At 37.2% G+C, this 72,089-nt stretch overlaps 3 protein-coding genes across 6 annotated transcripts; all 3 read left to right on the top strand.

Moving 5' to 3' along the window:
• The first annotated feature begins 380 nt into the window (after positions 1-380).
• Positions 381-33,866, top strand: LOC131430910 (phospholipase A1-like). 2 transcript variants are annotated; one of them, XM_058596182.1, is made up of 8 exons: positions 381-1,098; positions 1,160-1,451; positions 32,077-32,222; positions 32,606-32,721; positions 32,972-33,098; positions 33,209-33,400; positions 33,461-33,656; positions 33,729-33,866. In XM_058596182.1, the coding sequence occupies exons 2-8, from the start codon at positions 1,393-1,395 to the stop codon at positions 33,784-33,786; spliced, it is 894 nt and encodes a 297-aa protein (XP_058452165.1). In that variant the 5' UTR covers positions 381-1,098; positions 1,160-1,392; the 3' UTR covers positions 33,787-33,866. The 2 variants fall into 2 exon arrangements, with proteins under 2 accessions (XP_058452165.1, XP_058452164.1); XM_058596181.1 differs by having other exon boundaries at positions 1,340-1,451.
• Positions 33,867-43,599: 9,733 nt separating this feature from the next.
• Positions 43,600-54,704, top strand: LOC131430911 (phospholipase A1 member A-like). 3 transcript variants are annotated; one of them, XM_058596183.1, is made up of 7 exons: positions 43,600-44,040; positions 44,699-44,871; positions 52,966-53,089; positions 53,154-53,399; positions 53,458-53,640; positions 53,699-53,894; positions 53,959-54,704. In XM_058596183.1, the coding sequence occupies exons 1-7, from the start codon at positions 43,986-43,988 to the stop codon at positions 54,047-54,049; spliced, it is 1,068 nt and encodes a 355-aa protein (XP_058452166.1). In that variant the 5' UTR covers positions 43,600-43,985; the 3' UTR covers positions 54,050-54,704. The 3 variants fall into 3 exon arrangements, with proteins under 3 accessions (XP_058452166.1, XP_058452168.1, XP_058452167.1); XM_058596185.1 differs by having other exon boundaries at positions 43,651-43,717; positions 53,959-54,702; XM_058596184.1 differs by lacking the exons at positions 43,600-44,040; positions 44,699-44,871 and adding an exon at positions 52,734-52,856.
• A 9,431-nt stretch (positions 54,705-64,135) lies between these two features.
• LOC131430915 (pancreatic lipase-related protein 2-like) lies at positions 64,136-71,427 on the top strand. Its single transcript, XM_058596186.1, has 5 exons — positions 64,136-64,941; positions 65,006-65,269; positions 69,718-69,903; positions 70,429-70,675; positions 70,889-71,427. Exons 1-5 carry the CDS (start codon positions 64,647-64,649, stop codon positions 70,947-70,949), a joined length of 1,053 nt encoding a protein of 350 aa, XP_058452169.1. The 5' UTR covers positions 64,136-64,646; the 3' UTR covers positions 70,950-71,427.
• Positions 71,428-72,089: the final 662 nt, after the last annotated feature.

Here is a 72,089-nt window from a genome sequence, read left to right on the forward strand (position 1 = left end):
CGAAGTGAATGCACCTATTTTCATCTTATCATCAGAGTCAGACCATCGAACAGTGATAGCAGATCCTGCTCTAACGAATGGTTTTCGTATATGTGATGACTACTGGAGCTGAGTTGAATGGGGGAACCGTTACCACATTTTATCAAGCGATAGTCCAAGTTAACATTATGCAATATGTTCGGTAATTTAAAATATATACAAACTTCAGCCTTTTCATCTTGTTCAAAATAATATTAAAATATGGTTATCTTAATTTAGGTTGAAGGCTAAAGAAAGCTATCCTTACAACTAAAGAATGAATATTTCATTTTACATGCTGTCATGGCAACTAAAGAAGCTGCATAAACTGTTCTTGGTTGATAATAGGGCAGCAGAGAATAAAAAAGCGTGATTAGATTCTCTTGCGAAACCTTAAACATTACAAAAAGGATTACCCACCAAGGGCACTTCATACTGTCACGGAATTTGTCTACCACTTAATTTCAATTTACCCAAGCTATAATTAAACCTGCCGATATCATTTTCCACAGGCTTTTCTGACGCACCGAAGGACCCATTAAAAACTAGCCAGACAACGACATACTTGAAAGCGTCCAAGTTCAGCTGATCGTGGGCTTCGGTTTGCTTGGTCGCCCAGATATGCAGAGCTAGATATGGGCCGCGGAAAACAGTCTTGGTTGAAGCCTAGCTCGGTGCACCGTGAAAGAAAATTCACTCCTCTATACCCACCATTCCACATCGTTCGGTAGTGATCTTGAACTGAAACATGAAATGCTTTCGATGAGCCTCCGTTCGGAGCAGCATTTTCAGTTCTATCCGGGCTTTCGTAACGATGAGGTGGAACTTTGCTCAAGCGTTCGGTGGAAAAAGCTGCAGGCTCGCTGTGGCTAATATGTTCATATAGTGCTCCCGAAGATCCAATAACTAAGAAGTTGTAGCACGTAGCCGAAGTTGCGAAACACAAAAGTGGCAATCAATGGAAAATTATCGGTTTAAAGTTCGCTCAAGTTGATCACATTATTTTTGTTACTCTTCATTAGCCTTCAAACATAATGAATATGTTGGTACGGCTGTTACTGATTCTATCTTTACTGGCAGGTAATGTATTATCAGTTTGTGCAGCAGTCGTCTAACAATTTTTCACGCGTGTACTAAGCAGCGAACTGCGAAGCCAGTGGTGAAATGGAAAGTGTTTTCCCGCATTGGAATGCTACATGCTTGATGAAAGTGAAGAATCTAAAAAAAAATATGAAAATTAGTGCGATTAACCACGATTAAACTAAATGTAATAAAAAGGTCAATAAATGGTGTGTGTTTAAACTGTACTTTATTTTTTCAGAGACGTGGTGTCTGTTTTCCGGTGGTGTTTTCGATTTAAACTTTTTCAAGTGCATGTGGAAAAAAGACTACGATTGTCCACATGAGGATATACGATTTTTTCTCTATACAACGTAAGTATAAAGAATGCAACTCATTTAATTTGACATGTGGTAAAAATAACCTAAAGCCGATAGAAAACCTCAACTACTCCTTACATTCCTCATTTTATTTGCTTCTTGAATACGCCAGATTGAGTTGGAAGCAACAAATGATTGACTGCTAATAACGGAGCATAAACACAATTTTGAGTGTACGAAGAGGAAGAATCATAGAAACACTTCTGTTTGTGAAGTATGGATCTGTATAGACATCATTATAGCCATATAACTGAACTATGCGTATAGAGTTTTTTTCTATATGTTGTCGATATACAGGTGTCGTCAAATAAAAATGGTTTGCAATAAAAAAGTGTAATTCAAAGCATTTATTCTCTAAATTATGGATTTGAAAATTAATAGGGTATCATGGCAAGTGTCACCAATCAAAAAGTCATACAAATTTCCAAAATTCAAAGCCTACAGACAATTTTTAGGGAATATCCGAAAAAATAGTGTAATAGACTAAAAAAATATAAAACTGTGCTAAAAAATATACAACACTTCCCTTTGAAATAACCTTTTTATTGCACGGACAAAAATTAATATTGCTTTTCGGGAAGAAACATTTAAAAAAACGTGCAAAATTTCATCATAATCTGTCAAGTAGTTATCGAAATGGCTTCTAAGCTAGAAGTGCTTCGACAAAGACTTCTGGGTGCGGTCGTGGAAAATCCAAACCAGTCCTACAAGAGGATCGCGAAATAGTTGGGAATCGACAATACGACCGTGCTACGCGTGGTAATGCCATTCAAGGAAACTTAGCGGATGTAAAGTGGTGAAATGCAGACCTGCGAATAATAGGAAGGCGAGGGATTACTTCAAGCGAAATCGAAGCTTCCAGCTAATAGTGACGCGAGTTGGAATTCATGTCTTCAAGGTAAGAAGAATAACTAATTACATAAAATACGGTGGCGAAATCCCGCGTCAAGAAGCTGTACCGTAAATGCTTAGTGCAGCCGAAATGTATCGTTGAGGCCTGTAGTTTTTCATCATCAAGTTCCGAAAGAAAAAGGTCGACAAATTTGGTGTGGCGATCTGTGGGTGTGGAAAATTCAGCATGCTGTACATAACCACCGGTACCATCAACGGCCGAATATACAACGAAAAATGTCTCCAGAGCCGCCTGCTGTCCATCCACCGGTCCTACGAAGGTGACAATCTGTTTTGGCCGAATCGGACATCGTACCAAACGCTAAACCGATTATGGAGCGCTACAAAATCAACGATGTAGGTTTTGTGGAAATCTGCAAGACCTTCGTCGAATACAAAAATGTTGTGCTTCCAAAATTTCTGTCTTCAAAAACAACAGGAAAAAGTTGATGAAAGTATGTAAAAGATATGGTGCAAGCGTTGTACAGAATTTATTGGGTAACGTTGAGTTCGAGGCTCGGACATTTAATCTAGTAGATGAGGTTGATTGAGTTCACTTTGGAAAAACATAGTTTATTTAAATATAATCAGTAGACCCTACGAGAAAGCAGATTGGAAAATTTACATGCAAATGCAAATATGTAATGAAAACCGCCAAAATGTTACTGCAGAGACGGGACTCGAACCCGTTGTCAACTCCTAACCGGGGGAATTGTTTTACCATTCAGACTACCCGGCATATGAAAACACATTAAGAGGAAGTCAGATTGACTAGACGGAAACCAGGCATGGTTCGCTGTATCCGGTCACTACGGCATTTAACTTATAGTCCTACATCTACGGAAACAAATTCAACAGAAACACAAATATCACATTTATCACAAGGCACACCGGTATGAAGTAAGAGTTTTTTTGTTGAAATGGTTTTGAAATTTTGAAAAGCAAAAAAAATATTCAAAATATTGACCATTGTTTTCCACACATCGTGACCATATTATTGTCAATTTATACATACCATACCAATATAAATGTTCGTCTTATGAAGTAAATCAATCAGTCATCCAATTTTAGACTTCTTCGTAAGAATCAAAGTTCTGCTGATCCAATGCGTGGCCCGTCAATGAAAACAAAAGATAGTCGGAAGGGGCCAAGTCTGATGACAACGGCAGTTTGAACTGGTTTTGCTTTGTGTGCAGGTGCATTGTTGAATAACAAAATAACTCTTCCGTGTTCACTTTTTCGTGTCTTCTGGCGCATTCTATTCGTTTTACGATCAATTCATTGTTCAAATTGATAATTGTGTTCATTTTTTACTATTTTTATTCCATCAGTCCTTTTTCCAGTCTGTCTATTCGTAGAGTATTGCTCCAACGCTATACATATCGCAATTTTTCATCTAAAGACTGTCCCAAAGTATGGACGCACTTCGATTTCGCTGTAAATAATTCACAAGTGTTAGATATTCAAATTTTATTCGATATACTAATAATATTAGACCACAACAACAGAATAATATTCTCAACATTTGCTACTTAGCCATTGTAGACTAGCTGGCACACCTTCTTGCGAACGTTCCTCATTAAATTCCGTACAGACTTCTTGGCGACAAGTTTTGACACTTTTTCCAATGTTTTTCGAACTTTTGAATGGTTTCGGCTGCCGAGTTATGTTCCCTAAGATGTGCATTGGTTAATGCCCAAAATTCCTCAATTGGTCGAAGTTGTGGGCAATTTGGTGGATTCATGTCTTTTGGGACGAAAGTGGCATTTTTGGTAGTATACCATTCTACCGTTGATTTCGAGTAGTGGCAAGAAGCAAGATCTGGCCAGAAGACAACAGGATCCTTGTGGCTTCGAATCATGAATAGAAGTCGTTTTTGTAAACATTCCTTGATGTATATTACGCTGATCATTGAAGCAGCGGTGATGGAAGGTTTCGAAATCTTACCGCAGCTACAAATTGCTTGCCAGACCATAGCTTTCTTACCAAATTTTTCGACTTCAATCGATGTCTCGGACTGGTTTAACACTTGCCCTGTTCGCACCGTATAATATTGTGGTCCCGGCAAGGATTTGTAATCGAATTTCACGTAGGTTTCGTGGTCCATGATTATGCAGTTTAAATTTCCAGCAAGAATCGTATTGTACAACTTTCGAACCCTCGGCCTGAACGACGCTTCTTGTTTCGGACTACGTTTTTGTTGTTTCTGCTTCTTATAGGTTCGAAGATTCAAACGTTCTCTAGCACGAAGAACATTTTTCTTCGAAGTGCCCACTTTTTTGCCACATCCCGAACTGAAACGTTTTCAGTATACGTTTATCCAACTGAAGGTTAGCAGGACCTTTTTTCCGACCCGTTTTCGGTTTATCCTCAAATGTGTTATCCTCACCGAACTTCCTGATTGCATTTCGCACGGCTTTTTCACTTACTCCTTCCATTTTTTGCTATCTTTCTCAGTGACAGTCCGTGTTCTGTGCACCATTTGTACACATTTTTTCGACGTTGTTCTGCTGAAAGTCCACACATTTCGAAACATACTAATGAAAACAAATAAACAACTACACAAGTGGTTAGAGAAGAATGTAAACAACAGGACGCAGCCAAAAAATTGACAGACTCTGAACCATTGCGAAATGGCAGCGGTTTTTGGTTGCGTCCATACTTTCTGGGACAGTCTTTAGTGCATTCAACTGCATATCTCTCATTTTAAAATGTGTGTGTAACATTGTGCCAACTCTTCGATTTTTACATTTACTTTTCTGTTTTGAAGACGGCTTAAAAGCAAGAGAAGCAACGTGTCCAAATTTTGCTTGTGCATCACGAAATTCCGAACTAACAGAAGAGTTTTGTCGACAGTGTTCTTAGCTGGACCGGGAAAAATCGAAAACCAGAAGGCCCGAAAATATTTGTTTTGGCCGGAAGTGGCTACTTTATTAGTAGTCCAAAAGTAGATTTATATATAGACTAATTAACAAGGTCTGCCAACTAGATGAATTTACCAGTATGTTTTATAAAAATTTGCATCTCGTTTCGCCATCACTTTAAAAAAAAAACACTCATGTAATTAAAAAATTTTCACTTATCGTGCTGTAATACCGGAGCCGAAAGTAGGATCTGGATCAACTTTTCGAAGACTTTTTTTAGGAATTTCAAGACCTTTTATTTGCATCTTAGTTTGTAAAAATCGGTAGAAAAATAAATCGGATAAAGATAAAATTCAATAGCGATATATGGGACCATAAGACCTTTCGTATAAATTAAGGTTTGTGAAAATCGGTCAAGTCATCTCTAAGAGAGGTGTGTGACAATTTTTTTCATTTTTTGTGCATATCACCCTGTAATTCCGGAACCGAAAGTCGGATCAAGATAAAATTCAAAAGCGATCTATGAGATCATGAAACCTTTTATTTGAATCTGAGTTTGTGAAAATCGGTTCAGCTATCTCTGAGAAAATCGAGTAGCATTATTTGTCATTATTATGTTATACTGGTTAAAACAAAGTGACAGCAATGTTTCTTCATAACATAACTAGTTACGAAATAGTTATTTAGGTTCCAAATCACCACATCTTTTTGTCATATTGTATTAATTATAATTTATAAGCTACCGTTACTTTATCCAAACATATCTTTAATAACAACTATGCTTCTAGCTCAAGGGGCGGACGCTTAGAACAATGTGCCAATCACACATTAACACAATGCGTTGGTGCATTTATCAATATTGGCACTTTCGTTTTCATACAGTTGCACAGTTGCGGTTCACAAAGGGCTCAGTTTTGACAAGTAGCTGTTTCATGAGGCACGGTGTGGCACATTTAGACTCACAGTATATCACGTGTTTTTAGAGGCACAATATAGTTTGTGTTAAGTGACTCTCCCCTTGTTCTACTAGCTACTATTTGAAAATAAGTTTATTTGACTCCAATATTAGCAACCCGTTACTAGTTCTGATACCACTTGTGTGGTATCAGAACTAGTAACGGGTTGCTAATATTGTTGATATGTTGCAACAAGAGCACGAACATGTTTTTTTATGTTATGCTGATGACGATAGTGTTTCTTTATAACATAAACATTGAACTAGCTATCATTCGTGAGTTATCGTTACTTTATTCTAACATATCTTTAATCACAGCTATGGTTTTAGCTACTAGTTGAAAAAAGGTTGCGAAACCATTATAAATACGTAAGCGTATATGTAAATCGTTACGGTGAATGGATGTAGCAATAATTTAGATATTATAAGATTATGACATACAATTTTTGTATTGATTCAGATAGCTATCGGTAGGTTTTCCCAATGTAACCATAACGAAAATGCAACCTAAGACACTTTTGTTGGCTTGAATATGGCGATCACACTATGGATTCGCAAGAAGTGTATAAAACATAAATAAAACCAGGATATTACTTTTTTCAAAACTACTTTTTGACGAAAATAATGAAAGGTAGAATAGTCATTTTTGTTCTATGCATTATTATAAACTTTAATAATAATAAACTTGTCCCGGGTTGGCGGTTCATCGCATAGGACGCTGGTCTTACAAACCAGATGTCGTATGTTCGAGCCCCGACCTGGAAGGATTCGTAGTGTCAGTAGAATCGTAGCACCTGCCATGCACTGGTTCTGTACACTCCGAATCAGCTGCGAAGTCTGTTGAAACAGAAGGTCAAATTCCACTACAGGAATGTAATATCAAGGCTTTGCTTTTATTATTATAAACTTGAGGAAAACAATATAGGTATTAAACATCGATTGTGATATTACAATTATCATGATATATGAATTTAAAATAATGAGAAATCACTCTACTCGGATTAATTTTGAGCATTCTGAATAAGTTATTTCAGTATGGCATTACAACATAACGACAACTTATTTTTAGCCGATATAGAAATAGTAGAAACTGCGCTTTCGAGTCACGCAAGTGGTTGGATGTTAGTAATAATAACTCAAATTTCTGGTTGCAAACTAGTCACAAATAAGGTAGCATAACAAAAATTGTTACTTGGGATCCGTTCAAAAGTCGGTTTTCACAGTGAGAAATTAGTTGAAGATTTATGGCATCATCTGAGAATACCGCCAGAACCACTTTACTTGGTACTTGGTGCAGCCAAGCTAGTTTTTGAATTTTCTTTTTTCCATCAAGATTTACAAGCTGGCTCTCGACGGGTGTTATGTTAATTCAATTAAATATAATCTTGCAAAATCATACGGTTCTAGTAAAAGTTTTAATCGATTAATTTGGCCTTAAGAAAGTCGTCATTCATTATTCAATACCTTTTCATAACGTGAGGAAGAAAAAAAAGTTTACTGCTACTTCCATGACTAATAAAATAAGTTTATTACGGGCTAACTGGATGCACGTTGTAGATAGAATCAGAGCGTTTCCACTTATCCAAACCCAAACATATATACAGTTCCATATTGGTACTGATCCAAAACGACGCACATACAATGCTTGTTCTCACATTCCAGACTTTGCTGGATACTTGTGGTGAAAATCGACAACCAGCTTTACAGAATGTGATGCGAATGATGTTCCTAGATTTGTTAGACTAATGATTTTTCTCGGAGATCCCATGTTCCATTATTCATTACTCTTCATTCGTTATCAAGCAAAGCGTTCTTAGTCAATATGGAAAAATCCGCATGCCCCAAATATATAAAGTAAAATACCTTAATTGATTTTCTCAACATCGAATCAGGCCAATTAAGTAGCTTGAAAACAGTTTCGAAGCAGAAAACATTCTTAATTCTTTTCCGACGGAAATTTAGGTTACGTTAAGTGCCACTGACCACAGGCTATTCTAAAAGTTCGTTTTCTCTGTTCCGTGTGCATCGTTTTGTCCCACTATTCAGCACAATAACCTAGAAATTGGCAGGAGCCTTAAGCTTCGCGCTAGATACAGCAGGGGCAATTTCCATCTTACAAACTTTTCTTTTCAGCCTACCGAACAAACTAGTTTATGCCTCAGTGCAAAACCAGATTTCCAGTATCTGGCCACCTGACGGCCACCGCAATGTCTTTCCTATAAAACCAGAAATGCTCGTTCGATTCCGTTAGTTAAAAATATTTCTCGCCTCTTGGCGATTTTCCTGTATATTTCCATCTTATCAATCATAGTGAAAATTGGATTGCGGCGAGACTTGCCGATTCAAGTTCCTTCGATTCACCCATTAAACACCGAAACCATTTGCAGACCCAGGCACTATGAAAATAATTGATATCTGCAGTCATGCTTTGTAACGGTCACTCTACGCGCTTCCGTCGTTCAGCCGCAGAGTTTCACTCGCTGTCGCATTTTGCAAATGGAAACGGTCTTCGATCGAATCCTTAAAGGTTTAAATGTCAACAAACTGTTTGTGAAAATAAAGCAGAAAATTGTGATTTACGAGTGCATTGTTTACCTCCTGCATTGATATCAAAGAGGAACACGCTACACTGTAAAATATGAATGAATTGAAAGGAATATTTGAATACCATTTATCCAGTGAATTTTATTACTAACACTTGAGATTGATCATAACCCAAATCAAAGTATAGCTATTGTGCATTGAAATTATTTGACACACTTCTAAAGAGTGTATATTTATAGCAGTGTACACATCTGCTATCTCTACTAAAAACCGGCTACCAATTCAAGATCAATGTCGAGTTGAAAGTGAATTTACCTGCTCTACTCTCCACTATATTGCGTGTGTTGTATCGCAGAGCGGACGTAGACTCCTCGTGTACTGTATAGTATTTATTACCTCTCCGTCTGCTAGCGGCACCCACTTTTTACCGCAGTCAGCATACCAGTCGGCGGGCTTGGGGGTTTAAATTGGCGGAGTAAATCGGAATGAATCTAAGTTAATTCCCCGCGAACGAGGCAACATAAACCGAAAGAATGGGAATTATATGAAAGAGGCAATGAAGAATTATATAATTGTCATCGCAAGAGGTGGAAAAGGCTGTTAAAGGAATGGTGTTTCGATATATTCCATTGGATCGAAGGGAATTTCTAATTGTGTTATAAGTGGAAATTAGACAGAAAAAAATTTAGATAATATACTGCTGGAACAAATAACCGTACCAGGTGCGAACAGTTTTAGGTAACGGCACATAATTATTGCAGTGGTAGATATTTAATTTATCTGGTCTGGTTTTTTTCTACTAATACACTTAGCTAAACTTTTATCACAGGGTAGGAATATTTTCTGTCCTAAGAGTGAAAAATAAGAAACATCTGTCTGATTAAAAAATATTTTGCTCAAGATTTGATCGAAATCAGTTTTATAAGAATCGCAGTACTAGTCACATAGCTTTATTGCTTGGCAGTAAGTTTTGGTCATCGGTGATTTCTGTTAGAAAATCTCTAAACAACCAAAACCACCCCATGGTACGATCGTCGGTGCAATTATGGAATGTGAAAGGGATTCTCATACTCACGATAATAAACCTGTTAAAGTACTGAGTGATTCAAATTTGAAAACAGAGTGATAAACAGCACAGTTCGAAGAAATTGTATTGCATCAATGATTAAATTCTAGAAACAGTAGGTATTTAACAACACCCATAAAGACTGAGTGCTTTAAAAGGATAATAGTAGATAAAGGAAAATAACATCAAGACAACGAACTGCCCCTTATAATCTACAGAGACCAATCCGATTGAAAGAAGAATTGGATTGTAAGACTATGGCCTAGATCGCAAGAGTGGACGATTTAAAAAAGTTATTACGCGGAACTGGAGAAATTTCGAGACATGTGTTCGTCGACTACACGAAAAAACACTGATCAAAAGTTTGCCCAGATTGAGTGATACTATTATCAAGAATGGTGCTATTTTTCTTTTCAAGTAGTCACTTTGAATTTACAGATTTTTGTAACAAAAAATTGAGATTAAATATGAAATGATTAGTTATTTCAGTTTAAGCTTTTATCAGTCGAAATCATTTCTTTTGTCTTCAGAAAAAGAGTATTTCCTTCAAATTAAATTTCGCTTGAAATCGGTACAAAATTCTTAAATTGCCCACCTGAAATTATTACCGCTGTGGCTCGTTCGGACCTAACTAAGGTACTAACATAACAAAATAATTTACTTAGTTTTGGGTAAACCAGACAAGCGAAGCCACACTTGTTCCGAAAAAACTGGGTAAATTTTCATCCGGTTTTTGGATTCAAAGTGGTTTTGTTCGATTCATATTAAAAAATGTTCTTGAAAAACTTTTGCATTGCAAGCTATACGTCCGTTTTTTACATTCAATGTTTTGCCTTTCTCATATAGAAAGGTTACGCAAATCACCTTTTTAAAAAACAATGGTTTGACCGATTTCTACAAACTTAGATTCAAATGAAAGGTCTCACGGTTCCACACGGAATTCCTGAATTTCATCCGGATCCAACTTCTGGTTACGGAGTTATAGGGTAAAGTGTGTTCGATATTGTTTACCGTCACTTAAACCGGCGAAACAAAAACCGTAAAAAAAATCTAAACTGGATTAAAAACCGTTCAAACCAATCTTAGGATCAAATGAAAGGTCTTATGGTCCTACCAAATATTACTGCATATTTTCGAATACAACAAAAATTTAAACCGTCGTTTAGAGTACGATGGCAAAATCGTATAAAATCTTCTAAATTTGTTAGTTGGTCTTTTCATGTTAGTTGGTGGCCGTACGAACCGACTTCGATTACACCGGTTCTTGGGTTCCGGTGCTGGAAGTACCCATAATAGTGAACCCACTTCGTTTTGTAATGGATGGCCTTAGCTGATTTCAACTGTGTTACGTATAATTTTAACAGTTCAGTTCATATAATATTTTAACTTTCGATGACTGGCGAACACGAACAAGATTTTTCAAAAATTTGAAGAAAAAACCCAGGAAAATAGATTTAAGGTAAGTATAAACTTACGATTAATGTCAACTACAGTATTTCGTTCTATCCTTGCATGTATTTAATCGTGGATTAATTGTGCTGTGTAAACTATTGAACGTTGGAATTATGTTAAAAGTTTAAACCATTAACCAATACCAATTTATCGATTCCAAATATTAAAAAAATAATTAGCCTATTAAATATTTTGAATATCACTTCAAGCACAATATTTACCATTCCTAAGAATTCAGTTCAGGTTAAAACAATAAGTTTACTTTTTGCCTTTCTCTATAGAAAGGTATTAGAATTGCTGGAAAAACCGACTTTCGAACGGAGACCCATAGTGTTATATACCATTCGACTCAGCTCGACGAGATCGGAAAATGTGTGTGTGTGTGTGTGTGTGTGTGTGTGTGTATGTGTGTGTGTGTGTGTATGTGTGTGTATGTGTGTATGTGTGTGCACTTTTCGAAGATATTTGAACGCGCTCAATTTTCTCAGAGATGGCTCAACCGATTTTAACAAACTTGGGCTCGTTTGAAAGCTACTATCGGGGCATTGATCAAGTTCGAAGATAAAATGGCTGTGACTTTTGGTTCCGGAGATATGATTGTATAAGTGACGTAACCGACAAAAAGCGTTGTATTTGAACGCGCTCAATTTTCTAAGAGATGGCTGATCCGATTTTAACAAACTTGGGCTCGTTTGAAAGCTACTGTCGGGCCGTTGATCAAGTTCGAAGATCAAATGGTTGTGACTTTTGGTTCCAGATATATGATGGTATAAGTGACGTAACCGACAAAACACGTTGATTTTTACCGCTCTTGTATATATAAGGGTGCCAAAATTTTGGGATCAACTCTATTTTCGTAAAGTTCTAGTGCTCAAAAGTTTAAGCACCTCGAAAAAAGCCTTCATGCAAAATTTGACCTAAATCGGACATGCTTAAGGGGTGCTGCCCGGTGGTAAAGGTTTGACAATTATCGATCTTGAAAAAGCACCATAGGGGGGAGTACATGAAATTTCCAAAATCGAAAATTTTTTTTTGATGCCAAAACTCTTAAAACTGCATAAAACATCGAAATTTAGTGTCATCTCAAAAAAAAATTTTTTTGAAAAAATCAACTTTCTGTGACTGAAAAATTTTCATATTTTAGAAAAGTCCCAAAAAGTCGACTTTTTCAAAAAAATTTTTTTTTGAGATGACACTAAATCTCGACGTTTCATGCAATTCTAAGCCTTTTGGCATCAAAAATTTTTTTTCGATTTCGAAAATTTCATGTACTCCCCCCTATGGTGATTTTTCAAGATATATGAAAATTCCACTAAGTGGACTAAGAAGGGTTTTTTTAGATTAGCATAACTGATTACAAATAGGCAACGCAAATGTCAAGCACTGGTTTGGAAAAATGATGCTGACTGTGTGACATAAACACTGAAGCATGCTTTCGTGAACTACTCGAATCAATCTGAATCAATTGGTTTCAAAGTTAATATCCAAAATTATTTAATAAGAGTATGAAACATTTAAAGTGCACAAAGACAAAATTAAGCTTTCTTTAAAAGCACGGTCTAAGCGCACATATGCAGAAATGCTTAAAACGGTCATTGATGTCCCCCCTTTGGAAACCGAAAACGGGTTTTCAAATCTAGAGGAAACAGAGGACTCTGACTCTGACGAAAATAGTGAAGGTAATTCGTTTATCACTACCCAAGGGTCAGTTAAGAGAAAGAAGTCTTCTTCCAAATTACCAAAAAAGACACCTAAAGTTTCATCTTCAAAAAAAGATCCCCGTGTTAAACAAAAAAAGTCAAAACCAAAGACTGTGCCTCCTGGTTTGTCAAATTCACAAACCAATCCAGGATCTAGCACAGAAAAAGGTAATAATCCTGTGGGCTCCATTTCACAGCCACCAACAGGATTACTGAAGTTTTCGGAAATTGTTGAATGGATTTTCTCAGCATTCAATATATCTGAACCCTTAAAGACCCTCATAATGGCATTCCTTCCAATAGCTAGAAATTTTTTGAAGCAGTTATCAGCTCAATGGCCAATTGTCTCAGGTTTTGTATCTTTTGATGGATAATTTATCACCCGCCGCAAATGATACAATCACTGTCCTGCAGTGGAATTGTCGAAGCATCATGCCAAAACTTGATTCATTTAAAATTTTATTGCATAGTCAAAAATGTGATGTATTTGCTTTATGCGAAACATGGCTTACTTCAAACATAGCTTTAAATTTTAATGATTTTAACATTATACGTCTCGATAGAGACTCTCCGTATGGTGTAGTGCTTTTAGGAATTAAGAAATGTTATTCCTTTTATAGATTAAACATTCCTTCGACTTCTAGTATAGAAGTTGTTGCTTGTCAAATAAACATTAAAGGAAAGGACATTTGCATTGCTTCGGTATATATTCCTCCAAGAGCTCAAGTTGGACAACGACAGCTTAATGAAATTGTCGAAGCCCTTCCTGCTCCACGTTTGATTTTAGGAGATTTCAATTCGCACGGAATGATGTGGGGTTCCGTTTACAATGATAGCAGATCATCTCTAATATATAATATTTGCGACAATTTTAGCATGACGGTACTAAATATGGGTAGCATGACACGGATCCCAAGACCTCCGGCACGTCCAAGTGCATTAGATTTATCTCTTTGTTCGACTTCAATTCGACTAGATTGCACCTGGAAAGTATTTCCTGATTTACATGGTAGCGATCATTTACCAATCATCATCTCAATTAGCAGTAACAAAGGCATTGCTAATTCAGTTAATATTCCATATGATTTGACAAAAAATATTGACTGGATTAAATACCAAAGTAATATTTCAAGTGCCTTAACTTCAATGGAAGAGCTCCCCCCACTTGAAGAATATGACTTCCTCGTTTGTTCGATTCTGGAGGCCGCAGAACAAGCCCAAACCAAACGATTTCTTGGTCCATCGTCTAACAGAAGGCCTCCAAACCCTTGGTGGGACAAAGAGTGCTCAGATGCTAAGCACGCGAAACAAAATGCCTTCAAGACGTTTTTAAAACGAGGAGGAGGAACTCCTCAGAATTTTGAAAAATTCTTGACTTTAGAAACCAAGTACAAGAGCATACTTCGGGCCAAGAAATGTAGCTATTGGAGACATTTTGTCGAAGGTTTGTCAAGAGAAACCTCAATGAGCACTCTTTGGAATACGGCCAGACGAATGAGGAATCGTAACGTAGGAAATGAGAGTGAGGAATACTCGAACCGATGGATATTTGATTTTGCGAGGAAAGTTTGTCCAGATTCTGTTCCTACGCATAGCATTATTAGGGAATCTTTTTCAAATAATGGTTCCATTGATAGCCCCTTTTCTATGATGGAATTTTCCATAGCACTCATGTCTTGTAACAATAACGCTCCTGGGTTGGACAGAATTAAATTCAACTTGGTGAAGAATCTGCCCGACCTCGCAAAAAGACGTTTGTTGGAATTGTTCAACAAGCTTCTTGAGCAAAATATTGTTCCACCTGACTGGAGGCAAGTGAAAGTTATCGCCATTCAAAAGCCGGGGAAACCAGCTTCCAATCACAACTCATATAGACCCATCGCGATGTTGTCCTGCATCAGAAAATTGTTCGAAAAAATTATTCTACGACGTCTCGACACTTGGGTCGAGACGAACGGTTTGTTGTCAGATACTCAGTTTGGCTTCCGTAGAAATAAAGGGACGAATGATTGCCTTGCATTACTTTCGTCTGACATCCAAATTGCCTTCGCTCAAAAGCAACAAATGGCATCTGTATTTTTAGACATTAAAGGAGCATTTGATTCAGTTTCCATTGATGTTCTTTCAGACAAGCTTCACCAACATGGACTCCCAGCGGTTATAAATAATTATTTGCACAACCTTTTGTCAGAGAAACGCATGCATTTTTCACATGGCGATTTGGTAACATTCAGAATTAGCTACATGGGTCTACCGCAAGGCTCTTGCCTCAGTCCGCTCCTCTATAATTTTTACGTAAATGACATTGACAGCTGTCTAGTATCCCCATGTACACTAAGACAATTGGCAGATGATGGCGTAGTTTCAGTTACTGGACCCAAAGCTATTGATCTGCATAAACCATTGCAAGATACCTTAGATAACTTGTCCGATTGGGCTGTTCATCTTGGTATCGAATTCTCTGCGGAGAAAACAGAGTTAGTCGTCTTTTCAAGAAAGCATGATCCCGCGCAGCTTCAGCTCCATATGATGGGAAGAATGATCCAACAGGTTTTGACTTTCAAATACCTCGGGGTGTGGTTTGATTCCAAATGCACGTGGGGAGGACACATTAGGTTTCTGATAACAAAATGCCAACAAAGAGTAAATTTTCTTCGAACAATAACCGGATCTTGGTGGGGTGCTCATCCGGAAGATCTAATAAAATTGTATCAGACAACGATACTTTCAGTGATGGAATATGGATGCGTTTGCTTTCGTTCCGCTGCAAACTCTCATATTATCAAATTAGAGCGAATTCAATATCGTTGTTTGCGAATTGCTTTAGGCTGCATGCATTCGACACATACAATGAGTCTTGAAGTTCTGGCGGGAGTTCTTCCATTGAAGGATCGTTTTTGGGAGCTTTCGTCGCGACTGCTAATAAGATGCGAGGTACTGAATCCCCTAGTTATTAATAACTTCGAAAGGCTAGTTGAGCTTCAATCTCAAACAAGATTCATGACTGTATATTTTAACCATATGTCACAGGAAATCAACCCTTCAAGATATATTCCTATCCGTGTCAGCCTCCTAAATGTCCCTGACTCAACTTTATTTTTCGACACATCCATGCAGCGCGAAGTGCGTGGAATTCCGGAACACCTACGCTCGTTGGAAATCCCAAAAATATTTACAAGTAAGTTCAGGCATATCGACTCTGAGAAAATGTTTTACACGGACGGATCGCGAATTGAAGAAGCGACAGGGTTTGGTATGTTCAACAATAATGTTTCGGTCTCCTTTAGGCTTCAAGAACCTGCATCTGTTTATATAGCAGAGTTAGCAGCAGTTCATTATAGTTTGAGTATAATCGTCACATTATCTCCAAACCATTATTTTCTTTTCACAGATAGTCTGAGTGCAATTGAAGCCATTCGCTCAAAGGCTGCTGGCAAAAATGAACCTTTTTTCTTGGGCAAAATAAAACAGTGCCTGAACGTCATATTGAATAATAATTATCAAATCACAATAGTTTGGGTTCCGGCTCATTGCTCCATTCCAGGCAATGAAAGAGCCGATATTTTAGCCAAACGTGGTGCTATTGAGGGTGAAATTTATGAGAGACCAATTGCTTTCAATGAATTCTATAGCGCGTCTCGCCAAAGAACACTTGCCAGCTGGCAAGCTTCTTGGGATAAAGATGATCTGGGTCGGTGGATGCACTCAATTATTCCTAAAATATCGACAAAGGCATGGTTCAGGGGATTGGATGTGAGTAGAGATTTCATTCGTGTGATGTCCAGACTCATGTCCAATCACTGCACGTTAGATGCACATCTCCTTCGAATTGGACTTTCCGAGACTAATCATTGTGCTTGTGGCGAAGGTTACCGCGATATTGACCATGTTGTTTGGACATGCGTGGAGTATCGTGATGTCAGATCTCAACTAATAAATTCCTTGCGTACCCAAGGTAGACTATCCAATGTCCCAGTTCGCGACATTCTTGCTTGTCGTGACGTTCCTTACATGAAACTTCTTTATTATTTCATTAAGTCCATTGGAGTTCCAATTTAAATTTTATTTTATGTTAGATTGTTTTCTCTTCCATGAGCTCAACCAATAGCCAGCTATCTTATATTAAATAAAAGTGATGAACTGATACAAACAAACCTGAAATAGTTATAAGATCATGTACAAAATAAATGTATTTCATTTAATGTAATTTATAATAGCAACTCGCTTGATAAAAACAGTGTTTAGATTAACTAATGAATACCAACATACTAATAGGATATTCGAAATGTATTAGGTTTAAAGTACTATGTATTGTAGATGCCACGGCGAAGAAAAACTTATGTATATTGACTATGAAATAAACGTATTTATGAAAAAAAAAAAAAAAAAGGCATTGCTAATTCAGTTAATATTCCATATGATTTGACAAAAAATATTGACTGGATTAAATACCAAAGTAATATTTCAAGTGTCTTAACTTCAATGGAAGAGCTCCCCCCACTTGAAGAATATGACTTCCTCGTTTGTTCGATTCTGGAGGCCGCAGAACAAGCCCAAACCAAACGATTTCTTGGTCCATCGTCTAACAGAAGGCCTCCAAACCCTTGGTGGGACAAAGAGTGTTCAGATGCTAAGCACGCGAAACAAAATGCTTTCAAGACGTTTTTAAAACGAGGAGGAGGAACTCCTCAGAATTTTGAAAATTCCTTGACTTTAGAAACCAAGTACAAGAGCATACTTCGGGCCAAGAAATGTAGCTATTGGAGACATTTTGTCGAAGGTTTGTCAAGAGAAACCTCAATGAGCACTCTTTGGAATACGGCCAGACGAATGAGGAATCGTAACGTGGGCAATGAGAGTGATGAATACTCGAACCGATGGATATTTGACTTTGCTAGGAAAGTTTGCCCAGATTCTGTTCCTACGCAAAGCATTATACGGGAATCTCCTCCAAATAATGGTTTTATTAATAACCCATTTTCAATGATAGAATTTTCTATAGCACTCTTGTCTTGTAACAATAACGCCCCTGGGTTGGACAGAATTAAATTCAACTTGGTGAAGAATCTGCCCGACCTCGCAAAAAGACGTTTGTTGGAATTGTTCAACAAGTTTCTTGAGCAAAATATTGTTCCGCCTGACTGGAGACAAGTGAAAGTTATCGCCATTCAAAAGCCGGGGAAACCAGCTTCCAATCACAACTCATATAGACCCATTGCGATGTTGTCCTGCATCAGAAAATTGTTCGAAAAAATTATTCTACGACGTCTCGACACTTGGGTCGAGACGAACGGTTTGTTGTCAGATACTCAGTTTGGCTTCCGTAGAAATAAAGGGACGAATGATTGCCTTGCATTACTTTCGTCTGACATCCAAATTGCCTTCGCTCAAAAGCAACAAATGGCATCTGTATTTTTAGACATTAAAGGAGCATTTGATTCAGTTTCCATTGATGTTCTTTCAGACAAGCTCCACCAACATGGACTTCCAGCGGTTATAAATAATTATTTGCACAACCTTTTGTCAGAGAAGTGCATGTATTTTTCACATGGCGATTTGGCAACATTCAGAATTAGCTACATGGGTCTCCCGCAAGGCTCATGCCTCAGTCCGCTCCTCTATAATTTTTACGTGAATGACATTGACAGCTGTCTAGTAACCCCATGTACACTAAGGCAATTGGCAGATGATGGCGTGGTTTCAGTTACTGGGCCCAAAGCTATTGATCTGCATAAACCATTGCAAGATACCTTAGATAACTTGTCCGTTTGGGCTGTTCATCTTGGTATCGAATTCTCTGCGGAGAAAATAGAGTTAGTCGTCTTCTCAAGAAAGCATGATCCCGCGCAGCTTCAGCTCCATATGATGGGAAGAATGATCCAACAGGTTTTAACTTTTAAATACCTCGGGGTGTGGTTCGATTCCAAATGCACGTGGGGAGGACACATTAGGTATCTGATAACGAAATGCCAACAAAGAGTAAATTTTCTTCGAACAATAACAGGATCTTGGTGGGGTTCTCATCCGCAAGATCTAATGAAATTGTATCAGACAACGATACTTTCAGTGATGGAATATGGATGCGTTTGTTTTCGTTCCGCTGCAAACTCTCATTTTATCAAACTTGAGCGAATTCAGTACCGTTGTTTGCGAATTGCCTTAGGCTGCATGCACTCGACACATACAATGAGTCTTGAAGTTCTGGCGGGAGTTCTTCCATTAAAAGATCGATTTTGGGAGCTTTCATCACGCCTACTAATAAGATGTGAGGTGCTGAATCCCATGGTAATTAATAATTTCGAACGACTAGTCGAGCTTCGATCTCAAACAAAATTTATGACAGTATATTTTAACCATATGTCACAGGAAATCAACCCTTCAAGATATATTCCTATCCGTGTCAGCATCCTAAGTGCCCCTGACTCAACTTTATTTGTTGATACATCCATGCAGCGTGAAGTGCGTGGAATCCCGGATCATCTACGCTCGACGGAAATCCCAAAAATATTTTTAAGTAAGTTCAGGCATATTGACTCTGAGAAAATGTTTTACACAGACGGATCGCGAATTGAAGAAGCGACAGGGTTTGGTATGTTCAACAATAATGTTTCGGCCTCATTTAGGCTTCAAGAACCTGCATCTGTTTATATAGCAGAGCTAGCAGCAGTTCATTATAGTTTGAGTGTAATCGTCACATTATCTCCAAACCATTATTTCCTCTTCACAGATAGTCTGAGTGCAATTGAAGCCATTCGCTCAATCGCTGCTGGCAAAAATGAACCGTTTTTCTTGGGTAAAATAAAACAGAGTCTGAACGACATATTGAATAATAATTATCTAATCACTATAGTCTGGGTCCCGGCTCATTGCTCCATTCCAGGCAATGAAAGAGCCGATAATTTAGCCAAACGTGGTGCTATTGAGGGTGAAATTTATGAGCGACCGATTGCTTTCAACGAATTCTATAGTTCGTCTCGCCAAAGAACACTTGCCAGCTGGCAAGCATCTTGGGATAGAGATGATCTGGGTCGGTGGATGCACTCAATTATTCCGAAAATATCGACAAAGGCATGGTTCAGGGGACTGGATGTGAGTAGGGATTTCATTCGTGTGATGTCCAGACTCATGTCCAATCACTACACGTTAGATGCACATCTCCTTCGAATTGGGCTCTCCGAGACTAATCATTGTGCTTGCGGAGAAGGTTATCGGGATATTGATCATGTCGTTTGAACATGCGTGGAGTATCGTGATGTCAGATCTCAACTAATAAATTCTTTGCGTACCCAAGGTAAACTATCCAATATCCCAGTTCGAGACATTCTTGCTTGTCGTGACCTTTCATACATGAAACTTATTTATCATTTCATAAAGAAAATTGGAGTTTCAATTTAATAAAGGCCCCTTTTAAGACTTAGTTCTGATCCCAGCTGCGTCCATGAGTTCAACCAATAGCTAAATTAGAATAAAAATTATGTAATGATACAAACAAACTCGAAACATTTTATGAAATTATCAACAAAATGTCTGAAAATAACAGCTTATTTTATAATTTATAGAAGTTAATCGTTTGGTTCAAATAATATTTCCGAGTAGATTTCATAATTATGACGAGTTACCTAAGATGATATTTAAGCTATAAGAGAATATGTTTTAATAAATTCAAAACGTTGTGACTATGTTAGAATTAAATTAGGATAAGAATGTTATGTAAAAGTGATGCTACGGCGAAGAAAAACTTATGTAAACTGCCTTAAGAAATAAACGTATTTATGGAAAAAAAAAAGTATGAAACATATTTTCATGCGACTGTTATGAAAGAAGAGAAAGGCATTATCACACCACTAGGTGGATTAAGATGGGTTTTTATATAAGGATTTGGTAAATTTTTTAGAAACTGGTCATCTTCACACGATTTCTTCGCTGTTCACTGCTGATTTGCTTTTTTGTCACATATCACCTACGCTATCCCCAATATGTACATCAATCCCTTCACTGGCTTTGGGTGTGACCGAGACACTCGCTAGACAGAGGAGTTTTTAGCAAAGGGTGAAACATTTCCATTTTCTATTATTGCTATTATTAGAATATCGAAAGTTAGAATACCATAATGGTATCCTACATGTAAAATAAGTGCTTTACCAACAGTCGGTGTTGAACAGTCGTTCGCACCGCACGCGTATAGCTCTTGGCTCCTGGAATTTTTTTTTCTGGCTACCTAGAGTTTCATTGATTCAAGGCTTCAGTCTTTTTCAAGGCTACCTGAAGCACTAACTAAGTGACTAAGTGATACAAAGAGTGATATTAGAGTGACTAAGTGATACAAAGAGTGATATTAGAGTGACTAAGAAATTAATCAGCCTTTTTTAAGGCTAACTAGGAGTCTAATCGAAGACTAATTTAGCCTAGTTAATTTAATTTAAAATTTCATTAATTTCAAAAATGCCTGCGTCCAACCGGAAAGGCAACAAGCCTAAGGCTAAAAATAATTCAATACGGAATAAATCACAATCCGTTATTCAACATTTTTCTAATAACATTCACGATCTTATAGAATCTGAATGTAAAAATAAAAGACAACGGACGGATTTCCCTTCCGTTGATCCTATGCCGTCTAACAATATTTACGAGATTCTTCCTGAATCCGATTGTAGCGACATAGAAGAAAATTCTTCAAAAATTCCCAAAATGGACGCTTGTCGTTCTGGGAAGAAACATCAATCTATGCCACCAGTGACGGTGATGATTTCCGACTTCAAAGCATTCCGTACTGAGCTTTCTACTTTTCTCCCGGAAGTAAAAGTCTCATTTCAAATCGGACGAAGAGGAGAATGTCGAGTCTTGGTGGATGGATTGGAAGATTATGAACGTCTTATTCGATATTTGTCCGAGAAACTTCATAAATTTTATTCATATGACATAAAATCAGACAGACCCTTTAAGGCTGTCTTGAAAGGATTATCAAATGATCAAAGTATTGATGAAATTAAAAATGAACTAAAAGAATTGCTTGGTTTTGCCCCTTCCCAAGTAATACTTATGAAAAAAAGAGCGAATGGTACTTCTAAACCACGCTCTGGAATTTCCCATGAACTTTACCTAATACACTTCAATCGAAGTGATGTAAACAATTTGAAAACTTTAGAAAAAGTACGTTTCATTTCCCACATTAAAATTCATTGGGAACATTATAAACGGCATAATCGTATTGCAAACTTAACGCAATGTCGTCGTTGCCAAGGCTTCGGTCATGGAACCAAAAATTGTCATATGGATATACGGTGTTTGAATTGTGGTAAATCGCATTCGAAAGACGCTTGTCCAATGAATGAAACCACTGATAAATTTTCATGTTCAAATTGCAATGGAAATCATAAATCCAATTATTTGAAATGTCCTGTCAGGGAAAAAATTTTAAACGCTCGTTCGCTTAGACAACAAGTCAAATCAACGACCTTAAATTTACAGAACATACCTGAAAATTCTTCTAAGGCACCTGCCAATTCGTCTTCTAACGAAAACAATTTATTGACAGGTAGATCGACCTCGTCATCATCTTCTTCTAATGTCAGTTATGCTGGTATATTAGGTAGAAATCTATCTCCTATTTCTTCTAATGTAAATAATCAAAACACAGGACCGCCTTGCAGTTCTTCTTCTAACGAAAACAATTTATTAATAGGTAGACCGGCCAAATCATCTTCTTCTAATGGCAGTCTACCTACAAATATTCCTTCAATGCCATTCGCTTCTTTAAATGAAGTCGATTTAGGCGATATAACTGAAAATAAAATGATCTACCTACAAGATCAACTTTTTCAAATGATCATCCAAATGAATTCGACTTCATCACTTTTTGAAGCATTTCAAATCGGATGGAAATTTGCAAATAATATTATAATGAATTTAAAATTTAACAGTGATGTTAAATAATTATTTGAATATTTTAAATTGGAATGCTCGATCTTTGAAATCGAGTGAAGATGAATTTTATAATTTTCTCAAAGTTCACAAAATTCATATTGCCATTGTGACAGAAACTTTTCTTAAACCAAATGTAAAATTGAAAAGTAATCCACATTATGTGGTTCATCGATTTGACAGGTTTACTGGAATTGGTGGTGGAGTTGCCATTTTTGTCCAACGGCAAATTAAACATCGAATTTTACCTTCTTTCAATACTAAAGTTATTGAAAGCTTGGGAATCGAAGTTGAAACCATTCATGGAATTTATTTCATCGCTGGAGCATATTTGCCATTCCAATGCACCGGCGAACAATTAAATTTCTTTAAAGGCGATTTGCAAAAACTTACAAGATATCGATCGAAATTTTTCGTAATAGGGGACTTAAATGCTAAGCATGTCCAGTGGAATTGTAGGCAAAATAACAGTAATGGTAAAATACTTCATAATCAACTCTCAGCTGGTTACTTTACAGTTCTTCATCCCAGTAATCCTACTTGTTTCTCTTCCGTGAAAAACCCGTCTACAATTGATCTGGTTCTAACAGATCAAAGTCACACTTGTAGTGAACCGATTACTCATGCTGATTTTGACTCAGATCATCTTCCTGTAACATTCAGACTTTCCAACGAAGCTATAATTAATCCAATTAGTTCTATTTTCAACTATCATAGAGCAAATTGGTTGGATTACAGATCTCACATTGAAAATCATGTGGATCATGAAACTATTTTAGAAAATTCTGCGGATATCGACACAGCAATTGATAATTTGAATCATTATATTATCGAAGCTAGAAATCTTTCAGTTCCCAAAGCTCAAACTAAATTAAATTCTCCTATCATCGATGACAATCTTCAACTGCTCATTCGGTTGAAGAATGTTCGTCGACGACAATATCAACGTTCTCGTGATCCTGCTATGAAAAACATAGTTAAGGATTTACAAAAAGAAATTAAACATAGATTTACTCTTTTGCGAAATGAAAATTTCGCTAAAGAAGTTGAACAAATTAAACCATATTCTAAACCTTTCTGGAAACTTTCTAAGGTTCTTAAGAATCCTCAGAAACCTATTCCTGCTCTCAAGGAAGGAAATCAAATACTTCTTACAAATGGCGAAAAAGCTCAAAAACTTGCTCAGCAGTTCAAGAGTGTCCACAATTTTAATTTGAACGTTGTGAGTCCTATTGAAAATGAAGTCTCACTGAAATATGATCGTATTTCAACCCAAGTGTTATCACACGATGACATTATTGAGACGAATTTTGATGAAATTAAATCAATTATTAGAAAACTTAAAAACATGAAGGCTCCTGGTAATGATGGAATTTTTAATATTCTTATTAAAAATCTTCCCGATGTTGCCTTGAGACTCCTGGTTAAAATTTTCAACAAGTGTTTTTCATTAGCTTACTTCCCAAAAAGATGGAAAAACGCTAAAGTAATTCCTATCCTAAAACCTGATAAAAACCCAGCAGAAACATCAAGTTATCGCCCAATTAGCTTACTTTCTTCTATCAGTAAACTTTTTGAAAAAATTATATTGTTAAGAATGATGACTCATATAAATGAGAATTCAATTTTTTTACCAGAGCAGTTTGGATTTCGTCATGAACATTCAACTACTCATCAACTTGTCAGAGTAACGAACATGATAAAATCAAATAAATCTTCTGGGTTATCCACTGGAGTTGCTCTTCTAGACATAGAAAAAGCATTCGACAGTGTTTGGCACAAAGGTTTAATAGCAAAAATGTCTGATTTCCAGTTTCCTATTTATTTGATCAAAATGATTCAAAATTATTTAACTGATCGTACTCTTCAGGTTAGCTATCAGAATTGTAAATCTGAATTGCTACCCGTACGTGCCGGTGTTCCGCAGGGTTCGAGTGTAGCTCCAATCTTGTATAATATTTTCACTTCTGATCTTCCAAATCTACCCGTTGGTTGTCAGAAATCGCTATTCTGTGACGACACAAGTCTGTTAGCCACAGGTAGAAATCTAAGAGTGATCTGCAGTCGCCTACAAAGAAGTTTAAATATTTTCAGTGATTATCTGTCAAAATGGAAAATTAAACCAAATGCAGCAAAAACGCAATTAATTATCTTTCCTCACAAGCCAAGAGCTTCTTTTCTTAAACCAAACAATAATCACATTCTCAAATTGAATGGCTTGGAATTGACATGGTCTGATCAAGCTAAATACTTAGGTTTAACGTATGACAAAAAACTCACTTTCAAGGATCACATTGAAGGAATCCAGGCAAAGTGTAATAAATATATTAAATGTTTATATCCTCTTATAAACAGAAATTCTAAGCTCTGTCTAAAAAACAAATTGTTAATTTATAAACAAATTTTCAGACCAGCCATGCTTTATGCGGTACCAATTTGGTCAAGCTGTTGTTCCACCAGGAAGAAAACGCTTCAAAGGATTCAGAATAAAATTCTGAAAATGATTCTGAAGCGTCCTCCCTGGTTTAGTACAAATGAGTTACACAGACTCACAAATATAGAACCATTAGATGTAATGTCACATAATATTATAAGCAAATTCCGACAAAAATCGATGCAATCTTCAATTGAATCGATTCGCTCTCTGTATTAGTTAGTAAGTTAGTATATAAGTTCCTTTTCCCCATTACACAATACAAGTAGGTTTAGAATTTTCCCTACACAAAAATCTCAGAATTGCGGAAGCAAATGATGTCTTCATGGTAATAACCAAATCATATATATATATATATAACAGGGCTGAAAAGTCACCACTTGTGGCTGAACACCCAATTTAAATCTTAATAATTTAATTTTAACTCATATTCCAATAAATAGTTATTTAAAAAAAAAAAAAAAAAAAAAAAAAAAAAAAAAGTGCTTTACCAACCGGACTTGGTCACTTGGAAGCAGTTTTTTATTTCTCTCCTGATGGTTTCAAAAAAGTAAGACATACCATTCTAACAAACAAACCTTCAGTCGAAGGTCTTGCATTCTTTTAATTAAATATCCAGATGTAAGAGTTTGAATAAAATTCCTAAATCACGTGAATGCGCGAAAATGTCTCCGCTTACGGGTTCGCCCAACTCATTTGTTATGAAAGCTCTCCATATGATGAACAAATTGGGATCTACTGGAAGCCTACCCGTATCCATCGGCAATGCTCTGAACTGATGATCGCTTCACACATACATACATATATACAGTCTGTTCAGTAAAAGCATCAATTATTGCTTGATTTCTTCGAGGCACCACGATTTGGAAGGTCATCGTCAGTTTTCAACTCTTTAATAATAATAATAATAATAATAATAATAATAATAATAATAATAATAATAATAATAATAATAATAATAATAATAATAATAATAATAATAATAATAATAATAATAATAATAATAATAATAATAATAATAATAATAATAATAATAATAATAATAATAATAATAATAATAATAATAATAATAATAATAAAATAATAATAATAATAATCATTGAACCCACTTCTCGACAATTGATACCAACTTGTTATTGTATTTAGCCGTTACTACATATTTGGTCCTTTTGGTGTGCAAAGGAGCATAATCTCGAAGCGCTTTGCGTGCGGCATTCATCGCGATTTTAGTGTTTTCCCGACGAAAAAAAAGACTTTGACTGATTTATGTAATGCTCCAAAGACAGAAGCTCTCACTTAACAGGCTGTGTATACAAAACAGATATTCAGCTCGAAAAGTACGAAGTGAATTGACTCGACTAGTGTCACCCGGTTACTATGTGTTTCGTAACGATGGCATTTTTGATGTTCCTTATTGTAGACTAGAAATCTGCACTTAAAACAAAAAACATATGTTGTTTAATATATGTTGAATATAATTAAGTGTAAATTCTACAGATTCTAAGTTTATGAATGCATTTGAAAGCATTAATGACGAATTGCCAATAAAAAATAGTAACAAGGGACGCGGACGAATTAAACTCATCATCATTTTACTCAATCAACTTCCGAATTTAAGCTACAAACAACCAACAAAATAATAATCATATATTGCGATATCCCATCTTTTGATTAGTTAGTTGAATTAGCGACATATATCAACAAGCTTGTATGCACACTCCTTCACAAATGACAAAACTTTCCTAATGAGGATAACTAGGGTGAAAAGAATTGTGCCAATAAAAAGCAAACAAACATGAATTGTGGCTATGATGGCTTTCCAGATAATAGAAATTTATCACTGATATTGCTCAAGGTAATAAATCTGTCATTTTCATACAGTGTGGACAGCGCTTGATTTAGGTTTATTTGTCTATTTTAACCCTCTATTGTCCATCTTAAAAAGAAAACTTGCATCATTGAAATACAACAATGTAGATTTTTTTTAAATATACTATCGGTGAAATGATACTATCTAACTAATCTTGTTCTGTTGTGAAAATTTTTCTTATAAACTTCCACGGAGTATCAAAGCATTTGTATGGTAATCGAAAATAATGCGATCCGATACGGAGGAAATATTTGAAAATATGGTTTGATGGCATTACAATACTTCTACTGGAACAGCTATATGCTGAAAACCAGGCAAAGAGGCAAACGAGTAATATTTGCAGGTAGGGTTCGGCTCGAACCATTATCTAGTGCTGCAATTCTCGAATAAACGAGGGTGAAAGGCATCGACAAACCCCTGTTGCTTCGATATCACTGCTTCTTTGCCACACGGACCACATTGGAAGTCATTGACATAATCTAATTCTACCATCTCTTCTAAATCTACTCTTACCACAAGATTTATTTAATGTCATCGAAAATTTGCTAAACAGTATCACATGTTTTGATTCAACAAGTGTTATTTCCGACGATAAAAGCAACCTATGCAAGTCCCGGTGCTTTGATCGCAATAATGCTACTGTGTGATATACTCGTTTATGGTAATGTCTTGAAGGGACAACACAAGTTTCACTTTTGATTTAAACTCACCATCTCAGTCGTATAACATTTATTCGCACAGCTCGTGATAGGTCCGACAAGTTCAGCGTTGCAAGCAATCGTACCATCCCGATAATGCAACATGATCGTGCTGTTCAGTTCATTCACACAAACGGTCTTCACTATTCTCCCTCAAATGAACCTTTTATGGAAGACTAAGTGACATGTGGGAATCTATCTTCTCCATTCACATTGAACACGAGAGAAATAAATAAAAGATGTCTAGCCGCTTTGACATCGTTAAGAAGAAAAAAAAATAAAAAACAGGAAATGTTGTTTCATCAAATTAAACCTCAGAGCGGAACGGTAGTGGGATAATTTTCTCTGTTATATGTAGATAAACAATAATTCAATTTACCGTCACTTGCTGTTGGTTTTCGCATTACAGCATTTGCTATGATTGAAGCCCGCATACATATACAGTAAGCGACTAACGCTTTACAAATTGTTTTTAAATCGTACCTACCAATTATCATGCCACCGCAACTATAACGTCTTCAAAACTATTCAGTGTAGTTCAACTAAGTGCATCTATAAACTCTCTTTTGATAAATTTCAGTTTTTTACTAGGTGAAACGTTAGTCTGCGATTTATAGGCGCTTCATGGTTACTGATCCAAGCCATGTCGTAAACAAACAGGGTTCAACATGGATACGAATAAAACAATCAAGAGATATACAGTGAAATGCTGGATCTTGTAATTTTTTTCCTTGGAGGAGAGGCGCTTTCGCTGTTATCTAGCGAATGAAGGGAGCAGTGGTTCACTATTCACGCTCCCGTCCATTGGTTCGGCATCACTGTTATTGTCGGAACAATCGTAACTTATTTCACAGTCGTTGTGTATGTTGTTAACTGCAGCTGGTGTACTTTGTTCTATAAAGGATACTGATGGTTTCGTTGAGGGGGATGCTTAATTGTTGTTAGTGACTGTCACAGGTGTACTGGGGTTGCTTGGGATTGTGTGTGAAGGAAGCACCGTTGTCCTTTGGTGTGGTTGTCTCCTTGTTCAGTTTATCACATGGCTTACCGTAGTGAACAGCTTTTTGGCAATATTTACATGTGGCCATCTGATTGTCATAGGTAACAACTGCTTTGAACGGGATTCTTGTATTCTGGCCGAAAGTCGCATAAGAAGGTATAGCCCTCCTCAAGCGCATGCGTAACAAACGTACTCTATTTTGAATACCGGGGAAAAAGTTCTTCCACTTTTCTTTTTCAGTAGAGAGAATCTCTTCGTATTGAGACATAATTTTGCGAATAGAAGGATCGATAAAGCTTGAGGGAAGATCATGCACACGCACTTCTATAGCACTACCTTCCATATATACTGGAATGTTGTACTTAATGTTTTCGTGCTCCACATAGTGCACATTGTTATTGTCTTTTGCGAATTGAATTGCACCCAACTCTTCATAAAACTGGATATAAATAACATTATTTGTCTTATTGCATTGAACTAAATGCACATGTTTAATGTCAAGATACATTTGCTCCTTAAGCAAACCTTCAAGTTCTCGCATCGAAGGTCGAATTTTGTACTGCCTGAAGTCAACAATAATTGTATTCTTTCGGAGCGGCGGTAGCTTTTGTTCGTTTGGATCAGTCATTTCGAGATCGTTCTATTGTTCACTACACAATACTGTACTTTGATTCTTCTGTCGCGAACGTAAGCGGCTTTGTTTTATTGACTGACTTGGATGAGATGTGAAAGCGAACTGGTGTGCGACACTTATTTCTACCAAAAATAGGGTCTCGGGAAAAGGATAAGAGTTAGAATGGATTTCAACAATAAAAGTATTCGCATTATTGAATATAGTCCAATCTCTTGTGTTCAGTCACATTAGAGCATAATTCAGAGAAATGTAACGCTTGTTCTGAACATGTGACCAGGAAACATTGGAAATCATAATTCAAATGCACTGAACGAATAATAAAAAGAAAGCAAACATTGTTCTACAGTACCAATGTCATTTTGAACTCACAAGTAGGCGTGGGATGGAAACGAAGAATTAGTATTGAGCGCACACACTTATGTGCGATGAAGATTCTGCAGATGAAAAAACAATCCTACCACTACGAACTTCGAACCAAAAACAAAAACGCGAGCGTACTTCGGAAGAGTGTTCAGCCTTGCTAATGCGGAATCGAGTGGACTGTTTGAATTGATTGGTAACTGTCTATGAAACACTGCTGTTTATGATTGGTAACTGTTTATGAAACACACTCGATAACAAAATGAGTGACCGAGAAAATAGACCGAAACCGATACGAGTACTAACTGTGTGTATAGTATGTTTAAACGTTAAAGATATGCAATTGCTTTCGCTTTAGTTAACAACGAGGTGCACAGCTTTGAGTGTGTTGTCACAATGCCATAGAATTTCGCGTGCATGACTTTCTCCCGCATGCCAGCGATAAGTTCGTTCGGGAAAATATGTCGCAGTACGGTGAAATCCTTTCCATTAAAAGGGAAGTATGGCGGAATTTTTCCCCGGCATCCGGAATGGCGTGCGAGTGGTACGTATGCAACTACGTAAGGCAATTTCATCTTACATTATTTGTGGTCGAGGTGGGACACATCCGTGTAAAACGCTGATTATCTATGAAAATCAGCTGGTTACTTGTCAGTTTTGTGAACAACCGGTAAACCTTGCACTGGAACAGCGAAAAGGACATCTTCAACCAAAGACAAGGACAACTGTTCAGTAACGGGAACTAGTGAACCCAGTACTTCTACTTAAAAAACGCTTCGAGCATCAAATTAGCAATCAACTGCAATCAATGTACAAGGCGCTGTTACAGTAACTAGCAACGCACATAAGACTACGAACAATAGCGAGAAAAAACGGAAACCATCAATAAAAATACGTTCGACAACACCAATACCGACGATACGACTAAAGCTGAAAAGACGAGCCACGAACAAAGTGCTCCTTAATCCTCGTTGTATGAAAATGGAAGCTCCTCTCCCCCGAGAAAAAGGGTGACTACGAGATCCAGTGTTAAAAATAACATTTATATTAAACATCGGGTCAATCGGCCATATGAAACTTGAAAGCAAATAGGCATGAATAAAACTATTTTATGAAAAAAAAAATCATTATCACAGTCTGTTACGATCGATTTTAGGCGTTTCGCTGATCGGGACACAATTCGAATGTACGTAGGAGGTTGGTATACAAAACTGTTCGTTAATCGTACCGAAAGAAAGAAATTGTGGAAATTTGTTTCGAAATTCTTCGTTTGGTTTGTAGTAAACAAAGTGAACCATTCGTGACGCACTATAAACAGTGAATTCTATCAAACTGAGACCAACATTTGAGACAACACGATCAACATCCGAGATTTTGATTCAATTCGGTCTTATTTCGCTATTTCAAAATCGTACTTAAGATGTATACGACTAATTCTACGAATTATGTTCTAAAAGACAAGAACCAACCAAGCTGTTCTAAAGTTCGTTCGAACGAAACCTATTGTCCCATGATAAAAGAAGGAACTTTGGAAGATCAGAGAGGAAGCAAAGGACGAAAATAAAATGATGCGAATATAAAAAACTGAGAAATACTTACCGGAAACGACTGTATGGACTCTAATGGAAGGTGTCACAAATATCGAACATATTACTCAAACAAATCCGAAAATTATTCCGACGTATGTAATCCGAAAAAGATAGATACACTTAACTGAGCTGAAGTAAATCGCCCGTAGTTACACTTCGTGATTGACCGAATGAATGAAAATGCATAATGAACCAGAAAAAATTATGCTTAGAAGAAGCAAATCATTTCACTGTGCATACTCACTCACTCAAAACTTTTTATTGCATGATTAATAATGACACCGGCCGCGACCAAAGGCTGTGTTACTAAGGAAGGGAAGGAACGTTAGTCCGATACTCGTTTCTAAAGACCGCGGATAGAAGATGTATTAGTAGGGATGGGAGAAGACCTGGGATATGGCTTTGTTAATAATACGAACTCAATAGAAAACAGTCCTAAAAAGTAAAATTATTCTAAAATTTGTATGGTTAACGAAGGGATAGTTTACTACAAAATAGATAGACTGAACTGCAGTAAAACTCAATCAATAAATTGCCCACTCTTCAGATATTCCAGAAATTATGCCTGTAAATGTATATTCTTTTATTCTGCTACTTACGGTCTTCATTTCATTTACTAAGCTCATTATTTTCGGTTACAGGACATACAAACGGGGCCGAGTGGTGGATATGAACAAACCGAAATCCTTCTTCCGAGCAGGTTTTAAACCCCATCGGGAAACCGCCATAATCATTCACGGATTCAATGGAACGCAAACCAGTCGACACATCATGTATTTGAAGGATGGTAGGATATGTTAGCTTGTAATCTTAATAAACGATGTTATGAATTTGAATGTTATAGATATAACCATAGATAACCATAAACATTATTTGGTATTAACGTTGAATTCATTTTCTTACCATATTACAAAGCGTTCTTACTATAAATTCCTTAGGTTAAAAAAATTTCCAGTGGTTTTGCACTAAAAGTTCAGATAAATTCAACCGGATTTAATAGCAAAAAGTACAGTTTCAATACATATCTTCAAATCCAGCCTTACATGAACGCAGATGCCCTGTTAGTGCATAGTTCCTTTTCTACGTCTTGAAAGCTTCAAAAGCTTTTGTAAACCCTACAAATGCTAATTTTTATTCATTTTACTCTCGCACAACATAATTCACCTCAAGCTTACCTCTCTCGCATGTATAACGTGATCACCGTCGACTGGGAGCGGCTTTCTCAGTATCCGTGTTACCTTTCATCGCTATCAAACACCAAACTAGTCTCGCAGTGCACAGCACAGGTAAGAGTTTACTCTTCGATATACAAATTCTAACGATATCCGTCCAATATCAGTATAACCTCTGTATCATACTCACGATAGCTACCGAAATACCCTGTTCATGCACTGCAACCCATGCATTTGTGATCAATCTTTTTACACATAAAAATGGATTCCAGATATGCGCACATGCGTCTATTTTTACTCACGTGCTCGTTACATTACCTGCCTCAACCGGCAATTATCAATTGTTTACTCCTTTAATTCACAGCTGTACTCTTTCCTCACCTTCACTGGCAGTCGCAGCAAGCAGATCACATGCGTGGGTCATTCACTTGGGGCTCACATATGCGGCATGATGTCACATCATTTGACCCAGCCTCAGTACAAAATCATTGGTATGTTTTTTTTCTGTTAGAAAAGCTCCTTTCGTTAGATCAAATTCTCAGGTTACTGGAGAGGATTATGCTTTTCATACATTTTCTGATATATTTCTCTAATCTGTTAGGTCTAGATCCAGCACGACCACTGATTGAAAAGCATGCTTCAAAACGGTTTCGCTTGACGAGAGACGACGCCAAAGTGGTACAGGTTATTCACACAAACGCCGGTTTTCTGGGACAAGAATCCTTCACCGGATCAGTAGATTTTTGTGTAAATGGTGGTCAAACACAACCCTATTGCAACGGAGATTCCATCAGTAAGTAGCAATCATTTTTGGCTGCACCCAATCAATCAAATCTAATTGCTTATGTTTTAGGAAAAGCTCGTTGTAGTCACTTTTTAAGTGTCTGCTATCTAGCGAATGCAATGTTCTCCGGTGAGCCAACCATGGCGTTTCAGTGTCCTTCCGGTTGCGTGAGAAACAATCGCATACCGTTCATTCCGGTTCGACCAATGTACGGAAATCGAATCAAAGTGAGATTCTTCCACATCGGACAGGATACACCTGATGAGTAAGTGGCACATGGTTGTTGTTGTTGGTAGACAACCTTTCCGTATTTTTAATGAATGTCTATTGATTTCAGTACCACTGGAGGGTATTGCATTCACATGACGCGAGCGATGAATTGTCCCTTCAACTAATGTGTTCATTTGAAACAGTTACCTGATTGTAAAATACTGTAAAAATGTGATAAGTGTAAATGTAATATAATAAATATTTGTACAGTAATTTAGTATAACACAAGACCAAACTAATGATTGTGATTGAAAGAAAGAATAGAACATAACTTGCTGTTTAGTTTAAGACGGGACTAAGAAAGATTCTTGCTATGTCACAGGGTGGCATTTTCTATTTTAATTATCGCTTTAGTGTTCCAGGCTTATAACTTATACTGCTGCTCGATTTCTTATCTGATGCCTATGCGAAATTTCGCAGTGTTGCTAGCATGGTCGGGGTTGGAAAATCTACAATTTACACTATTCTGTTGTTGTTCAACAAATAAATCTGGAAAACTACAGTATTCGACAATATTTTGTTCCGTAGTACTCGATAGGCGATACAGCGATTATAGCGATATTCCAACTTTTCGTTACCATTTTTGTAGTACGATTTGTCCTTTGCCTCAAAATAAGCCTCAGTTTCAGCGATTACCTCTTCATTGCTTCTAAATTTTTTACCAGCGAGCATTCTCTTGAGGTCTGAGAACAGGAAAAAGTCACTGGGGGCCAAATCAGGAGAATACGGTGGATGAGGGAGCAATTTGAAGCCCAATTCGTTCAATTTCAGCATGGTTTCAATCGACTTGTGACACGGTGCATTGTCTTGATGAAACAAAACTTTTTTCTTCTTCAAATGAGGCAGTTTTTTTGAAATTTCGTCCTTCAAACGCTCTAATAACGCTATATAATAGTCACTGTTGATGGTTTTTCCTATTTCAAGGTAGTCGATGAAAGTTATACCATGCGAATCCCAAAATACAGACGCCATAACCTCACCGGCCGATTGGTGAGTCTTTCCACGCTTTGGGTTCGGTTCATCGCGTGCAGCCCACTCAGCTGACTGTCGATTGGATTCCGGAGTGAAGTGATGGAGCCATGTTTCGTCCATCGTTATATATCGACGAATAAAATCGGTTTTATTTCGATATAACAGCTCCAAACACTGCTCAGAATCATCAATTCGTTGTTGTTTTTGATCGATTGCGAGCTCACGCGGCACCCATTTTGCACAAAGCTTTCTCATATCCAAATATTCGTGAATAATATGTCCAACACGTTCCTTTGATATCTTTAGGGTGTCAGCTATCTCGATCAACTTCACTTTACGATCATTGAAAATCATTTTGTGGGTTTTTTTCACGTTTTCATCGGTAACAGCCTCTTCTGGACGTCCACTGCGTTCATCGTCTTCGGTGCTAATATGACCAGTACGAAATTTTGCAAACCACTTACGAATTGTTGCTTCGCCCGGTGCAGAGTCTGGATAACACTCATCAAGCCATTTTTGGTATCGGCGGCACTTGTTTTCATCAAAAAGTAGTGTTTCATCAACACACGAAATTCTTTTTTTCCATTTTTTTTCACAATAACAAAAGTAGCTTCACTCAAAATGCAATATCTCACAAACTAATAATCAGACAGCTGTCAAATTTATACACGTATCTTTTGAAGGTTGGTACTAACTGAAAATGGTATGGATTTAATTCTAGTGACGCCCTCTCTTAGAAACGATACGAACTTTTCAGCCGATCTGTTAATGAGATCCGAGAAATGGGTTTCCATCGAATTACAACAAAGCGGTAGGTGCTAAAAGATTTGGCAACTCAAATAAAATCCCTATGCCAAATTTGAGCAAAATGGGTAAGTGAAGTCACCCGATGCGAAAAACCTAACAATTTTCAATCTTTAAAAATAACCATAGTCACCGTTCTGAATCCGAAATTGAATTTTTTTGTCCGATACCTGAAAATGAGACGTCGAGATCTGGTACCATATAAAAAAATATTTGAAGAAAATTAAAGTTCTGGGACTTTTTTGAAATTAGCTGGGATGTTCTGGGTATTCATCAATCGTGTCTGTATTCTTTTGTTCCTGTGGGTCCGCGGGAAACACCTCAGGCTACGAAGACCCAGCGGGTGGCCCGCATGTTGGTCATCGACTGGAGCGGCCTTCCGAGGGCGATGATGGTAAATGTTGCGAAAGAGAATGAAAGAAACATAGAGATGTAAATGTTGTGGAAAACGGAGAGGAAAAAAAGGGATATGGAAACGAAATAACTGACGATACGATGATCGATATGAATCTAATTGGTTGACATCGTGATGGTGAAAAGACAGAGAAAGCGGGAACAAAAAAGTTAGTGACAGCAAAAAGATCTTTTTAGTTCCGATAATAAACAGACGGGGAGTCGGGAGAGTCGGACTGATGTTAGTGTTGAACCTGTGGGATTACACTTGTATATTAATGTGTTTAAGGTACTGGTATATGAGAAGAATATATGAACTATACCGATTCGCCAACACATCACAAACCAGAACCTCAGGCGGTCTACCTCGGTTTCTGCGGGACTTCAATAACTCCGACCTGACGTCGCAATGTACTACACACGACCACACGACATGCTCAATGTCCTAATAACCCTTGACACAGGTGCAGAGACCGCTCTCCACGATCCCGACACACCGAAGATGTACGTTGAATGTGTAGAAGTTTGACATGAGCCTTGACATAACACGAATGAAATCGCGATTCACGTTCATCTCTTTGAACCAAGGTTTCGTCAATTCCCTAATGTTTGTCAACTTTAGATCAATACAAGATCATAAAACAAGCCTAATCGTATGAGATGACTGCATGCAACCTAAGGCAATACGCAAACAACGATACTGAATTCTTTCTAGCTTAATGAAATGCGCATTCGTGACGGAACGAAAGCAGAAGCACCCATACCCCATTATGGACAATATCGTTGTTTGGTACAACCTGATTAGGTCTCCTGGGTATGGAACCACCCCGTAATACGGTTATTGTACGAAGAAATTTGATTCTCTGTTGGCGTTTTTGTTTCAGATACCTAATAAGGAGTGCATCGATAAGTAGTTAGCAACATTCAAACAGTTATTACTCTGAAATGGCTTAATTTTTTGCAGCGTATTTTGCGGTGACATGTTTGTTTACATGTCAATAACAGCTGCGCAATCGATTGGTTTCGGCACGGTTTATCGTTTCAATGATGAGTCGAAATGATCCGGAAACGCGAAAGAAAATTCTGCACACTTGATGCTCAGAAAGTGGAGTCACGTACAACGAAATTGCAAAACGGGTGAAAGTGCACCACACCAGTGTCAAAAACATTATCGAGAAGTTCGGTAAGACCCTTTCCATGAAGGACTTTTCCCGATCCGGTAGGAAAACGGGTCCCAGCCAGCCCGGCCGGGACTTAAAAGTGGTTGAGTACATCAGGAAAAACCCATCATCATCGACGCTGGATTTGGCCAAGCAGTTCAACACCAGCATCGGGATGATTTAACGGATCAAAATTCGGAACTCCCTGAAAACGTACAAGAAACAGAAGGTGCCGAAAAAGTCCCTGGTACAGCAAATTCAGGCCAAAACAAGAGCGCGAAAACTGTATAACCGGATTCTACAGAATAAAGACGGATGCATCCTGATCGACGACGAAACCTACGCCAAGGAAGACTCTCGAGCGCTGCCCGGACCGCAAGATTATACGAAATCGGTGTACCAGGACTTGGACGACGCTGACACCGCGGTGGCGACGGAAAAGTTTGGGCAGAAGGTGTTGGTCTGGCAAGCAATTTGTACCTATGGTTTGCGGTCGTCGATTTTCTTCACGAAAAGCACAATTAACGCCAAGGTGTATGAGGAAGAATGTTGAAGAAGAGAATGCTGCCACTTTACAGAAATCATAAGGCTCCTCCTCTCTTCTGGACGGATTTGGCTTCAGCTCACTACGCCAACTCCGTTCTACAGTGGTTGTCAGAAAATAATGTACAATTCGTGGAAAAGAACATCAACCCACCGAACTGACCGGATTTTCTTCCAATTGAAAGGTATTGGGCAATTGTCAAGCGGCACTTTCGGAAGGAAGGTACAGTGTCCCAAAACATGCAGGAGTTAATAAAAACTGGACAGCTGCCACCAGGAAAGTCACAAAAGTAACTGTGCAGAATTTAATGAAGAATGTCAAGTCCAAAGTGCGAGCGTTTCACAGAAACTAGGATTTTCTTCAATATAATCAGTGAAATGCATAAAAATGTAATTTTTCTACAATATATCGAAAACTGATGTCAAAATATGTTGTTTTTTCACTTTTTTATTCAATAACCAATGTTGCTAACTACTTTTCGATACACTCCATATGACAACCGGAAGCCGAATCTGAATTAGGTTATACATCAACTTATGGAAACATAATATTTTTCATTTAAATCTGAGTTTGGTCTTACCAGAAACGATGATTAGGTACACCGAAACCCCCATTTACGAACTAAACGGGGATTCGTAAGAAGAGGTAGTTTGAAAAAAAAGTTTTCGTTATTTGAGATTTGGTTCGCGAAAAAAATTTTGTGTAATGAATGTGGAAACCCCCTATCTTATGGCTATTTTCAGAACAAGTGTGAAGAGTAAGTGCAAGAAAATGATATTTGGAGTCGTTTCATAATCCAAGAGCTTCCGGTTTCTTGATATTCCTTGAAAACCATTACAACATGGATATTTTTGGAATGGATTTGAAAAATGCGTGCCGGAAAACAATGTTTGGGGTTGTTTAGAAATTCCTTAAACTTATGGTATTCTTTGGAAACACTATACCGGACGTCACCACATAGAATTCAAAAACTAGCTCAAGCATAGTTTCTGTACCAATCTGTTCCGAAAATTCCTTTATATTAAGGATTTTCAAGGCATATCGATAAACCGAAGGTTGTTATCCTGGAATTCTAAACGACACCAAACAATGTTTTCCGGCATCTGTTCATTAAATCCTTTCCAAAACTACCCATATTGTAAGGGATTTTTAGGAGTATCAAGAAACCGAAAGTCGCCCTCTTCAACTCTTCAATTTCAGTACCACCTCAAATATCGTTTTCCAATATCTACTTATGAATCTTGTTACGAAAATACCCATATTATAAGGGATTCCAAGGAAAACCAAGAAACTGGAAGGCGCCATCTTGGATTTCCAAAATACCTCAAACGTCATTTTCTAGAATCTAATCTTTAAACCCGTTCCAAAAATACCTATATTGTAGTAGTTTCCATTGAATAAAAATGAGCCGAAAATCGTTTTCATTGTATGTCAACTTTTTAACCTCGTTAATCACGAACCAGAAGTTCGATATGGGTAAAATTCAATAGCAGTCTGTGGGACCATGAGACGTTTCATTTGAATCTAAGTTTATGAACATCGGTCCAGCCATCATAATCACCGAAGGATTGGGCACAGTTGGACATCTATTATCTGTGACATAAATTTTACTCACGAAGTGCTACATCTGGTGTGAGACAGCTTAGAATTTCTTGGTTTCCTTCAACATTATTTGCTCATATGTTCCTTATTCTTTTCTCGGTAATTATTACAAAGTTACTACGATGGAACTCATCAACACTTAGAACATTAAAAATGAATGAATGCACCAGCGGTGGAAACCGGTAGAGATCGTAACATGAATCATATACCCATACCTAATGCAGACGCATGAAAAATAGTGATGCAAAAGCTTAGTTCCCATCACAGAAAAACAATAAGTTTTTTTTAAGTTACAGCAATTAGAAGCTGTACTGTGATGTACAGATTCATATAGAATGGATCATTGGTAGTATTTTACAATCATAGCATGTGATTGCATTAGCTCGTACAGGTTCCTGGCTGTACTAGCAAATTCTTGAACAAGCACAACCCTATGTAAGTACATACCATGTTCTGTTATGTAAGGCTAATTTGAATGCAGGTACCATGATTTGTGTGTATGGAAAAAATGCTTCACAATACATACAGCACAAGGCATAATGAGTGTCAATGATCACACAAATGTAATTGAATTCATTATCATGTTCCCATGTGAAAATTATCTTATTTGTTACGACAAATTGAAGATGAATACCATTACTTCTCGGGAGTTTGCTAGAAAATTTCTATTGTATTATTCTGAGCTATCACATTTATATCACAGAGGAACCGAACAAAAAAAAACCTTAACTTAAATTACATCCAATAAAAATGAACCGAAAATAAAATTTATAAAAATTTTAAATTTTATTCCACTGGGTTATTAATCCTCATTCATACACATTGAATAATGAATCGTTTATATAAAACCTCAGTTGTATTTTATTGTCAATACTTCCACCCTCCCTTGCAGGACTTTGAATAACATTTTATAACACTAGTACGTACGGATTTTTTTCCAAAGATGACTTTTCAAAATAATGCCATTTGCTTCTTAATATATGAGTTGAAGTCGATATTAAATTGAAAAAATATCGCATTTATACACCATCTACTCATACGGCCATACATCTTTTCGATGTGACTCAACAATCGGTCAACCGATGATATATTGGTATTCCAATCATGCTCACAGCAAACGATAAACTACCTGCCAAAGCTACTAGCGGTATTTTTTTCTTATAAGGTAATCAACCTCCACGTTGAACAATTTCCATTTTTCTTTTAAGCTACAACTTAGGCGTTATTTTGTGCATTTATACAGGAGAGATGTTTGGTCAAGCTCTTTATCACAATAATATTTCATTTATTTATTGTAAACAAGATGGATATGATTAGCTCTTTCTGATGATCGAAATTATCGGAGGCTGTCAAATTGTTGATTCCAAACTGTTTCGCGACCCACCAATAAGACTAGCTAGAAATTTTCACGACTCTCATATTTTTTTTTCGAGCAGAGATACCAGGTCTGCAAATTTGTCTGCAAATTTTCAGATTTCTTATAAAGTGCTGGAGACAATTTTGTTGCAGTCTTTTGAAAATCGAATTTTTCGAAAAACTTTTTGTTCGCGTTGGTTTTTTTTGCTCACTAAGCCTTTTTTGTATATTATACTCCATAGAGAAATGAAAACCCGCAGATATTTTCTCGAATTTACAGACTTTTTGAAGCACTTCTTGCTTGGAAGCCACCATTCTAGACTAGTTTATCCCAATTTTTTGCTAAAGCAACAAAAAAAATTTTAAAAAAGAAAGTGTTGCATTTATTTTGAGTACAGCCTGTACGAAATATACAAAAACAAAAACAGTCGCGTGACCAAAACTACTACATGATTAAAAAGGACAAGCCCCGGAAAACAAAAAAAAACTAGGTCTTGAAGAAAGAGTCTAAGATGAGGGCATTTAGTCTTGTAGATGTAGTTGAATAAAACAACATTGCAAAGACAGTGTTTGTTTAGTGTTTGTTAGTTGAGAGTTTAAAAAGAATCCGACTTAAACTGAATTTTTCAAGATATATTCCTATCCGTGACACCCTCCTAAATGTCCCTGACTCAACTCTATTTTTCGACACATCCATGCAGAGCGAAGTGCGTGGAATCCCGGAACACCTACGATCGATGGAAATCCCAAAAATATTTACAAGTAAGTTCAGGCATATTGACTCTGAGAAAATATTTTACACGGACGGATCACGAATTGAAGAGGCTACTGGGTTTGGTATTTTCAACAATAATGTTTCGGTTTCATTTACACACACAAAAAATTGAATTTTACAGGTGACTTAATCCCTCATACGATGTAATTCATAAAGACCTAATTTGTCAAATGACGGAAAGTCTCATTTGTAATGGCTTAATGTTAGATGAGCTTGAATTTTACTGGTTTCGACTGTAACTTGTGTTCTGCTATCAGGTGCGACTGTATGAATTTAAATGCACCTTTTACCCGCCAAGCAGATGTATGCTTCTGTGGCTCGGTCGATTAACAGACGTACTTGCGATCCAATGATTCTCGGTTCAAGTCGCGACGGTTACTCTTTTTTCTTTTTTTTTTTTATTTCAATGAATTTCATGTATGGAGTTTTAGAAACAATATTAAACGTTCTTCCACGTAAATTTGCGTGAGCTGCGACGCTCCATTTATGTGCATCTAATAAGATGTAAGAACACAGGATTTTTTTAAGTGTGTAGGCTTCAAGAACCTGCATCTGTTTATATAGCAGAGTTAGCAGCAGTTCATTATAGTTTGAGTGTAATCGTCACATTATATCCAAACCATTATTTTCTCTTCACAGAAAGTCTGAGTGCAATTGAAACCATTCGCTCAAACGCTGCTGGCAAAAATGAACCGTTTTTCTTGGGCAAAATAAAATAAATAAACAAATAAATAAAAATATCAAATCCCAGCTCATTGCTCCATTCCAGGCAATGAAAGAGCCGATATTTTAGCCAAACGTGGTGCTATTGAGGGTGAAATTTATGAGAGACCGATTGCTTTCAACGAATTCTATAGCGCGTCCCGCCAAAGAACACTTGCCAGCTGGCAAGCTTCTTGGGATAAAGATGATCTGGGTCGGTGGATGCACTCAATTATTCCTAAACTATCGACAAAGGCATGGTTCAGGGGACTGGATGTGAGTAGGGATTTCATTCGTTTGATGTCTAGACTCATGTCCAATCTCTACACGTTAGATGCACATCTCCTTCGAATTGGACTTTCCGAGATTAATCATTGTGCTTGTGGCGAAGGTTACCGCGATATTGATTATGTCGTTTGGACATGCGTGGAGTATCGTGATGTCAGATCTCAACTAATAAATTCCTTGCGTACCCAAGGTAGACTATCCAACATCCCAGTTCACGACATTCTTGCTTGTCGTGACGTTCCTTACATGAAACTTCTTTATTATTTCATTAAGTCCATTGGAGTTCCAATTTAAGTTTTATTTTATGTTAGACTGTTTTCTCTTCCATGAGTTCAACCAATAGCCAACTATATGATATTGAATAAAAGTGATGAACTGATACAAACAAACCTGAAATAGTTATAAGATCATGTACAAAATAAATGTATTTCATTTAATGTAATTTATAATAACAACTCGCTTGATAAAAACAGTGTTCATATTAACTAATGAATACCAACATAGTAATATGATATTCGAAATTTAAACTCATGTATATTGCCTATGAAATAAACGTATTTATGGAGAAAAAAAATAAACTGAATTTTTGATGATCATTTTTGTCTGCTGCATGTTTTTTTTCGGGTGCAGCCTTTATCACACATGGTAAACTATAACTAAGCTATAATTTCTAAAAAGCTCATCATCATGAAAAAAATTTGACTAAGCCTCTTCGCTGTATAAATGCCCAAAATTATGCTTCATGTAGTATGTACTATTATTATACAAAACAAATTTGTGATCGAGCAACAATTCGTATAATGATTTTTCCTTTTGTAAATGGGAATAAGGTTTATCGAAAACAAAGACGAAGTTATAGTGAAATGCTGTAGACTTCTTCATTCAGAAGAAACTAAAAATGCATTTAGTAGTTCTGGACCGGAGTTGCGGAACACTTTAAAAACTTCCTCTGCTTTTTAAAAAAGGGTAAACATTAAAACGTAAATGCACAAATTTATCAAAATCAAGTGATATTTGTTGCATTACAAACAACAATACCTCCTCTAAATTACGAGTGCTATTGCATAAATTATACTATTGTTTGTCATTACTAATTTTAATGAGCTTCTGCACGCATGCTGCATATTGTTAACAGAATTAACTATAACCCACTTCAACGTAACGGTTTCAAATCGCTGTACGTTTTCGTTCTCGTTTTCGCATAGTCCATGTTCACGCTTATGTTACAAATGAATTCAAAGTCAAGCCTGTTCTGATGCACACAGATTGTCAGGTCAAAGACGAGACCACGTCGCATTCGCATGTTGCGGCCGCACATACCGAACAGGCACTTGAAACTGCGGAAACTCTCTAAACCAGCAGCGGCGCACTTAGTATACTTCGTCAAATACTGTTCAATGTGCGAGGTTGTGCTGTAAGTTCAGTTCCACCACCAACCCGGACTAGGGAGTTCGTGCTAGGTAATGTCTTCGAGGGCCGCTCATTACGTATCGGTGCGTTTTCAAGACCTGTTGCTTCAAAGTCAAGCGGATACACAGAGCATAATCAATTCGCGCGCATCGATTAATCCTTAAGAAGATAGACTTTACAGTGTAAAGAAAAAGGGTAATCGAATCATACACAGGTTTTAAATTCTATTGCGGTATATTATATACATATTTGTAGTGCGAGTTTATTTTTCTTATAATTGAAGCTATTTAGTTTCAAGTTCAAGTTTCAAGTTACAAAATGTTGATAATGATTTTTCTGACTTCTGCGCTTATTTGTGGCAGCTTTGTGATTTGTAAGTGAGAATTTGTGCAGTATAACGAAGATTCTTTTTCCATCAAGACCGTGCAGCCCATCAAGACGTGGGTACTTTGGATTTGGGCCGAAGTACCTGTTCATCGAAACACGAAATGTCATCGCCATCAATCTGCTGACTGACACGCTGCCCAGATGACCACTTATGAGAAGGATTATTTGTCGAAATCTCTGGTTTCAGTGCTGCCTACGAAATGGAGATCATTGTGTGACTACTAGCTGCACACCGTGGCCTTACCGCATGTGATCGAATTGTTACAGTCGGATACCCAGAGACGCAGTCATTGAATCCTTGAGCAACGACCGACTTTGCATTCATTAGCAGGGTTTAATTAACAGACAAATTTATAGCTACACCAACTATGTTAATCAGATGCCAAATTACACATCTCACAGCACGCGAGCGCACATTTTATTTGTTCTCAGCACTTTCACTTACTCACACTGACGTTTTAGAAAAAAAAATGATCAAATTAAACTCTGTCTTACTGTGAACTGACCTAGCTAAATTATTACTATCATTTCGCTTTCGTTTTAAAATGTCTCCGGCATTTTCATTTAGCTATCTGTAGCCTTAATAATTTTGAAGCATGTGATTCGATCCTGTGTACTTTACAAACCCTAAGACCATTTTATAGATGGACAAGCACAACACCTGATTTCTCAGGCGTTGTACCTCGGCGATCCAGAATCCTACAACACTACCAAAGAGGACTGCGTGTGGAAGCGAGAGGGTGGAGTAAACTACTGTCCGGATCCGGCTATCAAAACCATCTTGTACACGTCCGGATTAATTAAGGAAAAACTAGTTGTAAGTAGCGAAGTTTAAAATTCTTACAATTCAAAATAGTTATACATACGCATCCGTTTTAGTCCTCTTTTTTTCTACTCACCTTTTTTGACATGAATATGCCCTACTTCACTATAGGGTACCTTTTCAAAATTTACAATGTGGGAGAGTTTTTGAACGCAAATATCTCGAATTGTACCAAGTAAAGAATATCATACTTTCTCCATTTCATCGAAGATATGATCAAGAAGTTAATGCTGAGATTTCAGCCGTAAATAACTGGTAAGCGATAATGTGATGGCTAAATATTTTTAAATAAACTTACACTCTCGATAAACTAATAAGATTATCAACATTAGGAAGTGTGAAGGAAGCGTGTCTATTTTTTTTCGAATTCACGTCAGCCCGGTTAAGTCTCTGATATTAATCCCCGGCGAAAGACCGTATATAAGTTAAAAGCGGGGTTAAATAAAACTATAACTAAACTAAACAAACTCTGACATTACACACCAGTTTTCTAGTAATATCAATGATGGCATCTATCTTAATAATGCAATTTTTCCATCATGCTCCATTTTTCATGTGAAAAACTTTGAATTTTACGTTAGTCAAATGAATTTTTTCATAAATTACTACCCTAGAATTGTACTCGATAATTTCACACACACCGTAAGAAGAACACATTTATGCTGAATGCAATCAATAAAGTTAATATAACATCATGGTATCTTTGCGACATTACATTTCAAACTTGTCTACTCACATTTAGGCACATGTCAAATCTGATGACATGTACCAGCCAAGCAAATGTGCAAGCTTCTGTTGCTCACTCGATTGACGGACGTACTTTGTGGTCCAATGGATCTTTAAAACGTCCAAGAAAAGTCGATTCGGATCCGACTTCCGCTTCCGGTGTTACAGCGTAATAAGGGAAAAAATTTCTTTTTCATGAATATATTTTCATAAGTGATAGCGAAACGAGTTGCAAATTTGTATAACACTTCTTGTAAATTGATCTAGTTGACAGATCTTGTCAGTTGTTATCTTATCAGTGAATAAATCTACTTTGGAACTACTAGTTCCCGGTTTCCGATTCCGGAAGCACCGATAATAGTGAAGAAAATCTCCTAAAATGGAACAAACTTCGATTTCTCAGCAACGGTTAAACTGGTTTTCACAAGTTTTAATTCAAACTAAAGCTCTCATTTTCTAAAAAGATACTGTGCAATTTCATCCAAATCCGACTTCCGGTTCCGAAATTATATGGAGATGAGTGTCAAAACTTTCAAACCGTTATACAAAATGACGATGCAAAACCGGTACGCATCGGTACGTACTGGTACGAAAGAAGAAAACACCACCGCCTTTACAATCGAAGCACACAGCGGGCTTTGTTCAACTTCGTATAGTGTGCAGGCTCGTCACATTTAAATCTATGTTTTTCAGGAGAAAAATCTGTATCGGGGGATCAACATTCTGTGTTGAAAATCTGTATTTGAAAATGAGACTGAAAACAAAACTACTCCAATCGGTAGCCATTATCAGTAGACGGCCAAATAAACCGATTCCAGCTATACTTTCAAGAATCGAAGAAAATTATTTATATGTGAGTATGGTTTAAAGATAAGCATCTAAGCGCATTAAAACAAGTTTTATTTTATTTTAATGAATTTCATGTTATGGAATTTTTCAACCACACAATATTACATGTTTGTACGTATATTTGCGTCCCAAGGAGCTACTGTTTCATTGAAATGTCACTTTTTTAGACCGCGGTCGGAAATATCTATTGGTATCGTTAACCTATCCTTATTCCTTATGTACCTGCATCCTATAATGCAATATTTAAACAGAGCCTTTTTATCCAATAAGCATCGGTATGAACTTAATTCTTAAAGAAATCAGTTCTGCTGCTAGTTTAATATAGAATAAATCATCAATTTTATTCTTTTTAACAAGAAAATTCGATCCCGATGAGTTATTCTAGATTTATTCTTTTCATAAAATGCTGGCGTCGGTACCAATTTGATTCGTACCTTGTACAACTTGGGATTTTTTTTACTGTTATTTACCCCGCCCTAATTAATTGTGTGCTAGGATATGTTTTGTATCGTAGTATAGGCACATCGTTACAGTTCTTGAAACGAAGAAGTGAAAGCTTCTACAGGTTACACAATTTCTCAAATATTCAAAACGAATAAGTATATTCGTATTCACTTCTTCCAGTAATGACTCTGACAGTACCAACCTGCTCTCTATTTGTGAAAAATTAGTTCAAAAGACTGTCATATTCTAGTTTTATTCATGTTACATACACTTCTTGCGATACCAATAAGTATTCGTAAATATTCAAGCTACCTTTTCGTAATAGTCTGTTACCCAAAATTTTCCTCATTGAATTTTCGTTATCATTGCGAAATGAAAATCAACCAATAACTAGCTGAGTTTATACTGCAATTATATGTTATAATCTTGTAATATATATGTTACTGATAAGTTAATTCACTGTGCCGGTTTACACATATGCTAATGAGTTCACAGCTATTTCGTAACATGAAAAATCACTATTTCCAATTAGAGGTGTGCGAAACAGCTCATATTGGTGAGCAGCTCCGAACCGATCAGCTCACCAAAATGAATCGATTCTATGTATCAGCTCATCAGCTCATTTAGATTGAACTGATGATTAATGTTGTGGCCCGTTTTTCTTGCGCCATGAGAGGTAAGATTTCTTACTGATAATGTCTCATTCAATCCGTTAAAGCAGAGAGTTATACACGCTAGAGTCAGATTTTTGCCACACCGAGGATGAAAAAAACGAAGCACCGCACAAAGAGGAAAGCGCACTTCTTCTCAGTGTCGAATAGACAGCATTTGAGTGTGTGCTTGTGGTTAAAGCAGCTGGCGCGAGTGAAACACATTCTCTTCGCATGAATCGCTCACACGCGCTCTCGTCTAAATACACCCAAGTGACCACTGGCGCGTGATTGTGAGCGAACACTTCTGTGAACTTCAATTAATAGAGAGTAGATCTGGCCTTGCTATGAAAAATTTGCAAGGAAAACCGAAAATTTTACGATAAATTGTTTTATTTTGCTGATTTTGCGCTTCATCTACGAAAACCATACAGCAGAGTGCTCACCGGCGTGTACACCTCTGTGAAAGTATCTGCATCCACCTCAGAGAATTTATTAGCTAATGCTCTAGCACTTTGGTGCGATTCAGTGGAAGAGGTAAAAGGAAATAAACAAACGCACTCATGATGCGTGCACACTTACACAACAGTGGTGTATAAATGTGAAAGAGAAGAGCTCTCGTTGAAGTTGTCAGTGCGAGGGGAGAAATTTTTCTTGTTCTTCGTCACACAGAGGAGATAGACATCCCTGCGTTAAAGAAGGAGAGATGCAGACATGTTAGAAATAACGAAACTTGGTGCAATTTTTTTTCTCGTTTAGAACTCGTTCTTCAAGAGCCGAAGATCCATTCAGCTCGTATCTTATTCCCCTCTTCAACAATGCGGTGAACTGGGTAGCAAATGAGTGAGCTGCTGTTCTTTTAAAAAGAGCTGTGAGCTGTCAGCTCACTTTTATGATTCGATTCATTGGAACAGCTCAGGATCTAATTGCCCATCTCTATTTCCAATTAGTAGCTGAGAGCAAAACAATGACATAGTTTATGTTTAAATTTGGTGGTTATGACTTATTGATAATAATCGAGGCATCATAAATAACTTTTTACCGATAACTTAAGCACCCCATTAACAACTATGTTAAGACCAGTCACGTACCCAGAGGAGGGGGGAGGGGGTAACAAGGCAGTAAACGTAATGAAAGGTAATACAATATCAGTTCCAGTGAAAAAGTTTAAAGTGTATGTTAAAACCTGTTTTAATCCACTTAGTGGTGTAATGATGCCTTTCTCATATCAATCATACTTTCATATATAATACTGCGATTCTTGAAAGAATAACCGAAATCGGTTGGTTTAACCGTCTACTGATAAAAACTATCAATTGGAAAAGATTTGAGGTCGATTCAGAAAATTTTTAAGGTTTTTCTCCATTTTCAGTGATGGTATACAATTTTTAACCCACTTTACCCTATATTTCCGGATCCGGAAGTCGGATCCGCATGTAATTCAGGAATTACGTATGGGACCACAGGACCTTTCATTTAAATCTAAGTTTGTGAAAATCGGTCGTGCCATCTATGAGAAAAGTTAGAATACATATTTTCTTTTTTTGCACATTTTACCCCATAACTCCCGAACCGGAAGTCGGATCTAAATAATATTCTGAAATTTTTTATAGGACCTCAAGACCTTTCATTTAAACCTAAGTTTGTAAAAATAGGTTCAGTCATCTCTGAGAAAAGTTAGTGCAATTATTTTCACAATTTTTTGCACATTTTACCCCATAATTCCGGAACCGGAAGTCGGATCCAAATAATATTCAGGATTTTTGTATGGGACCACAAGACTTTTCATTTGAATCTAAGTTTGTGAAAATCGGTCGTGCCATCTATGAGAAAAGTTAGAACACATATTTTCTTTTTTCTGCATATTTTACCCCATAACTCCCGAACCGGAAGTCGGATCCAAGTAATATTCAGGAATTTTTTATGGGACTTCAAGACCTTTCATTTGAACCTAAGTTTGTGAAAATCGGATCTCTGACAAAAGTTAGTGCACTTATTTTCACTATTTTTTGCACATTTTACCCCATAATTCCGGAACCGGAAGTCGGATCCAAATAATATTCAGGAATTTTGTATGGAACCACAAGACCTTTCATTTAAATCTAAGTTTGTGAAAATCGGTTCAGCCATCTCCGAGAAAAGTTAGTGCAAAAAAACGTTACATACACACATACGCACACACACACACACACACACACACACACACACACACACACACACACACACACACACACACACACACACACACACACACACACACACACACACACACACACACACACACACACACACACACACACACACACACACACACACACACACACACACACACACACACACACACACACACAGACATTTTGCGTACTCGACGAACTGAGTCGAATGGTATATGACACTCGGCCCTCCGGGCCTCTGTTCAAAAATCGGTTTTCACAGTGATTGCATAACCTTTCTATATGAGAAAGGCAAAACATCCGTAAAAGGCACACCGAGAATTAGGTGCATAAGCAATCCTCAGCAACATTATTTTGTAATCTTTGGGCCCCTCCCGAATTGAAATCCTGGGTATGGCCCTCGTTAAGACAGAATTGTTATTTAACATGTTTGACGAAACATATTTTTAACTAAAGCAACAAAGATAACTTGTTTGTACTTTCAACTCACTCAACATAACCAATATTTAGTCTATATGCGATTCTCAACCTGGACATTCACTTCTATCAACCATATTACAATTGTTGTCAAGTTTTTGGTTAAAAAGGTACCCATATCTTATTATTATTATTATATTATTTTTATTATTATTATTATTATTATTATTATTATTATTATTATTATTATTATTATTATTATTATTATTATTATTATTATTATTATTATTATTATTATTATTATTATTATTATTATTATTATTATTATTATTAATTCATCATATAGGGCGTTGAAATTACAAGCCAGTTTTTTATGTTCGAGTCCTGACCTGCAAGGAGTCTCATTGTCAATAAGACCGTAGCAGCAGCCATGCAATACACAGATAAAAATATTTTGTGAATTTACATTTATTTTCATGCACATATTTGGAGCAGGTAATTGAATGGAATGTTACATTACAAAACTAAGCGATTTGTAAATATACAGCCTTGTTCGATGAAAAACTAAATGCATTTCAATGTAATTTTACATCAATCGTGGTTTTAAATCAGATTTTCGATTCAACTGATGTCTGTTTAATAGTACAATTGGTTTACATGTCGTGTAAGTTTCATCTTTTCTTTCTGTGTAGTTCTGTACACTCTGAATCGGCTGCAAAGTCTGTTGAAACAGGTCAAATTCCACACAACGAATATAACACCAAGGCTTCGCTTTTCATTCTATAGGTCAATTACGTTGCTAATCGAATTTAAATTGGTGAGATTTAAGATAAGATTTAAAACTTCGGTCTTTGCAGATTACACACGGATATAAATATGATTTTTGCTGGTTGACTAATAAGAATTTTTTAATAAAATAAAATTGGGAATTGATACCATTTAAACTCACATTCGCAAAGATGAATATAAAATAAATTAAATGTTGATGCTTCGTCTACTTTCCGTAAGGACGACTACTCATCATACTCTTCTAGGTGCCGAAGAGTTAGTGATTTGGAAGGGTATGCGGTGTTGGGTTCGCTCCAAACAAACATACGAACAGAGAATAAAACATGTTGTTAATCGTGTGTTTAAGATTCGAGTAAAAGTCTATTCGCACTATTCCGAGACGAGCTGGAGTAAGTAAATTTTACCATTTATATACTTATGTTAAGGGCCTCTAGTAACTAAAGACGTACAATACGATAATCACAACTTTCATCGAAAAAATGAAAGAAAAAAACGTAATAAGCGATATAGGGTTATGAATCGAGTGAAAGAACTCCTTTTTAAGATACTAACTCTACCGGATGTGGAATCCATCGAAACACAGAGTCGGGATGTTTATAAGTGCGATGGATATTATTCAAACATATAATAATAAAAAGATTCTCCGCGATATGTGAGATCCAAATACTTCGCTGGATTATAAAAGATGCTCTGGTTATGCGACGTCATTGAAGTATCCTACCAAACCTTCCTGTTTTTCCTTCCCTTCCCAACACCAATAACGATTAGTTCTAATGTTAAACTTTCGTATGTTGGAAAATCGCTCTATTATACTAGATAATATGCAACAATTTCATTTTTCTAATATTTTACCAGATGCAATAAAATTCTGCGCCCAACGAACACGTTTATTGTTGATCCAATCCGAATTTCAAGTTACCCATAAGAAGGTTTGACTAGGGAACAAATGCAAAACTCACATAACACAACCTTGAATCCTCACATAACCTTGCATTGAATCTTCTCATAAATTATGCACACTGGAAATCTTCACAACGGTGCACTACAAAAGGTGTAATGAACCAATACTTGGTAGTTACTTTATGCCCCGAAAACTAACTATAGAGATTAACTCAGAGGCTCACAATTGAACTTTTGCTTACCATTAATTAGTCGGAATTAGGTTTCACCTGAAGCTTCTAATTATCTTAGAATACAGCACCGCGTCCCTTCAATGTCATCGATATCACTCTAAAAAATTCTATTGAACCTGTCATTACATACTGGCCAAACGTACCAAGAGTTTAAGGTCTGATCACTATCTTCATGCCGGTACTGAAACAGTTCATAACTCCGCTCCGTGCAAGTTGATAATTACTCTGCGTTACTTTTGCTTCGTCGACCGCAGTCGGCGTATAGCATCGTTGGACCTGTCGAAGAACGTTCTTAGTTAAGATATCCAGTTGCTTTGAAATTCAAGTGTCTTGACGCCACTCAAGGTTAAACTAAGTTATCGAATGATAGAGATGTGCAATATATTTATTTTTAAAACTAATTGATAGCAATTAGCTTGTCAATGATACATGAGTCAATCTCATCGGTTTACGCATAACGTAAAGCTGAGTTGTTGAAATCAGCAAGTCTAGTGCACATACAGAACCAAATGCTGCAAAAATATTCATAAAATCAACAAATTTAACTAATTCTAGAAATTCCTCTTGAGTCGAACCAAATCGAAAATTGTTTATTAAATGCTAAAAAACCTCAGGGCTAAGCAAAATAAAAAGTCAATTGGAAACATCACTACAAACAAATCCATGCGTGTGCGATACCGCTAATAGTACCCATGCATTTATTTTTGTTCAAGCCGTTTATACGCGTGCATGTAAGTTACCGGTTTCAGTACCAACGGTTTGTTCCACTAACCGTGATCACTGTCATTGGCACCTCGGTTTGTGCTTTTGCGGCATTAAAAAAAATCTTACTTTTATAATATAATTAGATTATGTAGACATCATAACTTCATGAACATACTTGTTTGTACTACGATTTTTTTCCAGTTTGACATGAACCATCCGGACTGGCTGAACGACTCCGAGTGGGAACCGGCGAAGGAGAATATAATTCTAGTTCATGGTTACGCCGGTGGAGAAGACTCGTTACCGATTGTGGTGCTAAGAGATGGTAGCATAGCGGCTCTACAGCCAATATTAGTATCGATTTCGGTGTGATGCATTTTTCGTTGCAGCCTATGTGAATCACGGAGGATACAATGTGTTCATGGTGGATTGGGGTTCTCTGGGTCAACCGCCTTGTTATGTTGCGGCAGTGTACAATATTAAACCGATTGCAGTCTGCTTGTCTCAAACTTTTATGAAACTTCGTGCTCTGGGACTTCCCACGGAGAAAACGACTTGCGTAGGACATTCACTAGGAGCTCATATTTGTGGGCTTATGGCCAATTATTTGAACTATAGAATAGAAAGAATCATCGGTATAGATGGTCACTAGTACTTTCAATCCCTAGCAATAATTGGAGCTTTCTCTTTCAGGCTTGGATCCTGCACGGCCTCTCATCAAACCCGGAAACATGAATCGTCTGGATAGCGGCGACGCAAAGTCGGTTCAAGTAATTCACACTAACGCTGGTTATTATGGGGAAGGAGGACAAGTGGGGCATATTGATTTTTGCATTAATGGTGGACGTCGACAGCCCTATTGTGGAAACAGCACGAGTATATTGAAGACACCATGATATGCTGAGCACAGTAAAACTTCATTACGTCTTTTTAGATATAAACTTATGCAGCCACATTTGGTCTGTCTGCTATTTGGCGCAATCCTTATTCGAAGGTTCCGAACCGATGGCGGAACCGTGTAATCGAAGATGTCCGACAAACGTGCTGATACCTCCCGGCAGGCAAAGAAGAGGCCGCTTCGGTTATGCGCCAGGGTATTCTATTCCCATGGGACAAAGGACTCCAACGAAGTACATTATTATCAAGTTTAATTACCAATTTTGACATTCTAATAATAAATCTTCATCATTCCAGTGCCTTCGGCTCGTACTGCATCAAAGATAACATACCGCCATTTTGTCCATCCCTTCCTGGTGAACCAGGCGATAAGCGATGCTGCATTTAATGTTATAGAAAATAATTTCTAAATAGTTACCCCTTTTCTGGGTTACAACCAAACATTCGTATTAATAGTAGAATAATCGGTAACAAACTTTGCAAAAGATTTTGCTGCATATCTGAAAGTTTGAAACATAGCTGCTATATTTCAGTTAGTAATAAGTACTTTAAATGGCTGTTAAGTCCGATTCACACGTTCTGTCTGTTCGAGCTGTTACGAATTCGTTAACATAAGTTTTATGTAATTGTCACGAAAGCACAAATTCTTTGTAATTTTTACTATCCATGACAGTGTCAAAACGAAAACTGCAATAAGTAATATGCTAAAGTTCCACGAGACGGCTTCGTTGACGTTGACGCAAACAGATGTATCGTCTGAATCGTACTTTAATAGTAAATTTTTCATCTTCAATACATCGAAGCATTTGGTTATTTTCCGATAAAAGTATCTATTGATTATCTTTAAGTTACTTTGAAGTAACTTTAAAGCACTGACTGCGGAAATGTTGTGTGCTGCTTATTTCTACTTATAATATGATATATAACTGCCAAGTAGTTGTTCATAAATAGTAAGTAAGATAGTCAAACTTGTATGTTTGTACATAATTTATATTCAATCAAGATATTGAATTAAGTGCAAAGAAATTTTTTTTTATGTTCTGAAATAGCCATTCATGGAAATATATTATTGCTAACTAAATTCAAATACTTTATGGGCATGTTTCCAATGCATAATTGTTCTTTTCATATATATCCCAAGAAAATTAATAAAAATGAAAGAATTTTCTAGAAAACTGCTGGTCAAACAAACTATAAACCAAATTTAACTACACAACTAGTATGTGATATCAAACTTATTTACACGAAAATACGTATGCAATATTTTTAATTCAAAGGGTCTAATGAAACCCGTAAAATTGGCTGAAATATATTGCTGCCAAGGAAGTAGATGGAATAAAAAAAATCAAAGGACAATCTAACATCTCTGCATAAGGAGTTGAAACGCATGTTTGATCTGAAAATGGCATAACTAACACCACCGTAATGAAATCAACTAGGCTACAAGAAACAACCTTTTGTAGTGGAGTCGGCAATGTCACCGTCGCAGTACCCGGCTGCAATAAACAGCTTTTTGACATTAAAAAGTTTTGGTTAGGAATTAAGTTTGGATATAGTTCAACCACGCGCATATACCTTATGATCAAAAAAGAACCGGAATTTTCATTTTAAAATTCCCGCGCTTGTCCAATCGGTAAACTTTTATTCTCTCAACGTTGGCAACACTTTTATATACATTCTGTCAAATTTTGACGCATATCGTACGATTAGTTTTTGTTTGGCGTCTATACAAAGAAGTTGAAAATTTTTCGTGTGGCGATTTTTATAATGGATGAAAATTTAAAACAACGTGCGTGCATCAAATTTTGTATTGCAAATGGATTTAAGTGTTCCGAAACGTTGAAAATGTTAGAAAAGGCCTTTGGTGAATCGTTTCTAGGAAAAACACAGGCATACGAGTGGTATAAACGCTTCAAATGTGGTCGTACAAGCTTGGATCATGATGAGATCCCTGGCCGCCCAACAACATCTGTTACTGAAGAAACCATTGAATCGGCGAAGCAAATCGTGTTGCAAAATCGTTCTGTACCGATTAGAGAGATTGCTGTGTTGTTGGGCATCTCTTATGGATCAGCCGAACACATTTTAACTGATGTTTTTGGTTTGAAACGCGTCGCTTCTCGGCTGGTGGCAAAAAAGCTGAATTTCACGATAATAAGCCGGCTCACACAGCGCTGCTTGTGTCGCAGTTTTTGTCCAAAAACTCAACCAATATCAACCACCGTACTCTCCAGATATGGCCCCGTGTGGCTTTTTCCTCTTCCCCAGACTCAAATTGCCATTGCGGGGAACGCGTTTTGAGACCAGACCTTTTATGGTCTATAAAAGAGAATTCGCTGCGTGAACTAAAGGCCATACCTTCGGCGGCCTATAAAACTTGTATGGAAAATTGGATCAAGCGTTGGCATGCATGTATTGCCGCAGGAGGAGAGTACTTTGAAGGCGATAATAAAGAAATTTATTAAAAATTGAAATTTGCGTTTTTACCTTTTTTTATATATATAAAAAATAGGTATAGAATTCGCTCAAACTTTAGAAAAGGGCCGGAGGGCCGAATGTCATATACCAATCGATTCAGCTCGACAAAGTGAGCAAATGTCCGTGTGTGTATGTGTGTGTGTCTGTATGTGTGTTTTCAACCAAGAGGTCAAGATCTCAGAGATGGCTAGACCGATTTTGATCAAACTAGTCGCAAATGAAAGGTCTCCCCGTCACCCTGAACGCTATTGAATGGTTTTGAGATCGGATGTTTACTTTTCGAGTTATACGAAATTTTATGTCAAAATTTTCAGTTTTTTGACAGTATCTGTCACAATTGACCTTGAAAACAGAATATATAGATTCCACACGGTAATACCTATCCAACAAGCCATAGATTGTTGAAATCCGTCCATTTTTAGCGGAGATATCGAAATTTTTGTGTATGCGGCTTTTTCCCATATTCGATCCGATTTGCAGAGTAATGAGTGATTAAAATCTCAAATTGTCGCTTAAAACAACGGTCATTAAAATAATGTCATGAAAACTTAAACACCGAAGAATATTCATGCAAAAAACACATGCAGATTGGTAAAAAAAGGTATCATCTCACTGCTAGGTGGATTAAACACGTTTTTTAATAATATTCCGTTTCTTTTTTGATCATAAGGTATAGGGGGAAAAGAGTGCCACCATAGCTGAACGAGAGGAAACAGGAAAAGCGAAAAACGGCGAATGAAAGTTTTCTGGACATGAAACAAGGAGTTTTCTTCACTGAATCGTGGTGGGATATTTTTTTGGGAGTCCCAAACGCAGAAAATCATGAGTCTACCCTGGCCAACTAACCTAATCGTTTCGGAAAGAAAACGATGCTGTGCATTTGGTAATATCAGAAAGGTACTTTGTACTACGAGCTTCTCATTGCTCGAAAAACGACTAGAAAGCTCCACAAAACACAAGAAAGTCATTTTACAGCAACGATAATGCCCCGAGCACGCTTCGAAACCAGTCAAAAACATCATTTCTGAACTCAGATAGGAATTTTAGCCCGACACATCATACACCTTAGATTTGGCCCTTCCCGACTATCATTTGTATCCATGACTGTCTCACGCACTTGCTGAACTGTGGAAAATGGCTTCAGAACTGGATCGCTTCAAAAGATGAACAGCTATTTCGACGTGGTATTCGTGAAAAAAATGTATAGCTCTCGAAGGCAACCACTTTGAATAAATATACTTTACGTACAATATTTCCTCTCAAGAAATCTCGCAGGCTATCTTAATTAGCCTATACCAAATACTGTATAACTTCTGTTACCATATTATTATTATTTTAACTTATTCGTTTGAAATCGACCATTAAAAGAGTATTAACCATTTCACTCGGTTTCAACAGCTTACAATAAATAACACCTGCAGATCCCACCTAGGGAAGATTATTTGATTATTCGACATTTGCTTGTTCATAGTTACACGGTTAGTCGTGTAACTGCCATAACCCCTGCCATGCCGCCACGGTCAATGGCGAGCGCTACCGCGCCGCGATTAGCGATTGGTTCTTCCCGTTACTTGAAAAGGAAGACTTGGACACCATTTGGTTCCAACAAGACGGCGCAACGTGCCACACAGTCAACGCTACGAACGATGTTCTGCGCACAGTCTTCGAAGATCGAATTATCAGTCGAAATTCGGATGTCGTTTGGCCGCCTCGGAGCTGTGATTTGACGCCGTTAGACTATTATCTTTGGGCGGCTGTCAAAGATAAGTGTTATGCGGACAAGCCAGAGACAATTCAAGCCTTGAAGGACAACATTCGTGCAGCCATAGCTGAAATAAAGCTGCATACAATCGAAAATGTACTACTGGACCGACCGTATGGCGTACTGCAAGGCCAGCCGAGGCAGCCATTTGAATGAAATTATATTCCACAATTAACCGGAAGGATTGTACTTTAATATGAAAAAATAAATTCTGAAATCGGATGAACCGTTTGCTTTTTATTGCATGTTTAAAAAAAAGTTACATGGCGGACCCTGTCAGTCATTAGACATGGTATGTTTATTATTATTTTTGAGAATCGAATACAAAAAAAACATGGAAGAGATCCATAAATGGTGGCTCGTCAGTGGTAGCTGGTCTTGCTAGTGGCAGTTCTACAAACAGTCACGTACCCAGAGGGGGGCCCGAGGGGCCCTGGCCCCTCCCGAATTCAAAAACATATAATTATTTAGAATGTCTCAGACATGTGTTACAGAAATAACAACACAGTAAACTTAATGAAATGTAATACAATATCAGTTTCAGTGGAAAAGTTTAAAGTGTGTGTTGAAAAAAGCCGTAACATTATTTTTTAATCTTTGGGCCCCTCCTGAAATGAAATCCTGGGTACGGGCCTGTCTACAAATAGCAATAACTAGCAATCGCTATGAATATTTATTATTGGATGAAAAGAAGGAAAAAAACATAAAACTTTCTATTTTAACTGCACTCAAATAAAATCCCAAATCACTTTTCTTTTTACAAAACCACAACCGCACATTTCAAAGCCGTGGCCGCAAAACAACGCGTAAACTCGTTACAATTTTATCAAATTTATATGCACATTTTTGCCTTGCACTGCTGTGCATATAGAAAGGTTTTAGAATTAATGGAAATATCGATTTTCGAACGGAGCCAAGCAGACCCTTTATATACCATTCGACTCAGTTCGACGAGGTCGGAAAATGCATGTGTATATGTGTGCATGTGTGTGAACTTTTCGAAGACATTTTTACCGCTCAATTTTCTCAGAGATGACTCAAACGATTCCAACAAGCTTAGGTTCGTTAGAAAGCTACTAGGGCTTTGATCCAGTTCCTAGATCAAATGGTTGGCACTTTTGGCTCCAGAGATAGAATGATAGAAGCGACATAACCGACAAAACGCATTGTTTTTTACCCTTCAATTTTCTCAGAGATGGCAAAACCGATTTTAACAAGCCTAGGCTCGTTTGAAACCTTTATTGACTTGTGGATGAAAACCATATAGTTGTCACTTCTGGTTCTGAAAATATAATAGTATAAGTGACGTAACCGACTATCCGCACATTGTTTATCGACTGAATTTTCTCGCAGGTAATTCAACGAATTTTACCAAACTTATTTGAAAGCTAACAATGTCAATAAAATTTGGAAAGATAATGGTGAATATTACCGGTTCGAGGAATGTAGTGTTATATGTGACATAACCGACAAATTCCAGTGTTTTTTCAATGCAACAAAATTTCTCGGAGATTAAACAATCAATTTCGATAGACTTAGACGCGTTTGAAACCTACCATTAGGTTATTCTATAAGCACCCTTAGGTTGCTATCAGAGTGCAAGCGTCATTCGAAGCGTCAAGACGCGCGTGTGAGCTAGTCCCATTTGATCAAAGCAAACCTGTCAGAGTAAATGCGATTCGAAAAGAGTACATCGCATTGAACCGCTCCGCGTTCCGCTCTCACTCTGACAGCAACCTTCGGTTGGTGTCGAAGTGCAAATTGCAAAGCGTGACACTTAGGTTGCTGTCAGAGTGAAAACGTAACGCGAAGCGTCGAGGTATGCGTGCGAGCTAGTTGCATTTGATCAATGTAAACCTGTCAGAGCGAACGCGATGCGAAAACAATACATTGCATTGAATCGCTTCGCTTCGCATCGCGTTCTGCGCTCACTCTAATATCTACCTTACACTATGACAACGCTCACTCTGACAGGTTTACTTTGATGAAATGTAACTAGCTTGCACGCGCGTCTTGACGCATGAACTCTGATAACAACCGCATTGAATAGCTTTGCTCCGCTCCGCAAAACGCGTTGCGGCTTTGGATGATGTGGCGGCTACAACCGTGTAATCAGGTGGATAGGTTGATGGTTGAAGCTGTCACGAAATTAGTGTTACTTTTTTATCAGCATTCCTACGAAAACCAGGCTGAGAGAAGTTCCTACGAAAACCAGACTGGGAGTTCGCGAACAAATTGACTAAGAGAAGGGACTTGAACCAGCAGCAAAATAGATATAAGTTCGGTACAGGTAATAATGATTTATTATGTTTATTGCCTTTTTGTCGCAACTAGTGTCGTATAGAGCACGATAAAAAAATCGAACCATCAATGATGAATGATTCAATTTTAATAGTTTGAGGATAAAGTTGCAGTGATCGATATTGTTTCTTCTACGACACAACACTGTTATGATTGGTTAAGAAAAACGTGATTAATACACCTAGCAGTGAGATGATACCTTTTTCATCAATCCGCATGTGTTTTTTTGCATGGGTATTCTTAGGTGTTTTATTTTTTTTGTAATAAAATTTTTATTCTGGCCTTTTTGCGTAAAAGCTTTACGTGGCCGATTGGCTTACATTTTTGTTACTTATTTTTTTTTTTTGCTATTGGATCTCGTTGTCACCCTTTTTCTAGGGGGAGATGAGTTTACATTTCCATCCAACCAGGATCGGGGATCACTTCGTCCGCGGCTTATCTCATCATCCATTGCTTCATCGTCGGTGTTGTGTGTGATTTCCGTTTTATTTTCGTTGTCCTTGTTGATCGTAGTCTTGGGCTCGTTGAGAGTTGCTGTAGATGCGCCTTGTTGTACATTGGTTGTAGTTGCTGGTTGGTTGGAGGGTAAGTTGTTAACTGCAGCTGGTGTACTTTGTTCTATAGGGGGTACTAATGGTTTCGTTGAAGTGGAAGCTTCATTGTTGTTGGTGGCTGTCACAGGTGTACTTCGGTTGCTTGGGGTTGGTGTGAAGGAAGCATCGTTGTCCTTTGGTGTGGTTGTCTCCTTATCCAGTTTATCACATGGCTTACCGTAGTGAACAGCTTTTTGTCAATATTGACATGTGGCCATCTGATTGTCATAGGTAATTGATTTGCACGGAATTCTTGTATCTGGACCGAAAATTACATAAGAAGGTATAGGCCTCTTCAAGTGTATATGTAACAAACGTACGCCATTTAGAATACCGGGGAAAAAGTTCTTCCACTTTTCTTTTTCGATAGAGAGAATCTCTCCGTATTGGGACATAGTTTTGCGAATATAAGAATCGTTGACGCTTGAGGGAAGATCATGCACACGCACTTCTACAGCACTATCTTCCATATATATTGGAATTTTGTACTTAATGTTCTCAAGTTCCACATAGTGCACGTTGTTATTGTCTTTTGCGAATTGAATTGCATCCAACTCTTTATAAAACTGGATGTAAACAACATTATTCGTCTTGTTGCATTGAAGTAAATGTACACGTTTAATGTCAAGATGCATCTGTTCCTTAAGCAAACCTTCAAGTTCTCGTATCGAAGGTCGAATTTTGCACTGTCTAAAGTCAACAACAATTGTATTCTTTCGTGTCGGCGGTAGCTTTTGTTCGTTTGGTTCACTCATTTCGAGGTCGTTCTATTGTTCACTACATAATACTGTACTTGGATTCTTCCGTCCCGAACGTAAGCGATTTTGTTATATCGACTGACTTGGATGCGATGTGAATGCGAACTGTTAGGTGTTTTAGTTCTCATTACATTATTTTAATTATCGTCGTTTTTAACGGCAAATTGAGATTTTATTCACTCATTACTCTGTAATGTCGAAACTGCAAATCGTATTGAATTTCAATCTTAACGTGTGACAATCGATTGAACATTCCATGAGATGTCGAAGTAAGTTCCACTTTAGAGTTTTTCGTCATTATTTATGTGGGAGTGTGTAAACATCTTTGAGAAATTGTAGTGCAAATTAAAATGTTGGGGTACATTTCGAATACCGCTTAAACTGCAATAAATTTATTTGGTAATCGACTATCCAAATCTGCAAACCCGATAAACCTGATTAATATATGTGAAACGGACATTTTTATACTAATCACACTGTATCTGCTAAACCGGAAGTCGGATCTGACTAAAAAGTAAGATTTTTTATAGGATTTTAAGACCTCTCATTTGAATCTTAGATCGGTTCAGCCATCTACATGAAAAATGAATTGCATTATTTTAATTTCGTTTCACATATCATCCTGTGGTTCCGCAATCAGAAGTCGGATCCATACGTAATTCAGGAACCTTGTTTGGGAGTATACTACTTTTCATATGAATCTGAGTTTGTAGAAAACGGTTTAGCCATCTCCGAGAAAATTGAGTGAAATTTGTTGTCACACACGCATTTGCTGATCTCGACGAACTGAGTCGTATGGTATATGGAAGTTATGTTCTTCCAGCATTTATTGCTGTAAGTAGTTTAAATCAATATAATTATGGAATTACTTTCAACTCAAAAATGCTGATATCATCTGTTTTACGTATGCCATATTCGAACGATTATGTTGCCAAAAACGAACCGTGCTAAAATCGGTCCAAGGCAAATTGTCATGAAAAAGGATGCTGTACACAGTCTTTTTGGTACTTAGAAACAATTGTATGTAACAGTATAAAAAATCGTGTTTCACGTTGCTCCCAAGTATTGCTTTGTCATACAGCGCTCAAAACTCAAAGTATAGAAACATATTCCGTTTTCTAGGTCAAGTGTGACAGATACTGTCAAAAAACTAAAAATTTTGACATAAAACTTCGTATAACTCAAAAAGTAAACATCCGATCTCAAAACCATTCGATAGCGTTCTGGGTGACGGGGAGACCTTTAATTTGCGACTAGTTCGATCAAAATCGGTCCAGCCATCTCTGAGATCTCGACCTCCTAGTTGACAACACACATACGCACACACGGACATTTGTTCAGTTCGTCGAGCTGAATCGATTGGTATATGACATTCGGCCCTCCGGGCCTCGGAAAATTTTTCTAAAGTTTGAGCGAATTCTTTACCTACTTTTTATATATATTTATAAAAGGTAAACACATTTTATGTATGATAATTTTGGCTATAGATGATTTTAACTTATGGTCAGTCGCCTCCAGAAGAGAAAAAAAAATTCTGAACCTCTGTCCGAGTTCAGAAATCAATCCCCGATAAGCTACGTGAAGAGTAATGGTCTTCCCCATTACGCTATGTTAACCCCCAAAACATTCTGGTGGTGTCATACCTTTTCATTTGAAATATATTCGTTTCTTTCCATTCCCATCGTTTTCTAGTGCGAAGTAGTGCATACGAATTTTCTAACCGCTATTGATAACGTACATTGAACTCAGAATTATACTACGATACCTAGAGTTGCTAACATTTCGATTTATGACCTTGATGATGTTAATCGCCAGCTTAAAATCCGCTCCTCGTCTCCACTTGCATTCATCTTCATCCATTAGATGATAACGTATTCACAAATTAATTAAATAACAGTATACACGCGTGATAATGATTTGCATTCAAAGGGTTGTATGGAAACACAAATGGAAAAACGATGCGTGCGGTACGGAGAAAAATCCGAGCCATGAACACCTTGAAGAGGGTAGATAATGGAACAAAAAAAGCTCCCATCCAACCGATTATTCTATACCCACATGGTGTGTGGTTTTCACGAAAGTAACATGCATTCTACAGCGTCAGGGTCACTAAAGGTAGAAAAACGTCAATGTAACTCTTCTAAAAAACTGTCCTATTTTAAGCAGTCAACCGAAGAAATTGATACCCTCTGAACAAGTTTTATCTGAGAGTACTGTGTCATTGAATAATTGGATTATGGATTATGCGGCACTTAAATCTACGATTTGAACGTAATAATTGTTCTTCATATATTCAAACTTATTAATCTGATATTTTGGGTAATATCATAACATTATTACAATTTGCACAGAAGTACCTGTGGGATAATAAATCTCATAAGGTTTTTCTTATAAATCTTCAAGGTTAATAACGCAAGTAGCTCTTAAAATCCGATCGAAACCTAAGATCTTCGACATCGTTCTGTAATTTTATGGACATACACAGAAATCCTTTCCCACTGTGCTGTCTAGAACGATTAATTTCTCTCATAAGTTAATATAAAAGCAAAAACTGTTCTCCATAATCCAACCGTACAGCAGCACCGGCAGACTGATTTAAACGGTGTAAGCTTCTATTTCTATCCAAATCAAGTGGTAACCAGACGAGTGCAACACTTCATACGCTCGTCCACGGTAGGCTTGCCATACACCGCAGAAGAGCGCAAAATATTCGTCAGAATTTTTACTCGCGTGGTAGCCACACACACCCGGTCGATACAGCATTATTAGTCGAAACTTTTTCTTCATTTTCATTCGACAACTAAGAGTCTACGAGAGTGGCTGTGCTATCGAATCGAACTTTTAGTTTGAATTTACGCGCCAATCAGGTAAATCGGTTTTGATACCACGCGAATAGTTGCTGGGTGATGTGAAGAACGTTGAAACAGCAATGTGTACATAGATGGTTCGAAAAGAAAACGAAAAGTTAACTGAGGAAATTTCAAGCATGCTAGTTTGGAGTGAAATTTAGATTTGTGAAATAGCAAACAGTGTCTGGAATTACATACATGAAAACAATGCCTACATCGACATGAATAACCAATTACAGTAACAATGCGAAGTTCAAAAACGAAATCGGTTATCTGTTTTTTCATAGCGATCTTGATTGAATGCAGCGCCAAGGAATTTAGTATTGGACCGTGCCATTTTTTGTATCTGGAACCATGCACTTCAGATACCATAGAGTTCTATTTGTTCACCAGTGACAAACCGCAAGACGCGCCAATTTTGTTGGATAACATTGACCCCAAAGTTCCAAGCCATATAAATCTAAAATATAGAAATAAGCTCATCGTGCATGGATATGGTGGAAACATAGACTTTAATGCCACAAAAATGATTCGGAATGGTTTGTGTAGCAAAATTAACTGAAATTAATAGTAGCACGTTTGAACTACATCCTATTCTTGCAGCCTACCTCAAACAACCAGCTACGAACGTTTTAGTCGTAGATTGGGGAAAACTCTCCAAGCTTCCCTGTTATCCAACGGCGGCTTTCAACACCAAACAAGCCGGCGAGTGTACCGCGACATTCCTAATTGGTCTCAAGGCCAATCATCCGGAGTTCAGCAGCAAGGATCTACACGCCATTGGTTTCAGTCTAGGTGCTCACGTACTCAGCTTCACCAGCAATGCGTTGGAGAAATCAATTGGCATTAAATTCAAGCGGATTACAGGTTCTCGATCGCCACTCCGGTGGCATATAAATATTCAAGCCGGTGTCGGTGTACTCTTGCAAGATGCTGCTTTCATCGTTTACTTGTTTTATTCTACTTCGGGCAAAGTCAATTACCATATAAACTTAGCTTCTGTTGTATTACTAACACCAAACGCCAACGGGTTGGGGAAACTATTTCGCACTACCAATTTTACGATTAACTAAGTCGTTTTTATCTACTACTGAAAACCTGATCTTACTGCTCCGTTAAACCGACAAATGTGGAAGGTAGAACTGACACAAAATCTTGAAGAGAGAGGCCATTCGTGTACATACATTTGATCCAAATTTTTCTCCTTTTCATCACAAGGTCAGCTTCTTAGATTTCAACAGTGACTTCAGAAAATGATTCTTTCGTTTTTATGTTTGAACTCAATGCACTTGCTAATGATACACGTACCTCCTATCACAGCAATCATACCATCAATTCTGACTATCTAATTTATCAATATCAACCATTGACACCGATTTGAGACTCTGCACCACACTGACTACTGGATAATGTTACGTTGTTCTAACGAGGTTAGTTTTAAATTATAGCTACAGGGACCAGCCGTGAGCATCTAGCATCACATCACATAGAATAAAGTCATTAAAATAGTCTGACTGAAATGTTGGACTAAAGAAGGACTAAATAATGTCAAGCTCATTAATATTTTTTTCAACTTTCGTGTCATAGTGCTGTGTGAATCAAAGTATTGATTGAAGTTTAACGTTATCGTAGTTCAAAACCGTTTAGCACGTATTGATATACACCGGTTTTGATAAAGTTTTTAAAGCATGCGTGATTAACACTGCGATGCATAACGGTTTAACATAAGGCTTCGACGGAAGTGTGAAACGTGAAAGGCGAAAAACCAAGCGCTCAAAAACGTTTATCTCGTGGCTGTCCGTGAGTGACATTTGATTCTTAGAACTGGATACTATCGAAATCTACGGATTCTTAAGGCAACATTAGACAGTTAATTGGTAATTTCAATGCCAAAATTTATAGTTTGTGCGTTTTGAACATATTAAATATATATTTGTAGTCATAACTGGTACTAGAAAAGTTAGATCGTGATTGGTGATATTAAGTCAGTAGCAGGTAACTCTTTTTTCTTGAATCTAAATCATTTTTTAAGTTTTTGGCCTAATATTGATCAATTGAGTTTAAGGCATTCATACTTAAACTGTTTCTTCTGCCTAAAACTAACGAAAGCGAGGAAGGATAAGTGTTGCTCTCTTTATTTCCAAAAACAAAATCCACATTTTTTCGACAACAGATTAATTTCGTCCTCCCACTAATTCATATCCGTCTGGATCGATGATCTAAATTATGCAGTTACGATATTTAATCATAACTTTGAGAATCAATAATAACTAAAATGAATTGACAAAGATTTTTATCCACTGTTGCTCATATCTAAACTATCTGGAACGTAGGACAAATTTGACTACTCTAACCCTTTCAAGTTCTTGAATACATATGCGACTGGAGCTTCAGATTGCAACCTTTAATGAAAATACTGGATAGAATCTCCCAAAAGTATTCAAACGTCAATTATCGGGATTCCGTTTTTAAATTGCACTGCTCTGATACAGTGCTACACCAAGGTATGAATAAACAGAAATAAATTTCGATTTCGAAAATTTCATCTTCCTAACTTCCATAACAATCACCACCACCACCATTTCTTCATAAGAGGGTAAGAGCTCTCTATTTCATCTGAGCTCCTATTTCCATCTCATCCCTTCACCTCATTACTTTGAACATGAATAATATCTTACAACGTACCTGAACCAAACTGTGAAATGTTTACAAATGAATATTTAAGCTATTGTCACACTTCTCCATTGGAAGAAATGGTTTTAAATTCTCGTTTATTTTTTCATTTAAAACAAACTCACGTTTCGATTTAGGACACTTTTTCGTCTTAAGATTTACAGTTCGTCATGTTTCTGAATATCTACTAAACGATTCGTCTCGAAACATGATCACTGTTTCGCACAATTACACTACTATTGAATGGTGGATGACTTCATAATTAGTAACGTTCACTTGCCACTTGTTTTATTAACGATAAAACAGCTCAAAAACTACCCGACAAACAATAAAGGTCTAAAAAAATATGAGATGAAAGTTTTTCACTTAGTTCACTTGATTGCGCTTTGTTTTCATCTCATTTGGTTTCGCAAAGTTGCCAGGTTTTCTCATAATGTTACAAAACAAAATTGTTTTTCTTCTTCAAATTATCATCAACATGTTTTTGTCCGTGACATTAGTTAAATTATTTTGTTGACATTAATATTTGAATAATACTGTTTCGACTCCGAATGTTACCAGAAAGAGCGTGTTAAATACTGATGAAGTAACCATTGTGGCAAGTCTAGTAGCACTGGTTTCTTCCCGCTATATGTCAACATAACGCTGTTAAGTGTGTGTGTGTGTTTCATCGACTGTGCACAGAGATGCCAGATATTTTCATAGAAAATATGTATTGTTGTGCAGAAGAAGTCTATATCTGCTCTATCTGTTTTCACTAATAAAATGATGTGAAAAGAAAATTCTTCATATCTGCGAAGATTTACATTTTAACATGCGATTTGTCCGTTGATTAATAAACCTTCAAAGAATTACTAACTTTTTACTTCTCACTTTTTATGAATCTTTTTAAACCTGTATTAAATTTAGAAAATTTGTATAAAATCTGTAATCTGATTTAAATCAGTATGCGAACGCCAAAATCTATAAAATACAGATAAATCTGTATAAATGGCATCTCTGGTTCTGCATTTTGTTTTTAGAAGGGCTAATGCCTAAATAGTAACAATTCTTTTTTTTTTTTTGTTTTTTTAAGTTCTATAAATTAACTGCACAGGAAAATTTTAAATTTAAAACGTAAGGTAACGAAAACGATCCAAAAATTTTTAACGTCGAAATGATTCCAAACTGTTTCTAAAAATATCGTGTGTTGTCTCCTAGTTGTCATTAGACCCTTTATGAGGAAAATTTTGAACCCGAGAGTGTAATAGTGCAATGTTTTAGTTTTGATTGCTGTCGCCATTGGTAATTTATGCGATGAATAATAGCCTGTTCGCACTATACCGGGACGACCGGGACGGGACCATCCGGGACTATCCGGGACGTTTTTTTTCCTCATCGGCGATGACTGAGCTGCCGGCGTGTGTATGTATTGGAATCCCGGATCCGGGATAAAATCCATTTGGTTGCCACCGATATTCCTCGCCGAGTTTTTTCCAGCGCCGACGGTGCGAAAAACTCGGCGAGAAATATTGGCGGCAACCAAATGGATTTTATCCCGGGTCCGGGATTCCAATACATACACACGCCGGCAGCTCAGTCATCGCCGATGAGGAAAAAAAAACGTCCCGGATAGTCCCGGATGGTCCCGTCCCGGTCGTCCCGGTATAGTGCGAACAGGCTATAAAGGACCAACGATAGGATGGATATAAAACCTTCGAGATGAAATTAGGAGCACAGTAGTGAACATTTCAGAAGCGTTCGTAGCTGATTTTTTAATATTATTTGAATTTCCAAGGAATATGAATCAATTTCCAATGTGGAGCAAGGCGAATCAAGCATAAATAAAAAAAAACATAGTGATTTTAGTGGCTAAATCAGGTTTTTAAGGTAACGTCCTTACAAATGAGATGAAATACGGAGCCCTTACCCTATATTCATCGTTAGCGATCATTTTCAAAAATGAGGCTACTAATTTCCGATTTCAAATGAATGCTGTATTTCAACACACTGCTGTCAAAAAATTCTTATAAGCGATTATGAGATAAGGACCTTTCCACCAATAGGTGAATTAAAACAGGTATTTTTATGACATTCCATCTTACATCCGGCAAACCACAAAAATGCCGTTTTAAAAGTGTCGGTACAAAAAAAATTATCGATTTTGCAAATAAATGAAATAGGTTATGTATCTGACATTTCATAGACTACTACTCATGTAATTTATGTTCCTCTTCCAGCTCCCAATGCCTACAGTTGCTACTGTTTGCTTTCATAGCTGACATGGCTAACAGTTGTTGTTTATGTCAAAATGTAGTTAACACGTTCAATAATGCTCGGTGATGGTGTGGACCTCTGCCATTTTTTTACATTATTATTTCGTTTTCGCTTGAGAAGCCTTGAATAAACCCAAGGCAGTTTCATAAAACAAACAATTTTCACCCAACTGAGTTGGGTTCGCACTTAGCAATCGGGGTGTGAGCAAACCTGATACCTGAAACGGTCTCGAATTTAAGTTCAATGGCGTTGAATCTTGGTACGAAACTGGCTTCAAACAAACGGTTTGACAGCAGTTAGAATGGAAACTGGGTTAGGTTTGGCATCAGGCGAAAATCACATTACAAATCTTATTTATCAAACGATTCAAAACTATACGTTCGCAGGACTGGATCCGGCTCTACCATTTTTCGCCACTGCACCTCAGCAATGGAAGTTAGATCTAACGGATGCAGACTTTGTCGATGTCATACATACGAACGCGGGTATGTATGGAAAGATTGAAACCTGTGGTCATGTTGATTTCTACATCAACGGGGGACATAACCAGCCAATGTGTGAGAATGATCAAAGTGAGTAATTATGTACTAAATGGATGCACAACATTCAAAATAAAACAACTAAACAAAAAGTAAAGATTTGTTGCAAATACAGCATAGTTTCAATAAAACCAGAAAAACAGTAGACTTTGATACTAAATAGCACTATTTCATTTCATGACTGGAAGGAACAAAATTTTTAATTATGACTGAGATCACTCTGCTCGTTACAAGTACAATTAGTGCAGTCATTACTATGATCGCGGCTTGGTACGTTGAAATCAATAGATTAATATCGGTCAATTACCCCTGAACTAAATGAAAAATGTCATAAAATTTAACCTGGTGCCCTAATGTTAATTTGTAAATGTTCCTTGTGGCTGCTTGCAGTAAAGATCATTTCGATTAATGATGCGAGAAACAATCGCGAGTCTGCTTACTAAATTCGCTACGTTACAATTTTTTTTTTTCATTTCATCGATGCGGAAAACTGGTGCTTTGCCTATGCGCATAAACCTTGAAATATTGGAAATAAAACGGAATCGGCGCGGTGCGCAGATCAGCCTCTCTGCAGCCATTTGATGTCGGCTATCTACTTCGCCGAGTCGATCTCCAGCAAGCAAGGCTTCTGGGCAACAAAATGTACCAGTTATTTCACATACTTTTTTGGCTTCTGTCGATATAAAGCTGAACAGCAACATCAGCAATCAACGGACGACGATAGCCGAATCCAGGAAGCAAGCTACAGTGAAAACAATTTATTCGATTCCAATCGAATTTTGATGGGCGAGAGCTGTTCGAATACGTGAGTAGAATTTTCCAACTTAACAATGACGGCTGTAAATCCGTACCTACCTACTCCCGTCTACTTGATGTTCCGATACGCATTTTTTGCTGAACAGTTTTTTCGCGTTCACGATCAAATACCACCCCCACCGAATTCATTACATACAAACTGGATTTAAAACTATCATTTTTTCTTTGCATCTTTCTTTCTTGTTTTTCAATCTTGACCTAGTGCCGAGGGAGTATATTTTGTACCAACCAACATGAAACCACCGTACGCTATGGGTTTCTAAGGCAACAGAGCAAGAAACGTACACCAATCGTCGAGTAAACGATTTTCAAAGTTGCGGTGGGGACTTGCCATATGAGTGATCTTTCTATTTCACAAAACGTTCCTTAAGATGTCACATTTGGAAACATGCGGAAACCAGTAATGGAATTCAAGACCACTTCAAGCTACATTATGACAATCTGGACACTGCAAGACGATTGAATTTGAATTTCAATGTGGACACTCCGGTGTAAACATGATAAAACGTAAAACGTTCGATCAACTGTCACCACAAGGAATCATGCATCTGCCATAGCCATTAGTTGAATTCGAAAAAATCTCGAGCTAGCGTAATCGTTCCTGTATTAAGTTTACAAATATACCACAGTAGTTACCATTGCTCAATGATACGATACGATAACGAACATCTCAGACTATTTTAGCTAGGGTTAATGAAGTATAAGTATTATTGACGAGTTCTTATTCAAATATGCATTTAAATCGCGAAAAATTAAATGAAATACTTAACAAATATTGTTTTTTATTTCGAAATAAATTAATATCAAATATTGTCCATAAAAGTGGGCATGCATCAATTACTTGATAATATTACTTGAAAATTGAATTGTAGAAATTTGCAGCGAATAAATCGGTTATTCAATTTTCTTTAAGAACAATTTCTTGTTCGAATCCAAAATAGATAAAACAAATTTTCTTCTTGCATACGGTAAGTTTTCTTTGTTTTAGTTATAGAGGTTTTAACCTTAAGATCATTCGCCTTTTCGGACCAGAAAAACTTTCTGATTATATGGGCGGAGTTGGAAATCGATTCCAGGCAGGCTGCTTGAAAGGCATCGACTATGCCCGTCCCATACGGTAAGTTTGAAGGCGTTTTGAAAAAGCGAACTGTTTTGCCTTTCTCTATAGGGGGCGGATAGGGTCTAAACGATGACAAAAATCATAATTTTTGCGCATATACCATTCGACTCAGTTCGTCGAGTACGTAAAATATCTGTGTGTATGGATATGTGCGTATGTGTGTATGTAACATTTTTTTGCACTAACTTTTCTCGGAGACGGCTTAACCGATTCTCACAAACTTAGAAAATTCCTGAATATTTTTTAGATCCGACTTCTGGTTCCGGAATTATGGGATAAAATG

The sequence above is a fragment of the Malaya genurostris genome, chromosome 2 (assembly GCF_030247185.1).
Source record: "Malaya genurostris strain Urasoe2022 chromosome 2, Malgen_1.1, whole genome shotgun sequence".
NCBI classification, from domain to species: domain Eukaryota; kingdom Metazoa; phylum Arthropoda; class Insecta; order Diptera; family Culicidae; genus Malaya; species Malaya genurostris.

Coding starts and splice junctions, on each gene's coding strand:
- LOC131430911 (XM_058596183.1), top strand. CDS start 43,986: ATGTTGATAATGATTTTTCTGACTTCTGCGCTTATTTGTGGCAGCTTT. Junction 53,090..53,153: donor GATTGTGGTGCTAAGAGATG/GTAGCATAGCGG, acceptor TTTTCGTTGCAG/CCTATGTGAATCACGGAGGA. Junction 53,400..53,457: donor TAGAATAGAAAGAATCATCG/GTATAGATGGTC, acceptor TTTCTCTTTCAG/GCTTGGATCCTGCACGGCCT.
- LOC131430910 (XM_058596181.1), top strand. CDS start 1,053: ATGAATATGTTGGTACGGCTGTTACTGATTCTATCTTTACTGGCAG. Junction 33,401..33,460: donor TTGCAACGGAGATTCCATCA/GTAAGTAGCAAT, acceptor CTTATGTTTTAG/GAAAAGCTCGTTGTAGTCAC. Junction 33,657..33,728: donor GGACAGGATACACCTGATGA/GTAAGTGGCACA, acceptor TATTGATTTCAG/TACCACTGGAGGGTATTGCA.
- LOC131430915 (XM_058596186.1), top strand. CDS start 64,647: ATGCGAAGTTCAAAAACGAAATCGGTTATCTGTTTTTTCATAGCGATC. Junction 65,270..69,717: donor TAAATTCAAGCGGATTACAG/GTTCTCGATCGC, acceptor ATACGTTCGCAG/GACTGGATCCGGCTCTACCA. Junction 70,676..70,888: donor GGCGAGAGCTGTTCGAATAC/GTGAGTAGAATT, acceptor ATCTTGACCTAG/TGCCGAGGGAGTATATTTTG.